The sequence below is a fragment of the Drosophila novamexicana genome, unplaced genomic scaffold (genome assembly GCF_003285875.2).
Source record: "Drosophila novamexicana strain 15010-1031.04,08,12 unplaced genomic scaffold, DnovRS2.1 tig00001753-arrow-arrow-pilon, whole genome shotgun sequence".
Lineage (NCBI taxonomy): Eukaryota > Metazoa > Arthropoda > Insecta > Diptera > Drosophilidae > Drosophila > Drosophila novamexicana.
The window spans coordinates 126,823-198,911 of record NW_020824887.1 but is presented as its reverse complement, the minus strand read 5'-3'; the positions used below and the strand labels follow the sequence as shown (position 1 = coordinate 198,911).

General features: G+C 37.5%; 1 protein-coding gene and 1 long non-coding RNA gene across 4 annotated transcripts; one reads left to right on the top strand and one right to left on the bottom strand.

The window, feature by feature from the left end:
- Nucleotides 1-23,359: 23,359 nt before the first annotated feature.
- Nucleotides 23,360-24,729, bottom strand: LOC115768343. 3 transcript variants are annotated; one of them, XR_004018514.1, is made up of 5 exons: nt 24,089-24,729; nt 23,915-23,977; nt 23,755-23,854; nt 23,600-23,697; nt 23,360-23,507 (listed from the first exon to the last, which is right to left on the bottom strand). It is a non-coding gene; the product is annotated as an uncharacterized LOC115768343 (long non-coding RNA). The 3 variants fall into 3 exon arrangements; XR_004018512.1 differs by having other exon boundaries at nt 23,915-24,729; XR_004018513.1 differs by having other exon boundaries at nt 23,600-23,640; nt 23,915-24,729.
- Nucleotides 24,730-35,296: 10,567 nt separating this feature from the next.
- On the top strand, nt 35,297-71,815 carry LOC115768346 (allatostatin-A receptor). Its single transcript, XM_030712910.1, has 9 exons — nt 35,297-35,666; nt 54,012-54,201; nt 54,255-54,350; nt 55,692-55,842; nt 65,223-65,341; nt 68,650-68,725; nt 70,370-70,525; nt 71,256-71,364; nt 71,461-71,815. The coding sequence occupies exons 1-8, from the start codon at nt 35,297-35,299 to the stop codon at nt 71,358-71,360; spliced, it is 1,263 nt and encodes a 420-aa protein (XP_030568770.1). The 3' UTR covers nt 71,361-71,364; nt 71,461-71,815.
- The last annotated feature ends 274 nt before the right edge of the window (nt 71,816-72,089 follow it).

The window sequence follows — 72,089 nt, the reverse complement described above, 5'->3', positions numbered from 1 at the left end:
TAGGTACTTTTTAGTTTTGACGAAATTCCAAACTCTACTCTAAAGGATGCAATGGACACGCGATTCTGAAAACGATTTTCCGTTTTCAACGCAAAAGAGATAATTTTGATTGGACTAGCGGCTAGGCACGTGCGGCGACTTGGTCACAAATGTTCTGGCCGTGTTCAAGATGGGGAGGCGGGGGAGATGACCTCTTAATAGGGGCCTAAGCACACAGCGGGCACTACTCAGCAACTGGAAAGTTAGTTTCTATTTACCAGAGCACAAATGTCTGACCAATAAGCCGCCTAGGCGCACACCAGGGACCCAGACAAACAGCGAAAAGGAGACAGGCACCGGCAATGCCACCGACAATGGCAACGGCAACGGCAATGGCAATGGCAGCAGGCGAGAGACGGGGTCACGACCCGGCTCAAATCATGTCAACCGAGGCAGGACCTATGCGGCTTTGGCATTTCGAGAGCGTTGCAACTCTTTGGTCCCTTTTATGGCGCATATTTGCACAGGAAACGGAAAACGGAAGCTGTCTGTAAATGTGACCAGACTTTCGTGGCGCGCGGTGGGCAGTGTCTGGATACAAGGGAATTCGACTCTATGTATTTTGCGCTGTGTCGCTTTCAAATCGGAAATTATTTGCTCTCTTATTGCGTTATTTGCTGGCCAAAGGTCGCGCATTTGGCATTCAATTTTACTAGCTGAAGGTTTCTTTTCAATCCCCCTCAGTTTTATTTTTATCGTCTGCTTCTCCTTCGCTTTATGTGTATTTTATATATTTTCTTATCTGACATTTTTCTCATTTATAATTTACAATACTCGCTTTTTTAGCATCTGTTTGGGTAATTGGAAAAAATGTGTGCACACTGATTTATTTGAATATATTTTCAAGCTGCCTGAGAGATATTCAAAGGACATCTCAGACAGTTCTGCCCTGTTGCAGTTACAATAAAAACTTTGATTTGATTTGATTGATGACTAATCTGCCAAAAGGATACTTAAAGGCACTCCCTTGAAGCTTACTGAGCGATATTCCTGGTTACCTTTGAACTAAAGCACAAATACAAACGCAATTGAGAAGCGTAGCTTGATCTTTGCATTTACAAAGCAAAAATTGTCTGTCTACACATGCAAATAAAGGGGCATAAGTAATCCCAAGCTTTTGCCTTAATTTTTCGTCGACTACTTAAGAATACCCTATCTGTATCCCATTACAAAGTGTAAAAAATACATGCGCTATGTATGCAAGCTTGTGATATGGGCCTTCAAATATTTGTTTTATAATTCCAAGGTCCTGTCCTCCAGTTGAACCTAGCTATGATTATAGAACATTTAAAAAACAATAGCTGGCCTCTCTCGACTAAGATTGGATTTTGTGAGACTGGACTACAGTACAAGGTATACAAAACAATCGCCATAAAATTGGAGAAAAAAGAACACACCAAATAATTTCCATGAATAAAAAATGTAAGTGCGCTCGGCACTTGCCGCCACGTTGCAAAGCAAATATGTCGTGTTTTAATAATATATGTGAATATCCATGTTTCTTAACCATTCTTGATTAAATTACACGCCAAACATTACGGATTGGGCTGCTATAACTAAACAGATAAACTTAAATATAGAAGTTGATATTTAACGAATCGAAATGGAGAAGCTATCGAAATAAACTCGATCTGCGAGAAAAAACGAATTGAAAAAATGATACAGACGTTGAAGATGCATACGAATGCATACGGACTTTTGTACAGCTGCAGTATGCCCGTTTTGCACATTCTATGAAAACAGGGTATAAACAAATTTTAATGACAGTTAGGTAATAACCTACTTAATATAAGTATATTGTTATTGATCTCTGTGAAACATAATTGTTTATTATTCATGACTATTTTGGTTAATATCTTTTTAAAATGCTTACATTTCAAAAAGCAAAATTAAATATTGTGGTAAAATACTTTAGACCTATTTGCATATGGACAAAGGCTCAAAAAAAAAAATTGTATATGAACCTACCATGACTCAGGTCATTAATCAAATGTTCCAAGCATAAATCAAACTAATAACATCGCTCGCCCATTATATTTTTAAATAAGAGCTCCGGGTATATAAGTCATAGTTTCTAGGAATCGCGTCTGCATTTTTGTTGTGTACAGGGAATCTTCCAGTCGGGCAACTGTACTTGACACAGTATTCCATTTTCTTTGATTTTTATTATGCCTGTACAAAATGACTCTGGCAAGAAGGAAACGACACAGAAAATACACATACAGCGCCTATGATTGCTTCTGTGTGAGTTCACGTCCTGGTTATGACCCCGCAGCCCCCTTAGCAAATGCTCAGTTTGTTATTTTTATTGATGGCACAAATGGGTCGTTCTCTTCATGCGTCCCGCGTGCCGTATTATCAATGTGGGGCCGTGACACGCCCTATGAAATGGGCACCACGATAACACGAGCCCACACATGTCCATCCTGGCAGGCAGGCAGGCAGTCGACACGATAAGTTCAAGTATAAAAAATGTTATACATGTTGGTAAAAACCCAGAAAAAATAGTAGACACAAATCCAATTGATTTATAAACGGCAGCCATGTTGAGATTCTCGTCCACCACCAAAGCACACACTTTGTCGGCCACAATTTCGGTCGCTTATTAAAGCGCTTTCAACATGGTCGAAAACAAAGGACCACCAGGCACAGGGCGCAAGGACGACAAAAGCGCGCTCCTCCGCAGTTTCCCAATGAAAGTAAGTGAGAAATTGTGCCATTTTTCATTACTATACATTACTATATATATACATATATTCTATGGGTACGTGTAGTTGGTTGGCCGCGGTCATTGGCTTTGGCTGTTGCTACTTGAAGCTGAGAGTCGTCGCCAGGACGTAATTGTAAAATTGAGATTGTACAAAAAATAACACACACAGACACATACAATGGCACACAGGGAATGTCACGCGGCCACGAACAGTGGGAACAATCGAAGAAACTGCTATCTAAAAATGCATTTTCGCAAGCAACAACAAACTCGTTGATTAGAGGGTTAATAAAAATATAGTTTAATCTGTTTCATCTAAGACATTAAGTTTATTTATTATCTAGGCCAAATTATGAAAAATTGTGCATTCATATTGATTGACTGACTGACTGACTGATTGGACCAACTGTATGTAACTTCAAACGTATTTTCAAAACTACATGTGAAAATATATTTTCAACACAATCTTCGAAAAGCTCAGGCCTTATGGTGTAAATGGTTGAATAGACGAAAGTTTTGGTCCGATCGACTTCAATACTATTTTATAATATTCATTAGTTTAAACTATTTGCTAAATTCATGATTTTATTTGATTATATTTGAGCAACCTGATACTTAGCCCTAGATTTAATATCACATTCCATTAATGTGTGGTAAGCTACCCTAACATCTACTTTGTCCATGCTACACACTTAAAAAATTCAGGAAACGCTGCTAAGGCAGCCCTAAAAGATTATTAAACGCTTGCAATCTCTTCAAATAGCATACAATTCTTAAATAGTACTCATCTTTCGCTATAAGTGATCTGCTGCGACCTAATAATTTTTTTTTACATGGAACTAATATGGGTTAATAATGAAATGAGCCAACTGTGCGGCAGCTACACGAACATTGATTAGCCAAAAGACAAATGACAAGGGCCCAAAGAGGCGCAGGCAAGTAGAGCAAGGAAAACACTTTGTTGCCAGTTGCTAAGAAAATGACGCCCTTGGCAATCTTGTGACCTTTCCTTTTACAGCTGATCCTTGTGCGTGTGTGTGTGCGTGAGTGAATGCGTGTGTTCTACCGAGTTAGTACCTCTCTAGCCCCAACCTGTGTGTGCACGCGCTGGAAAATTTATGTGCATTGACAAGTTGTTAACAGCACACATACATACACACATACACACACACATAGCGAGTCAAAAGCTGGCATTGCATTGGCGAAGACCTCCGAGGTGAGCTTTTTTAGCGGAAGCTAGTTGCCTTTCTGTCTGCCTGCCGTCTGATTTTTCGACGTGCCGCGCCTAATCATGACAACAAAAATGACACACCCCGGCAACGGTGACAACAACTGCAACATAGAATGGCAACCGCAAGGACAACAACAAATTGAAACGGAAGTTTCCTGACAAATAGTTTCCCCATACACATATCAAGTAAAACATGCATCAGCGCTCTAGTAAAGTGTGACCGACTAGAAGGTATCCTTTTCCCAGCCACTTCCTGTCATTAAAGCTACTGTCTCCCAAGCTATATAAGATTCATTATATCGCGAATAGATGATTGATTTGAATATTTGAAGGATAGGAGGAGATATTCAAATACTCTCCAGTTTACCTGATCTAAGAATACTATACGACAAGCTTTATCCCTAATTAAATGTTTCTATCTCTGAGATGTGCTTTAAGAAGCTTGCTTCAATTAATATTTTGATCGATTTTATAATAATGAAGAACAAATAGAGAATAGGTTTCTAGATTTTATAGTTTTGATTCTACATGTTACATATTTTTTTCCAAAAAAAAAAACTACTATTCATTATTATTAGACACAGCTATTAGCTTAATATTTTCTAATTGGAATACAGTTTACCAGTTGCATATCTTTATACATACATGCATGAGAGATATTCCCTAAGCAAATAACACTTCAAATATTGTAGCCTTAAAGCTACATGATGTTTGTATGAAATTTAATAGAGGTATTTCATAGGTCTAATACTTTTAAATGTTCGACAAGTTTAAGGTATTCGCTTTGTGCAACAAAAAGACGTTTTTTTTTTTTGTGTGTCAGGCATTTATCAATCGTTGTACTTTTAAAGTATTCTTAAAATGCCGCACATTTGAAGTATTCGTCGCGTCTATAAAAGCCAACTATACGACAATTGGAGTAGGTCTAGTCCCATTTCTATCTCTATAGATCCACCTAGCTGCACATTGAGTTAATTAATGTCGCAATAATACAGCATACAAATTGAGCAAATTATGCGCGAATTAACAACAGGTATGCAACTAGGAAAAATCAGTATAATTTGCAAAAGGAGGTTTCAGCCAACTATTTTGCGCGGATTAAAGCAGGCACGAGTTTGGTGCTATGAGCGTATTTATAAACCTTCAACAGGTCAACAGCCAAGCCGCTTGGAGTCGGTGTCGTATACGTAATGCTAATGCGACAACTTTCTAGCATTTCAATTGAGCTTTATCCTGCTTGCTCAACCTCATCGTTGTCCCCATCCATGACGCACAAGTGACTGCAGAGCAAACAATGTTCATCAGCTCAGTCGGGATTGCAGCTCGAGGCAAAAGTTTTGTCAGTTATGTGACATCATTGCGGCCACATTGCGTGGCGCCACAGGCCAACAGCTGCAACTGCAATCGTTGGCAGGGTGTGATAGGGGTGATAGGGAGAGTTGCACGCTTGTTATTTCCGTTAGCCACTTACACGGATATTACAGTTACAGTACTTGCAACACTGGGCCACAGTCTGGAGGGTTAACTGCCTGCAACTGATGGCTGCGCCCAAGTATTCAAGCCGGTTCCTATTGGTGTCCTGTTTGTCATGTTGCCGCTCTGCTGGTCCTTGTGGGCAGTTGCACATGGTGCTGCTCGTTTAGTTGCCATTTGACTTGCAACAAAACGCACAAGTGGCCCACCAACTTTTCCAATATAAACGCACATTGCTTTGCCCACAGTGAATACCCCACCTGCGACCCCCACGCCCAACTTGAACTGGCCCAACAGCGCTTGTTGGGCAAGCCGCTGAACCAGGTAAACGTGGTTATTGTTAAATGGTCTTACACACACACCTACACACACAAATTGTTGCAATGCTGTTGTCTTTTTTTCTTTTCCCATAAACTTACGTTCAACAATTTAAGCCACAAATTGTCATTGACCGCAGTTACATTGGATTGGGTAAAGTCAAATGGCTCGAGCTCAAACAGGATTGCCTTCTTTGCCCTTTTGTATTTACATAGAAATTTGTTGCCCGTTTATTGTAAAAAGAAACGTCGTCAAAAATCAATTTGCTGACAATTGTGGCGTGAGTCTCAATTGGCTTATTTAAAACATTATAGCTTGAACTCTTAAACGGCCAATTTTTATTTAATCATGTGTATATACGATTCTTGGGGTAAGATTTGGACATGAATTTCGACCAAAAAATCGGTGTTCAGATTTGAATGCCAGATTAATCTAGAGGGAAAACCATGAAGAAAAATCCAAACTTCGTGAAAATCGGATGAGATTTGACCAAGTTATGGGGGTGGTAATTTTTGACCCATGTCTATATGCGAATCTTGGGGTAAGATTTGGACATGAATTTCGACCAAAAAATCGGTGTCGAGATTTGAATGCCACATTAATCTAGAGGGAAAACCATGAAGAAAACGCCAAACTTCGTAAAAATCGGATGAGATTTGACCGAGTTATGGGGGTGGTAATTTTTGACCCATGTCTATATGCGAATCTTGGGGTAAGATTTGGACATGAATTTCGACCAAGAAATCGGTGTCGAGATTTGAATGTTACATTAATCTAGCGGGAAAACCATGAAGAAAACGCCAAACTTCGTGAAAATCGGATGAGCTTTGACCGAGTTATGGGGGTGGTAATTTTTGACCCATGTCTATATGCGAATCTTGGGGTAAGATTTGGACAGGATTTTGGACCAAAAAATCGGTGTTCAGATTTGAATACCAGATTAATCTAGAGGGAAACCCATGAAGAAAAATCCAAACCTTGTGAAAATCGGATGAGGTTTGACCGAGATATGGGGGTGGTAAATTTTGACCCATGTCTATATGCGAATCTTGGGGTAAGATTTGGACATGAATTTCGACCAAAAAATCGGTGTTCAGATTTGAATGCCAGATTAATCTAGAGGGAAAACCATGAAGAAAAATCCAAACTTCGTGAAAATCGGATGAGATTCGACCGAGCTATAGGGGTGGTAAATTTTGACCCATGTCTATATACGAACCTTGGGGTAAGATTTGGACATGCATTTCGACCAAAAAATCGGTGTTCAGATTTGAATGCCAGATTAATCTAGAGGAAAAACCATGAAGAAAAATCCAAACTTCGTGAAAATCAGATGAGATTTGACCGAGTTATGGGGGTGATAATTTTTGACCCATGCCTATATACGAATCTTGGGGTAAGATTTGGACATGAATTTCCACCAAAAAATCGGTGTCGAGATTTGAATGCCACATTAATCTAGAGGGAAAACCATGAAGAAAACGCCAAACTTCGTAAAAATCGGATGAGATTTGACCGAGTTATGGGGGTGGTAATTTTTGACCGATGTCTATATGCGAATCTTGGGGTAAGATTTGGACATGAATTTCGACCAAAAAATCGGTGTTCAGATTTGAATGCCAGATTAATCTAGAGGGAAAACCATGAAGAAAAATCCAAACCTTGTGAAAATCGGATGAGATTTGACCGAGATATGGGGGTGGTAAATTTTGACCAATGTCCATATGCGAATCTTGGGGCAAGATTTGGACATGAATTTCGACCAAAAAATCGGTGTTCAGATTTGAATGCCAGATTAATCTAGAGGGAAAACCATGAAGAAAAATCCAAACCTTGTGAAAATCGGATGAGATTTGACCGAGATGTGGGGGTGGTAAATTTTGACCCATGTCTATATGCGAATCTGGGGGTAAGATTTGGACATGAATTTCGACCAAAAAAACGGTGTTCAGATTTGAATGCCAGATTAATCTAGAGGGAAAACCATGAAGAAAACGCCAAACTTCGTAAAAATCGGATGAGATTTGACCGAGTTATGGGGGTGGTAATTTTTGACCCATGTCTATATGCGAATCTTGGGGTAAGATTTGGACATAAATTTCGACCAAAAAATCGGTGTTCAGATTTGAATGCCAGATTAATCTAGAGGAAAAACCATGAAGAAAAATCCAAACTTCGTGAAAATCTGATGAGATTTGACCGAGATATGGGGGTGGTAAATTTTGACCCATGTCTATATGCGAATCTTGGGGTAAGATTTGGACATGCATTTCGACCAAAAAATCGGTGTTCAGATTTGAATGCCAGATTAATCTAGAGGAAAAACCATGAAGAAAAATCCAAACTTCGTGAAAATCGGATGAGATTTGACCGAGATATGGGGGTGGTGAATTTTGACCCATGTCTATATGCGAATCTTGGGGTAAGATTTGGACATGAATTTCGACCAAAAAATCGGTGTTCAGATTTGAATGCCAGATTAATCTAGAGGGAAAACCATGAAGAAAAATCCAAACCTTGTGAAAATCGGATGAGGTTTGACCGAGATATGGGGGTGGTAAATTTTGACCCATGTCTATATGCGAATCTTGGTGTAAGATTTGGACATGAATTTCGACCAAAAAATCGGTGTTCAGATTTGAATGCCAGATTAATCTAGAGGGAAAACCATGAAGAAAAATCCAAACTTCGTGAAAATCGGATGAGATTCGACCGAGCTATAGGGGTGGTAAATTTTGACCCCTGTCTATATACGAACCTTGGGGTAAGATTTGGACATGCATTTCGACCAAAAAATCGGTGTTCAAATTTGAATGCCAGATTAATCTAGAGGAAAAACCATGAAGAAAAATCCGAACTTCGTGAAAATCGGATGAGATTTGACCGAGATATGGGGGTGGTAAATTTTGACCCATGTCTATATACGAATCTTGGAGTAAGATTTGGACATGAATTTCAACCAAAAAATCGGTGTCGAGATTTGAATGCCACATTAATCTAGAGGGAAAGCCATGAAGAAAAATCCAAACTTCGTGAAAATCGGATGAGATTCGACCGAGCTATAGGGGTGGTAAATTTTGACCCATGTCTATATACGAACCTTGGGGTAAGATTTGGACATGAATTTCGACCAAAAAATCGGTGTTCAGATTTGAATGCCAGACTAATCTAGAGGAAAAACCATGAAGAAAAATCCAAACTTCGTGAAAATCGGATGAGATTTGACCGAGATATGGGGGTGGTAAATTTTGACCCATGTCTATATACGAATCTTGGAGTAAGATTTGGACATGAATTTCGACCAAAAAAACGGTGTTCAGATTTGAATGCCAGATTAATCTAGAGGAAAAACCATGAAGAAAAATCCAAACTTCGTGAAAATCGGATGAGATTCGACCGAGCTATAGGGGTGGTAAATTTTGACCCATGTCTATATACGAACCTTGGGGTAAGATTTGGACATGCATTTCGACCAAAAAATCGGTGTTCAGATTTGAATGCCAGATTAATCTAGAGGAAAAACCATGAAGAAAAATCCAAACTTCGTGAAAATCAGATGAGATTTGACCGAGTTATGGGGGTGATAATTTTTGACCCATGCCTATATACGAATCTTGGGGTAAGATTTGGACATGAATTTCCACCAAAAAATCGGTGTCGAGATTTGAATGCCACATTAATCTAGAGGGAAAACCATGAAGAAAACGCCAAACTTCGTAAAAATCGGATGAGATTTGACCGAGTTATGGGGGTGGTAATTTTTGACCGATGTCTATATGCGAATCTTGGGGTAAGATTTGGACATGAATTTCGACCAAAAAATCGGTGTTCAGATTTGAATGCCAGATTAATCTAGAGGGAAAACCATGAAGAAAAATCCAAACCTTGTGAAAATCGGATGAGATTTGACCGAGATATGGGGGTGGTAAATTTTGACCAATGTCCATATGCGAATCTTGGGGCAAGATTTGGACATGAATTTCGACCAAAAAATCGGTGTTCAGATTTGAATGCCAGATTAATCTAGAGGGAAAACCATGAAGAAAAATCCAAACCTTGTGAAAATCGGATGAGATTTGACCGAGATGTGGGGGTGGTAAATTTTGACCCATGTCTATATGCGAATCTGGGGGTAAGATTTGGACATGAATTTCGACCAAAAAAACGGTGTTCAGATTTGAATGCCAGATTAATCTAGAGGGAAAACCATGAAGAAAACGCCAAACTTCGTAAAAATCGGATGAGATTTGACCGAGTTATGGGGGTGGTAATTTTTGACCCATGTCTATATGCGAATCTTGGGGTAAGATTTGGACATAAATTTCGACCAAAAAATCGGTGTTCAGATTTGAATGCCAGATTAATCTAGAGGAAAAACCATGAAGAAAAATCCAAACTTCGTGAAAATCTGATGAGATTTGACCGAGATATGGGGGTGGTAAATTTTGACCCATGTCTATATGCGAATCTTGGGGTAAGATTTGGACATGCATTTCGACCAAAAAATCGGTGTTCAGATTTGAATGCCAGATTAATCTAGAGGAAAAACCATGAAGAAAAATCCAAACTTCGTGAAAATCGGATGAGATTTGACCGAGATATGGGGGTGGTGAATTTTGACCCATGTCTATATGCGAATCTTGGGGTAAGATTTGGACATGAATTTCGACCAAAAAATCGGTGTTCAGATTTGAATGCCAGATTAATCTAGAGGGAAAACCATGAAGAAAAATCCAAACCTTGTGAAAATCGGATGAGGTTTGACCGAGATATGGGGGTGGTAAATTTTGACCCATGTCTATATGCGAATCTTGGTGTAAGATTTGGACATGAATTTCGACCAAAAAATCGGTGTTCAGATTTGAATGCCAGATTAATCTAGAGGGAAAACCATGAAGAAAAATCCAAACTTCGTGAAAATCGGATGAGATTCGACCGAGCTATAGGGGTGGTAAATTTTGACCCCTGTCTATATACGAACCTTGGGGTAAGATTTGGACATGCATTTCGACCAAAAAATCGGTGTTCAAATTTGAATGCCAGATTAATCTAGAGGAAAAACCATGAAGAAAAATCCGAACTTCGTGAAAATCGGATGAGATTTGACCGAGATATGGGGGTGGTAAATTTTGACCCATGTCTATATACGAATCTTGGAGTAAGATTTGGACATGAATTTCAACCAAAAAATCGGTGTCGAGATTTGAATGCCACATTAATCTAGAGGGAAAGCCATGAAGAAAAATCCAAACTTCGTGAAAATCGGATGAGATTCGACCGAGCTATAGGGGTGGTAAATTTTGACCCATGTCTATATACGAACCTTGGGGTAAGATTTGGACATGAATTTCGACCAAAAAATCGGTGTTCAGATTTGAATGCCAGACTAATCTAGAGGAAAAACCATGAAGAAAAATCCAAACTTCGTGAAAATCGGATGAGATTTGACCGAGATATGGGGGTGGTAAATTTTGACCCATGTCTATATACGAATCTTGGAGTAAGATTTGGACATGAATTTCGACCAAAAAAACGGTGTTCAGATTTGAATGCCAGATTAATCTAGAGGAAAAACCATGAAGAAAAATCCAAACTTCGTGAAAAACGGATGAGATTTGACCGAGATATGGGGGTGGTAAATTTTGACCCATGTCTATATGCGAATCTTTGGGGTAAGATTTGGACATGAATTTCGACCAAAAAATCGGTGTTCAGATTTGAATGTCAGATTAATCTAGAGGGAAAACCATAAAGAAAAATCCAAACTTCGTGAAAATCGGATGAGATTTGACCGAGATATGGGGGTGGTAAATTTTGACCCATGTCTATATGCGAATCTTGGGGCAAGATTTGGACATGAATTTCGACCAAAAAATCGGTGTTCAGATTTGAATGCCAGATTAATCTAGAGGGAAAACCATGAAGAAAAATCCAAACTTCGTGAAAATCGGATGAGATTCGACCGAGCTATAGGGGTGGTAAATTTTGACCCATGTCTATATACGAACCTTGGGGTAAGATTTGGACATGCATTTCGACCAAAAAATCGGTGTTCAGATTTGAATGCCAGATTAATCTAGAGGAAAAACCATGAAGAAAAATCCAAACTTCGTGAAAATCGGATGAGATTTGACCGAGATATGGGGGTGGTAAATTTTGACCCATGTCTATATACGAATCTTGGGGTAAGATTTGGACATGAATTTCAACCAAAAAATCGGTGTCGAGATTTGAATGCCACATTAATCTAGAGGGAAAGCCATGAAGAAAACTCCAAACTTCATGAAAATCTGATGAGATTTGACCGAGTTATGGGGGTGATAATTTTTGACCCATGTCTATATTCGAATCTTGGGGTAAGATTTGGACATGAATTTCGACTAAAAAATCGGTGTCGAGATTTGAATGCCACATTAATCTAGAGGGAAAACCATGAAGAAAAATCCAAACTTCGTGAAAATCGGATGAGATTTGACCGAGATATGGGGGTGGTAAATTTTGACCCATGTCTATATGCGAATCTTAGGGTAAGATTTGGACATGAATTTCGACCAAAAAATCGGTGTTCAGATTTGAATGCCAGATTAATCTAGAGGGAAAACCATGAAGAAAAATCCAAACTTCGTGAAAATCGGATGAGATTCGACCGAGCTATAGGAGTGGTAAATTTTGACCCATGTCTATATACGAACCTTGGGGTAAGATTTGGACATGCATTTCGACCAAAAAATCGGTGTTCAGATTTGAATGCCAGATTAATCTAGAGGAAAAACCATGAAGAAAAATCCAAACTTCGTGAAAATCGGATGAGATTTGACCGAGATATGGGGGTGGTAAATTTTGACCCATGTCTATATACGAATCTTGGGGTAAGATTTGGACATGAATTTCAACCAAAAAATCGGTGTCGAGATTTGAATGCCACATTAATCTAGAGGGAAAGCCATGAAGAAAACTCCAAACTTCATGAAAATCGGATGAGATTTGACCGAGTTATGGGGGTGATAATTTTTGACCCATGTCTATATTCGAATCTTGGGGTAAGATTTGGACATGAATTTCGACTAAAAAATCGGTGTCGAGATTTGAATGCAACATTAATCTAGAGGGAAAACCATGAAGAAAAATCCAAACTTCGTGAAAATCGGATGAGATTCGACCGAGATATGGGGGTGGTAAATTTTGACCCATGTCTATATGCGAATCTTGGGGTAAGATTTTGATATGAATTTCGACCAAAAAAACGGTGTTCAGATTTGAATGCCAGATTAATCTAGAGGAAAAACCATGAAGAAAAATCCAAACTTCGTGAAAATCGGATTAGATTTGACCGAGATATGGGGGTGGTAAATTTTGACCCATGTCTATATACGAATCTTGGGGTAAGATTTGAACATGAATTTCAACCAAAAAATCGGTGTCGAGATTTGAATGCCAGATTAATCTAGAGGAAAAACCATGAAGAAAAATCCAAACTTCGTGAAAACGGATGAGATTTGACCGAGATATGGGGGTGGTAAATTTTGACCCATGTCTATATGCGAATCTTGGGGTAAGATTTGGACATGAATTTCGACCAAAAAATCGGTGTTCAGGTTTTAATGCCAGATTAATCTAGAGGAAAAATCATGAAGAAAAATCCAAACTTCGTGAAAATCGGATGAGATTTGACCGAGATATGGGGGTGGTAAATTTTGACCCATGTATATATGCGAATCTTGGGGTAAGATTTTGATATGAATTTTGACCAAAAAATCGGTGTCGAGATTTGAATGCCAGATTAATCTAGAGGAAAAACCATGAAGAAAAATTCAAACTTCGTGAAAAACGGATGAGATTTGACCGAGATATGGGGGTGGTAAATTTTGACCCATGTCTATATGCGAATCTTGGGGTAAGATTTGGACATGAATTTCGACCAAAAAATCGGTGTTCAGATTTGAATGCCAGAATAATCTAGAGGGAAAACCATGAAGAAAAATCCAAACTTCGTGAAAATCGGATGAGATTCGACCGAGCTATAGGGGTGGTAAATTTTGACCCATGTCTATATACGAACCTTGGGGTAAGATTTGGACATGCATTTCGACCAAAAAATCGGTGTTCAGATTTGAATGCCAGATTAATCTAGAGGAAAAACCATGAAGAAAAATCCAAACTTCGTGAAAATCGGATGAGATTTGACCGAGATATGGGGGTGGTAAATTTTGACCCATGTCTATATACGAATCTTGGGGTAAGATTTGGACATGAATTTCAACCAAAAAATCGGTGTCGAGATTTGAATGCCACATTAATCTAGAGGGAAAGCCATGAAGAAAACTCCAAACTTCATGAAAATCGGATGAGATTTGACCGAGTTATGGGGGTGATAATTTTTGACCCATGTCTATATTCGAATCTTGGGGTAAGATTTGGACATGAATTTCGACTAAAAAATCGGTGTCGAGATTTGAATGCCACATTAATCTAGAGGAAAAACCATGAAGAAAAATCCAAACTTCGTGAAAATCGGATTAGATTTGACCGAGATATGGGGGTGGTAAATTTTGACCCATGTCTATATACGAATCTTGGGGTAAGATTTGAACCTGAATTTCAACCAAAAAATCGGTGTCGAGATTTGAATGCCACATTAATCTAGAGGGAAAGCCATGAAGAAAACTCCAAACTTCATGAAAATCGGATGAGATTTGACCGAGTTATGGGGGTGATAATTTTTGACCCATGTCTATATTCGAATCTTGGGGTAAGATTTGGACATGAATTTCGACTAAAAAATCGGTGTCGAGATTTGAATGCCACATTAATCTAGAGGGAAAACCATGAAGAAAAATCCAAACTTCGTGAAAATCGGATGAGATTTGACCGAGATATGGGGGTGGTAAATTTTGACCCATGTCTATATGCGAATCTTAGGGTAAGATTTGGACATGAATTTCGACCAAAAAATCGGTGTTCAGATTTGAATGCCAGATTAATCTAGAGGGAAAACCATGAAGAAAAATCCAAACTTCGTGAAAATCGGATGAGATTCGACCGAGCTATAGGGGTGGTAAATTTTGACCCATGTCTATATACGAACCTTGGGGTAAGATTTGGACATGCATTTCGACCAAAAAATCGGTGTTCAGATTTGAATGCCAGATTAATCTAGAGGAAAAACCATGAAGAAAAATCCAAACTTCGTGAAAATCGGATGAGATTTGACCGAGATATGGGGGTGGTAAATTTTGACCCATGTCTATATACGAATCTTGGGGTAAGATTTGGACATGAATTTCAACCAAAAAATCGGTGTCGAGATTTGAATGCCACATTAATCTAGAGGGAAAGCCATGAAGAAAACTCCAAACTTCATGAAAATCGGATGAGATTTGACCGAGTTATGGGGGTGATAATTTTTGACCCATGTCTATATTCGAATCTTGGGGTAAGATTTGGACATGAATTTCGACTAAAAAATCGGTGTCGAGATTTGAATGCCACATTAATCTAGAGGGAAAACCATGAAGAAAAATCCAAACTTCGTGAAAATCGGATGAGATTCGACCGAGATATGGGGGTGGTAAATTTTGACCCATGTCTATATGCGAATCTTGGGGTAAGATTTTGATATGAATTTCGACCAAAAAAACGGTTTGAATGCCAGATTAATCTAGAGGAAAAACCATGAAGAAAAATCCAAACTTCGTGAAAATCGGATTAGATTTGACCGAGATATGGGGGTGGTAAATTTTGACCCATGTCTATATACGAATCTTGGGGTAAGATTTGAACATGAATTTCAACCAAAAAATCGGTGTCGAGATTTGAATGCCAGATTAATCTAGAGGAAAAACCATGAAGAAAAATCCAAACTTCGTGAAAATCGGATGAGATTTGACCGAGATATGGGGGTGGTAAATTTTGACCCATGTCTATATGCGAATCTTGGGGTAAGATTTGGACATGAATTTCGACCAAAAAATCGGTGTTCAGATTTTAATGCCAGATTAATCTAGAGGAAAAATCATGAAGAAAAATCCAAACTTCGTGAAAATCGGATGAGATTTGACCGAGATATGGGGGTGGTAAATTTTGACCCATGTATATATGCGAATCTTGGGGTAAGATTTTGATATGAATTTTGACCAAAAAATCGGTGTCGAGATTTGAATGCCAGATTAATCTAGAGGAAAAACCATGAAGAAAAATTCAAACTTCGTGAAAAACGGATGAGATTTGACCGAGATATGGGGGTGGTAAATTTTGACCCATGTCTATATGCGAATCTTGGGGTAAGATTTGGACATGAATTTCGACCAAAAAATCGGTGTTCAGATTTGAATGCCAGATTAATCTAGAGGGAAAACCATGAAGAAAAATCCAAACTTCGTGAAAATCGGATGAGATTCGACCGAGCTATAGGGGTGGTAAATTTTGACCCATGTCTATATACGAACCTTGGGGTAAGATTTGGACATGCATTTCGACCAAAAAATCGGTGTTCAGATTTGAATGCCAGATTAATCTAGAGGAAAAACCATGAAGAAAAATCCAAACTTCGTGAAAATCGGATGAGATTTGACCGAGATATGGGGGTGGTAAATTTTGACCCATGTCTATATACGAATCTTGGGGTAAGATTTGGACATGAATTTCAACCAAAAAATCGGTGTCGAGATTTGAATGCCACATTAATCTAGAGGGAAAGCCATGAAGAAAACTCCAAACTTCATGAAAATCGGATGAGATTTGACCGAGTTATGGGGGTGATAATTTTTGACCCATGTCTATATTCGAATCTTGGGGTAAGATTTGGACATGAATTTCGACTAAAAAATCGGTGTCGAGATTTGAATGCCACATTAATCTAGAGGGAAAACCATGAAGAAAAATCCAAACTTCGTGAAAATCGGATGAGATTCGACCGAGATATGGGGGTGGTAAATTTTGACCCATGTCTATATGCGAATCTTGGGGTAAGATTTTGATATGAATTTCGACCAAAAAAACGGTGTTCAGATTTGAATGCCAGATTAATCTAGAGGAAAAACCATGAAGAAAAATCCAAACTTCGTGAAAATCGGATTAGATTTGACCGAGATATGGGGGTGGTAAATTTTGACCCATGTCTATATACGAATCTTGGGGTAAGATTTGAACATGAATTTCAACCAAAAAATCGGTGTCGAGATTTGAATGCCAGATTAATCTAGAGGAAAAACCATGAAGAAAAATCCAAACTTCGTGAAAACGGATGAGATTTGACCGAGATATGGGGGTGGTAAATTTTGACCCATGTCTATATGCGAATCTTGGGGTAAGATTTGGACATGAATTTCGACCAAAAAATCGGTGTTCAGATTTTAATGCCAGATTAATCTAGAGGAAAAATCATGAAGAAAAATCCAAACTTCGTGAAAATCGGATGAGATTTGACCGAGATATGGGGGTGGTAAATTTTGACCCATGTATATATGCGAATCTTGGGGTAAGATTTTGATATGAATTTTGACCAAAAAATCGGTGTCGAGATTTGAATGCCAGATTAATCTAGAGGAAAAACCATGAAGAAAAATTCAAACTTCGTGAAAAACGGATGAGATTTGACCGAGATATGGGGGTGGTAAATTTTGACCCATGTCTATATGCGAATCTTGGGGTAAGATTTGGACATGAATTTCGACCAAAAAATCGGTGTTCAGATTTGAATGCCAGATTAATCTAGAGGGAAAACCATGAAGAAAAATCCAAACTTCGTAAAAATCGGATGAGATTCGACCGAGCTATAGGGGTGGTAAATTTTGACCCATGTCTATATACGAACCTTGGGGTAAGATTTGGACATGCATTTCGACCAAAAAATCGGTGTTCAGATTTGAATGCCAGATTAATCTAGAGGAAAAACCATGAAGAAAAATCCAAACTTCGTGAAAATCGGATGAGATTTGACCGAGATATGGGGGTGGTAAATTTTGACCCATGTCTATATACGAATCTTGGGGTAAGATTTGGACATGAATTTCAACCAAAAAATCGGTGTCGAGATTTGAATGCCACATTAATCTAGAGGGAAAGCCATGAAGAAAACTCCAAACTTCATGAAAATCGGATGAGATTTGACCGAGTTATGGGGGTGATAATTTTTGACCCATGTCTATATTCGAATCTTGGGGTAAGATTTGGACATGAATTTCGACTAAAAAATCGGTGTCGAGATTTGAATGCCACATTAATCTAGAGGGAAAACCATGAAGAAAAATCCAAACTTCGTGAAAATCGGATTAGATTTGACCGAGATATGGGGGTGGTAAATTTTGACCCATGTCTATATACGAATCTTGGGGTAAGATTTGAACATGAATTTCAACCAAAAAATCGGTGTCGAGATTTGAATGCCACATTAATCTAGAGGGAAAGCCATGAAGAAAACTCCAAACTTCGTGAAAATCGGATGAGATTTAGCCGAGTTATGGGGGTGATAATTTTTGACCCATGTCTATATACGAATCTTGGGGTAAGATTTGGACATGAATTTCGACCAAAAAATCGGTGTCGAGATTTGAATGCCAGATTAATCTAGAGGAAAAACCATGAAGAAAAATCCAAACTTCGTGAAAACGGATGAGATTTGACCGAGATATGGGGGTGGTAAATTTTGACCCATGTCTATATGCGAATCTTGGGGTAAGATTTGGACATGAATTTCGACCAAAAAATCGGTGTTCAGATTTTAATGCCAGATTAATCTAGAGGAAAAATCATGAAGAAAAATCCAAACTTCGTGAAAATCGGATGAGATTTGACCGAGATATGGGGGTGGTAAATTTTGACCCATGTCTATATACGAATCTTGGGGTAAGATTTGGACATGAATTTCAACCAAAAAATCGGTGTCGAGATTTGAATGCCACATTAATCTAGAGGGAAAGCCATGAAGAAAACTCCAAACTTCATGAAAATCGGATGAGATTTGACCGAGTTATGGGGGTGATAATTTTTGACCCATGTCTATATTCGAATCTTGGGGTAAGATTTGGACATGAATTTCGACTAAAAAATCGGTGTCGAGATTTGAATGCCACATTAATCTAGAGGAAAAACCATGAAGAAAAATCCAAACTTCGTGAAAATCGGATTAGATTTGACCGAGATATGGGGGTGGTAAATTTTGACCCATGTCTATATACGAATCTTGGGGTAAGATTTGAACATGAATTTCAACCAAAAAATCGGTGTCGAGATTTGAATGCCACATTAATCTAGAGGGAAAGCCATGAAGAAAACTCCAAACTTCGTGAAAATCGGATGAGATTTAGCCGAGTTATGGGGGTGATAATTTTTGACCCATGTCTATATACGAATCTTGGGGTAAGATTTGGACTTGAATTTCGACCAAAAAATCGGTGTCGAGATTTGAATGCCAGATTAATCTAGAGGAAAAACCATGAAGAAAAATCCAAACTTCGTGAAAATCGGATGAGATTTGACCGAGATATGGGGGTGGTAAATTTTGACCCATGTCTATATACGAATCTTGGGGTAAGATTTGGACATGAATTTCAACCAAAAAATCGGTGTCGAGATTTGAATGCCACATTAATCTAGAGGGAAAGCCATGAAGAAAACTCCAAACTTCATGAAAATCGGATGAGATTTGACCGAGTTATGGGGGTGATAATTTTTGACCCATGTCTATATTCGAATCTTGGGGTAAGATTTGGACATGAATTTCGACTAAAAAATCGGTGTCGAGATTTGAATGCCACATTAATCTAGAGGAAAAACCATGAAGAAAAATCCAAACTTCGTGAAAATCGGATTAGATTTGACCGAGATATGGGGGTGGTAAATTTTGACCCATGTCTATATACGAATCTTGGGGTAAGATTTGAACATGAATTTCAACCAAAAAATCGGTGTTGAGATTTGAATGCCACATTAATCTAGAGGGAAAGCCATGAAGAAAAATCCAAACTTCGTGAAAATCGGATGAGATTTGACCGAGATATGGATTTGGTAAATTTTGACCCATGTCTATATGCGAATCTTAGGGTAAGATTTGGACATGAATTTCGACCAAAAAATCGGTGTTCAGATTTGAATGCCAGATTAATCTAGAGGGAAAACCATGAAGAAAAATCCAAACTTCGTGAAAATCGGATGAGATTCGACCGAGCTATAGGGGTGGTAAATTTTGACCCATGCCTATATACGAACCTTGGGGTAAGATTTGGACATGCATTTCGACCAAAAAATCGGTGTTCAGATTTGAATGCCAGATTAATCTAGAGGGAAAACCATGAAGAAAAATCCTATATCATATATATATTCTATTATAGAAGCTATATGTCAAGTTTGGTGACTCTAGTTCTTATTATTTACCAAAATTGCCCAAAAAACAGGATAATGATATTGATTTTTATCGATTGCTTGGAAACGGAGTAAGTTATAGATTATCGGAAATAAACTCGATCTGCGCGGGAGCTAGGAGCATCTACATCTAAAATTTCTCTGTCTCTAGCTCTTATAGGTTCTGAGATCCTTGCGCTCATACATACGGACTGGGTGACGGACGGACGGACGGACAGACAGACGGAAATGGCTAGATCGACTTAGCTATTTATGCTGATCAAGAATATATATACTTTATGGGGTCGGAGTTGCTTCCTTCTGCCTGTTACATACATTTGGCTTTCGCACAAATACAATATACCCTTATACCCATTTTTGATGGGTTCAGGGTATAAAAATATGACCAGCGCTTAAACCTAACACATGGACATGGATGGATTCAAAAACAGAACCTCAACGCTATAGACTTGAACCATGCGCTGAATCAGTGACAATCTGTGATGGACTTTGCGGAACTATTTTCAAAGTTACTTAATATTTGCATAGTACAATTAATTTCCATTAATATATAAGTAGTTTTAGTTGTACATAAACTTTAAATTAAGTGGCTCACAAAATTCGTTATGCCATGTTAAAAATACGTTTTATGCCGAAGCTAAAATTGTTTTAGTTTAATCAGAGGGTGTCCTATGGAGTCAAGAAGCAATTTACTGATTACGACAACTGATCAGAGACAAGTGATACGTTATAGAATAATAAGCAGATTCTATTAGCGTCAACACTCGAAATATTCTCGAATTAAGCTTGCTTAATTTGCAATTAGCCATAATAAAAGTTGATGAATTATGAAATGCCAGCGCTTTTAGCTGTCAGTGGTCGAATGACTAATTGACGTTCCATCCATTAGATATGAAACACACCAGAAGTGGACATTGCAACATTGTTAAGCAATTAAATATGCCAATTGGTTTCCAGTTGCAGTTGCAGTTGCAGTTGCAATTCCATTCCTGAATGCCTGTCAGAAACAGAAAACTGAAAGAAATGTCTGTGGCAGCTGATGTATGATGGAATTACAATGAAACGTAACTTTAAATGCATTGCCATGAAAGGACACACATGCACAGACACACACCCTCACACACATACACACATACACATCCAGAAAAACAGACAGACAAAGAAACAGGCACCCCAGCCTGTCAGACGCCATAAAAATAGTTCTCGGTTATCGGTTTTGTTGCCATAGCAAAAAGATACGAAAGACGAGTTTTCATACCAAAACTTTTCTTAAGGGACGTTGCGACGGGGGTTGCCTGTGTGGCAACCACTATTTAACAGCTCTGCACGATGATTTTTAATAGCTTGTCATTTAAGTTTGGAAACACACCCAAAATCCCAGCAAGAGTTTTCCCCTAAATTGTAAATTGACAGCAGCAACCGGGAAATAGAACTACATATTTGCATACTCTTGTCGAGGATACTATAAGTTTGTCATGAAGTGTGTACCGCATAAAAAGAGAGCATCTCCGAGCTCAGTATCTAGTGAAGAATCTCTGCAAACACTCATTCTCCTTAGAGCTAGCATTAAACTTTGTATAGATGCGTCTTTCTGTTGCACGTAGGTGCCATAGCAAGTATTGGACCCAATAAGGTCTGTTTTTTTTTCTTAAATATCGCTTCTTACTTGCTTCTTACATATCGGAATAATCTGTCGAAGAATGACAAATTTTGTTTTTCAAACTCAGCAGTTATAAGCTTCACACTTATTTCAACAACTCAGCAAAAGCGTAAGCCATATGCTTACAAGGTTATTCAACATCTACATTCGGAAAGGTTGTTAGTTCCTCGATCCAATTTGACAACTATATTTCCAATTTTAATTCCAATTCTGTGTTCACTTTAACCGCCAATAAAAACCAATTGGAACTATTGTCCATGTACATGGATAATTTGTGGACAAGAAACTTTTGCAGCTGCGTCTTTGCCAATAGATGATAATTGGTTGAAAATTGATTTGCTTTGCATTCTAGATGCTCAAAGTTAATTTCCCATTTCGAGTCCCTTTTGTCCAGGCGTTAGGTAACAGATTCTATTAAAATCGTATTTTATAATCAAAACCCTATGCACGTCCGCTTATTGTCACATGATTCATGGCGCATTGTGAAACGAAATCACAGATCGAATTCTCATTGTTTGGCTAACAAAAAAATAGTCGAAAGCTAAATTAAAATGCATGCCAAATATGAGCTCATGTGCGGACATGCCAGGGAACACGCTGACCAAGGCGGGCAACTGATTCACAGGTCTCTCAGTGTCGAGCACGAGCGCTTGGCTTGAGGGCACAAGGTTGAGGAAATGAGCACGTAAATGTCGCAGAGCCCGAAATTGTTCGCCTGCATACAGAAAATGCGACATTAAAAAGCCAAACATAGTCTATTAGATGTGGGTCAAGTATTCCAGCCTGATCCAAACGATTGTAACATTTCAGTTTTAAGTCGCATTTTGCCGAATTTGGTATTTACTCAATCTCATTACTTTTTTGGTCTTGAACTAAGTAGATAACAGATTGTACAATATTTTATTTTAATTTACTTCGAACTTATACTTCAATTTACCTGGATACCAGTGGAAACTAGTACCCAAATATATTGAAATCGTCGAGCATGGACCAAGCACTCCGGCTTTATTGGTTCCTTCGTCTGTTAGAGGTTTTCGTTTTCAGAATACTTAGAATTGGCGCCACCCTTATATATTGACTGATAACAGATTTGATCGTATTATAAAATTTACTTCGAATTACCTATATATTGGGGATACCATGAGTTAGTAACATGCAATCATAAAAATGTAATTGTTCCACTGAGTATAAGCAATAAAAGGAAGAAAATCTACATGGATCAACGTTTCGTATAATCCAATAATATAGTGTGATTTTGTTGTTCCAAAAATCGCCTAAGTAAAAACAATATAGGGAAACGCACATACTTCAATTTCCTTTGCACTTACCAATTGGAGATACAATAGGTTAAATAGTACCCAATTATATTAAAGCCTTGTGACTGCTGACAACGTAATTAACGAGCTTGCATTAAAAAGAAATCGGATTTAATCAATATGCAATTACATACATATGTATGTCATTTGATTTGATAATCAAGTCTGACGGTTTGAAAAACAATATTGTAAAAGGTGCATACTTCGAACTTAAATAACGTAGAAAGTAGAAAGTAGAAGATTGTTATGAAATTGTGGGACAATTTGTATTGTAATGAAATTAAGATAATCAAAGTCTAAATAAATGGTTCAAATAAAGTACAAGACATATGTTGATGTTTCTTTCATCAATCATCCAAATGAGTATACTTTAATGGCAGCATATGAAACGAAAGCCGAGACCTGTAATTATAAATCGTGTAAATATGTTCGCACAAATAATTTATAGTAATACAATATATGTAGAAACATTATTGAGTTTAGTTTCAACTTACCTATGTATTGGAGTTACAATGATGGCAATATAAGGAACGAGCTTGTGTTACAATCGAAATCCAGTATAATCAATAAATAATAAAAAGAAATAAATCGTCTAAGTATATAAAAATATGGTAAAAATGTGCAAGCTGTAATTAACTTTGGAACTCACCTGTACAGTGGAATTCAAATTACTTAAATAGTACCAAATTATATGAAAAGCATGCGACACGGACCATTAGCCATAAACGAGCTTGCATAAAAACCGAAACCTGTAAAACTAATTCATTTAGAAGATCCATGCTTACACCTAATTTACCCATGGAACTTACTTATATACAATAAATCGTACACAAATATGTGATTTGATCTGTTTGTTTCATCAACCGAAGTATCTTAATAATAATATGGTAAAAACGAGCATTAAATGAATTTCCAACTAACAATTGCAAGTGTGCAACTGCCGAATGTAAGTATAATGAACGAGCTTGTACTGCAATCCAAACCTGAACTAATATTGGCATTACGTCTCTACTGCTTCTTCTTTCGCCTGTTTGACACACGAGGAGTTCGATTTCCAGACTTAGACAGCAAACCCCTTAACGCTTCTTTATGAATTCCACGTCTATATCTTTTTCTTTCTTCGGGGACTCGATAACTCTTCAGGGTCTTGTAGAAAACTAAAAGCATCATGACTAGTTTGAAAAAAGCCAGCGATTGCCGCCTCATAAAGACAACAATCGTTGGAAACTTGTAATAGATGGTGTATACAAGTCGCGTTGAAAAGACCCAGTGCATTATATTTTCGATTCTAAACCATATCGGATCCCACATGAAGAACACTACGACTTGGCTGAATAGATAATAGACCGCCACAGCGATCGGAAAGATCCAGCGTCGATTGAAAACACGCAAATAGATGCGGAACTTATCCAGCATCAATACTATCCATGCCAAGAACAAGACGCCAGCTAAATCCGACTGGGAATCACCCTCGAATATATTTAAGCCGACGATGAACAAACTCAAGCAGATCAAAACAGATATTATAGAAGTCTTGGGTACAGCCATTGTTAATTCACAATTTTTGAAAAAACTAATTTTTTAATTTTTTTGGTTAAATGACTTGACTCGACTTGTGAATGTGCGTATACTGAGTTACTGAATTCGTATAAGTCCTAGGAAAACTAGGTTTTTTTTGTTCTTAAATGCAAGTGGCTACTAAGTTATATATAAAATCATACTTCCGTGTTGAAGCTGCGTTGATGAAACTGTATTGAGATGCTTCTTTCAGATGCTTCTTTCAGATGCTTCTTTCAGATGCTTCTTTCAGATGCTTCTTTCAGCTGCTATATACCCAGCCAGCAGGATCGGGTTTCTTTAGCCTAGGCCCCAAAAAAATAAGCATAAATATAAAGATATTGTACGTATCTTAACAAAAGCTGCAAGCATACCAGAAGCATCGCATGGTTCGAATTAATTCCTCGCCTTGAGCTTGGTTCGGAACCCAATTTCGGACATTGAGACGTCATATTTATAAACAATATTATTTATTATCAACTAGCGGGTATTTCGGCATTGCCCGTGGCAGGTTGTAGATTTATCCTTTTCACCCATTTCCCGCGGTAGATAAATTAAAGCTACCCGTACCATATAGAGCTTGGCCAGGTACTCCCCGGCCTTACCCCTTACTTTTTCCAGTACCCGCCCGTGGCAAAGTTAAATCTGCGAAATTCCCAGCTCTTACGGCTTGGGCTGTGCGTTGATCACCAACCTGCCAGTCAGTCGGGAGAGTTTTATATATAGATATTCACTTATATTTATTAATGTAATAACATATGGCTTACGCTCTTGTAGATAATGAGCAGAATACTCATACTACTACTACTAATTGCTGAGCTACAAAATAATAATACACTCTACAAGGGTGTAAAAACTGTATTGAACAAAACCATTAAAATGAAAAGGTTCGGCTCAATGGTTAATAATAAAAGTTCAGTACAAAACCGGTCGGTATCAACAAGATTTAAGGACAGGCTAGCTGGTGCAGCTCGGCGTGAATGTAATAAAAGTCACTCTTAGCAAATGCATAAAAGTCAAATGCACTTTGTATGTGCTTAGGAGAAGTATGAAAGAAATCTCATGGCTGGTCAATCAATATGAGAACGGAAGTCATGACCCCGGGCACCGAGCAGCGGGCTGAATTACAGCTGGTTGGGCAGCATCTGCGATAAGGCGCTGTCACGGTCAGCTGCACATCATCATCGACTTGCACTTTACACACGCACACACACTTTCAGCCACACACAAAGGCATTCATTCGACGCACGACTTGGCACACACGCAAACTAGTCTAGCCACACACAAACGCCCACCCCAGCCTCTCTTCTTAGCCCCGCCCTTCTTAGCCACTTATTCAGCAAAAAGCCAACTTGCCGCGCACGTAGCCGACCAACTTTGATTTCTGGGCACCATGTCAAACCCCCGGGTGACCTAGCCGCTGCCTCTGCTGGCCCCAAAATTGGCGATAAAGTTATAGCCGCCGTTATTGGGGCTAAAACTTTTGACTGTTTGCTGGCAAAAAATGAGTGGCAACGTTGCGACGTTTTTGGGAGCGTTTTTGTGGGTGCGAATCCCGCAAATGCCGCAAATAGTTGCCAACGTCAAATTCTTGAAGATCATTTCACCAGAACACAATGGGCCCAAGAACTACTCATTAAATATTCTTAATTAATGCATTGGAAATTTTCTTTAAAAATAAGAAATAAATTTGTTTTACAATTTTATTCACATTATTAAAAATTCTTGTCATAATATTAAGCCACAACTTAAATAATTCATTTTTTGTGGACAACTCAGGAATTTTATTTGTTTTTGCTCCGCACATATTTTTTTCAAAACATTTATTTGCAATATACATTACTAATTATATTGAAAAATCATATAATCGAGAGAACAATTATATTGGCTTTCCAAACGGGAAGAGCTACAGTTCTTAAATTGAAGAAGTTAACTCCGATCGTCTTAAAACTTATAACTCGTTATTCACAACAAATACATAGATAAAAATAAAATATTTTTTATATATTTTGCATCTAAGTCAAATTTAAGTATATGTATATATGCGAAATACTTCCGAATAAACAGAAAATATGTCAGCCCAAGCAAATGTATATTTGATTAAAAACGGACAAAGATTTATATATAAAAATAAATATTTAAAATAAGTGTATCTGTGGAACGGAGACTTGTAAGCATACATAATCAATTTAATTTCAAATTAAACGAATAAACAACAATTTGAGCCTTAAAGTGCTTACGTCAAATATCTCTCAAGACACTTGCCCCTCTCGAAGCTTGCTAATTAAAAACAACTTGTGCATTCGCACTTCAGCATCAATGCCAAACAATAAAATAGATCAAAAAATTAGTTAAGTTCATCATGTTGAGCGCATAACAAGTCGGACAACGCTCAAGTATAACGAGATACACTTAATAATCTCACAAAGCAGAAGTAGCCATCGAGCCGCTCATCTCCAAGCTCCAAGTTGGAGTCAGCTCCAACTGCCAACTCCAGCTCCAACATACGCTCCAGCGCACAAGCTTTGACATCGCATGCGGGGCAACTTAAGAGCTTTAACTTTAACGCCTTACTCGTAACGCCACAATTAGCAGAAGTGTTTCGCAAATTTCGTGCACTTTTATTAGATTATCGCCCACAGTGCTCATAAGACCTTCATTATTGAGCACTCAAACCATTTCGCAGTGTGTGTGTGTGTGTGTGTGTGTGTGTGTGTATTCGTGTGTGTGCGTGTCTTCGAGCATTGCTTGAACCAATTAGGAAATTAATTGAGTAAAGTGCTTCATGTATACAACACAAATATAAATAAAAACTTTTTGCCTTTTTCCTAAAGACTCAGCTAACAACACACACAAAAGCAAATCCAGCTTAAAGTTTAAACAACTGGGCAGCGATCAGTTGCGATGCTGACCTCTTGCTACGATAGCCCCCACGCCTGACCCGCAAATTGCATGAAAACTACTTTTAACTTTTTCTGCATATACCTCTTAAAACAAAATGAAAAACAAAAACGGATCCAAGTTAAAACCTTAAGCTTTATTGTACCCTGCACCCATTGAAAATGATTAAAAAAAAAAAAAAACATTCTGCTAAAAGTATGTAACAAGCAGCACAAAGAATCTACAGCCCCTTTATTTATATATATTGTTGGTCTTTTCGGTATTGTTCACGCACCGAGGACTAGAAAACTTAATTTGGACTTAATTTGAAACCGAGCCGGTTCGAGTCCGGAATCATCAATAAATCCAGCTGTCCAATTAACCAAAACCCGAATCTATCCAAACTGTCCAAATTCGAATCGTTTAAGGCTGGGCCAGCACCAATGCACAAATTATAATTTAAAATTAAATTCTTAAAAAAAAATGACAAAGCAGGAGGCCAAGCGATGGCAGGCAATTGGTTCGACCTGTAAGCCGAACCGTCATTTATGTTGCGCCCGGATCTAAACTAAACCCTATAGAAAATAGTGTAAGTTTAATAGTTAATATTTAATAGCAAAAGAGCTAACCATCTATTCATTATTTGCCGTACATAATAGAATCTAGAAGAGTCATCTTCCATGGAACAGGTTACACATGAACCGACCACTTAATGCAAAAGCTTGCAAAACATTGTTAAGATCTTTTGCCAAACTGTAATCAAAAGTAAATTTGTGTTAGTTTCTGCCTGGCGACATTGAAGCGATTTCACGCCAAGCACATTGGCCCGGTTTTCGGGCTTTGTCAAGATTTTAATCAAATATAGAGTGTGTGTCAACGCGGATTTATGAAACTAATTGACTTTAACGCTAACGCCTCCCCATTGCCCCTTCCCACCCAAGCCTAATTCTTAACTCTATACCTCCTCTAGGGCTCCGTAAAAGTAGCCCACTCTCAGTTCGGTTTCAGCACCGCTTCAGAAGGAATTAATTAAAAAACGTAATCTGCTTTGGCAGCCCAGCTCTGTCGGGAATGTCATCGGTTTGCGGGGGCTGACGGCGGGTTTAGTGGCTTGGTGGTTTGATGGCTTGGTGGTTTGATGCCTTTTCTAGGTGCCAGGCACAGCTTTCAATCCGCTTGCTGACAGCGATTTACCTAAGTTGTACTTAGTATACTGGAATCCTATTAAATGTTTGACTGAACGGTGAAAAACATCAACAGGCAAAACAGCCAAGCAATGCTTGTTGATCCCATACTTTAATAGAGGTAAAATAATTAACTTATAATATAACAATTTTATCGCACGCCTTAGTTAGGCCTAAGCTGCACTCATGCATGCGTTGATAAATATACATGCACATGGCTTAAGAGTAATTACTGAATTTTGATACCATTTACCTAATTAAAACATAAATTAGTTATTTTCCGGACTTAAACCGATTTGGGATAAAGCCAGAATTTCGAAAAAAAAAAACCATGCTAACTTATCCCACTCGTTACACTGAAATGCAAAGTCAATATCAGTTAAAGCCATATATATTGAATAAGTAGAGTGGAACCCTGAATACAAATGTATCTGGGGCAGTCTTTCCATTAATTAAATGTAATCAAGTAAATCACAAATTTAATTGTCTTATTAAGTAATCAGCTTAGCTATTTATGCTGGCGCTCAAACCAGTTATTTTTCTGTTTGGTACTTATTTAAACTGTGAATAATATAATATGATTCGTTAAACTGATTTGCAATTTACACTTCATTTTTGCTTGAAGTGTTTCCACAAATAAATCGCTACCTTTTAGGACGTTTTGATTGAAATGCGATTTATTTGCCTTGTGTTTGTTCAGCTCCTTCTGTGTTGTCCTTTCAAATCGTTCCTTTTCCATTTGTATCCCTTTTCATAATTCGCTCCTTGTCTCTGGTGATTCGCTTGCTCAGTGAATACTATTTGACCATTTCGGACACAGTCTGATGTTCGTTTGACAGGTGAAAAATTGTCGAAATAAAATGAAGCTTACGACAGGTTGGCCACAATAGACTAGCTAACATATTAATTTATTCACAGTCACGCACAAACAAAATGTGTTCAGCAAAGTTTCCTTCTTTGGCATATCAAAAAATTATTAATAATAATAGTTATAGCAATAACATTAATATCAATAAGAACTATAATTTATTATTATTTTAACTTGTTTATTGCCATTATTTTATGTACCTTTGCTTTGCTTCACATGCCGATCCTGCTCTTGAAAGTAGAAACTATTACACATAAGTGACCTGCCTATTTATTGGCATTTAAGCAATATCAATTTAGAGGAAAAATCTGATTCAAATGAACTCCTTGGGCAGATTGAGGACTGAGACGCTTTTAACTCAGTTATTGCATGTATTTGCAAGCCAATTAATTATTTATAATTAATGAACAACAGTTGTTATTGTTTTTTGGCATTGCTGCTGCTGTTTATAGCCAGCTGCTCGGATGGCTAGCCTCGCAGCCACTTGCCTGATTTTATAGCGTGGCCATAAAAACGCCAATTAGATTGAACGCGAAGCGAATAAAAGCCGCATGAGCGGCTACACCCATCAACTTAGTCAATTACCTCTCTCTCTCTCTCTCCCTCTCCGCGCTCTCTCTCAATTATAACGCCCGCTTCCTAGCACCAACTGCAGGCCGCACTAATTGAAATAATTTGCACAGCTTGATTGTGGGCGTGGCACACGTGATTGACTCCCGTCCATGGGCAGCCGGACCCCCATATACACAGGCCTTTTTTGAGGCTTATGCGTCCACACCCAATGCTGCAGCTGCACCAATTGTGTTATTACAGTTGATGCTGTTGTTGTTTTGTTGTTGTTTCTGCAGCCCGTCAGTCGAAGTAATTAAAGAGCCGCTTAACATGGCTTAGAATAGAAAAGCCCAGTTGCCCACAGTATACGCTGCATATGCGTAATTTACCCGTCTGTTTGCATGAGTGGGCGCTTGGGCAGCCGAACTGCTAATGTCCAATGCTGGTTGAGTGGTTAGGCTTTGGCCCCCGTCAATGCCCAGCAGTGATTGACCTGCTCTAGCCAACTCAATTCCAGGAACTTCATTTCTCGAAATTACTCATACAGTTTGGGAATGCTTATTGATGTTACAGCCAATGCAAAAAGTGTAAGAACGGTACGGCTGGGTGCAATCAACTGCACAATGCCCTGTAAAAAGTACTAACACAGATAAAGTCTGTCCAAAATGAAGGACATCGCTTTCGCACATTTTGAGCAGAGCATCAAAAGTTCGATACCAAATCAGCAGGAACAAATACTATGTAGTTTTTATACCTACACCACATACCTTACTTGCTATATTTGTTATGTTGTGTTGTGTTGTTTTGTGTTGTGTTGTGGACAAGGCCAGTTTCATAATGTTTCAAGCTCAAAATTTCGATTTCAATTAAGAAAAAGAAAATTTGATACATTTCAAATCGTTTCCATTGTGATAGTTGTGATTCCGATTGAGTCAAAATGGATTTCGAATAGCTTTCCTTCCATAGAATTTGGTAGCTGTCCTGTTTCTCACAAATTGTGATTTGGGACATAAAACATATTGTTTAAAATGCCAAAGCCAGTGATTTTTGATTGAGCTAAGGCAAAACAATATCTTATTGCAGCCTCAATTAAAAACAAGGTTACGCTTTGCTTTTTCAAGCCATTCTTTAAATAAAAATGTTGCAAAGAAAATACTCAGTTAAATAAACAAAAGTGAAAAAAACAAGCAGTGAAAACTGCAATTGCTTTTCACTAGAATGAATGAAGGAAATAACCATTAATTTGCAGACAAGAAACATATTTTAGTTTATTTTGCTATTTACTTTTCATTGCGACAACTTAAAGGCAAAGCTTGTAAGAACGACTCGATTTGATTGCATTCAAAGTAAACATAAATTAACTTGGAAGATTTTGATCAGAATACTGGCCCAGATATACTGGCCCGAATGATATAAAAGTAGTAGACGCTGACGATAGTCCTTTAGCTTTGTGAAACAAAAGCCAGTACAAATAAATGGAAACACAATTGCTGGTCTTTTTCACAGAGAACACCATTAATACTACTTAAAAATACATATATATATATATATTAATAAAGCCAATAGCACCTTATATCAATACTTTTGTGAGCGTTACTTGGAAAACCGGCCCTGGATACAATAATCATATAAGCAAAGATGTTCAATGCATTTGAAATAAATTCTGAAATGTATGCCATGAATAAATTATAAACAAGCAGTTTACAGCTTCATCCTCATAATTGTTGTCTAGCAACGCAGTCTTAGGGCTGCTATCGAAACCGATTGAGACCTACTGAATGAATAAATGTTGAATACTGAATAGTCGATTTGCGTTGAGCTTTTTAAGCTATGTATTTTGATTTATAGCTTCTTGGCCAATTGCTTTATCGGAAAACTGTTTATGGATTGGCCGGCAAATAAAGGATCTATTGCTATGCGACAGGGAGCCCAAGATTTAAGCGCAGTGATTGTGGGGCAAGCGTCCATGAAATTGAATTTTCTTTAAATCGTTTGCCATGGGCCAGAGCCAACGCGACGACTTTGCCATCAATCAATTCTAAGGCAAACATATTATACAATCTTTTTACATGAAGCTCTTCGAGCAACAGTTGCCTAGCATACATATCAGTCGGTGAAATGCAATCAGCACAGACTGATGTGCTGCAATTTAGCCACTCTCTTTTTGACCAATTACCAGTTATACTATCGATAACCTTGATCATGTCTGTATATATAGCACCGATGTTAGGAGCCGCCCTGACGTCTGTCACAACATCAAGCGCCGGCCGTACTACAGATCGTTTCCCTGTGGCTCTCTCATAGATATTTGCGTTGTCTTGCTTTGCCATTAGTTCCATCCTCACAAATTAGATATGTATCTTAGGAATTGAATATTTGGGTACCTTTGCCGACTTTACCTGCTTTAAGCTTGGATTTGAAAGGCAGTCGCGGTGAAAAAATAAAATAGTACATTTTTAAATTTGTCGCGTAAAAATGAAAAAAAAAATAAACGAGCCTTACATACAAAATACGTACTTAGAAGAAGCTGATTCTGATGCTTTCTGATTTGGAGCTCAATTCAGAAAAGTCGAAAAGTCAAAAGAAGCTATAATATATTGTCATGCTACAAGATAAAGAATCCAACTGCGGTTCTTCCCAAGATTCGGAATAAATTTCCATTACTGAGACTCAATGAAAACAGTCGTACATGGTCGTACATAATCAAAACAGTTTCTGCACTTTGTGAATGAGTATAAAAATGTTTGTACCTCCAGGAAACTCTTACAATATCCACATTTTATTTAAATGTCTTGATAATACATTTATATAAGAGCTATTGACACATGTACAGGAAATTATGTATTATTATTGAGAAATCGATTTTCAGAATATTGCGAAACTGGCAGCCAATGAATGTTTCCGCAGAATTCTGTCGTTCTCAATTACGCATGGACGTTGTCGTCGTTTCTCATCGGCGCCTGTCGCAGTCCCACTGACTCATGCTCTTCTCCTTAAAGCGGCTAGGTCATAAATTATTTAACAGTTCAAGCCAACTGTCAACAAATTATGCTTGTCATATGGCATGGCACATACATTCTACTTCATATATATACGTATATATAAGCTAACTACTACCCGGTTTTGGCAGGCGAAAATCGTATGCCTTAATTCTCCAACAATTTTCTGAGTCGATTAAACATGCATTCGATATTTTGCATGAAGGAACATAAATTAAGCCGATTGGACCAAAATTAAACTTTCCCAAATCTCCTTTATGTACTAAGCTTGTTCCAAATTTACTTTCCAGATAACAGAAATATCTTTAGGGGAATAACAGATGTAGCTAAAAGCGAGGCATCGCAGCTGTTTTGACAAACTTGGTTCGTTTGCTTAAATTGAGCATGAGCCCAAATTTATTCGGAGCTTAAAAAATCCATCTCGTCCGCTTACAGTAAAACAGATGGCAACAAAACTCTAGCAAGATTCTCATTTACTTTTAAATTTATTATGTAATTTAATTAAAAGTTTTAAATTAATTTTTGCGGCTGGAATTATTATTTAATTATTTTCAAGATGGAAAGCCAAAGCCCCATACGCAGCAAATGGAACTGGATTCCTATACAAATGATAGAGACTTGAAATTGTAAATAAATATTTGTATATACCACACTTAGAATAAGTTCATGATTTCAAAAAATATCGTTTTATTGCTAAAAAGATAGATATACAAAGTTTGCTATGTACACTCTCGATTAATATACACAGATTATGAGTATTTCATATTTTGAGTTCCTCCCTTAATCACCCACATGTGCGTTACGCATAAATTTATCTATAAGTACCTGGAAAATATCCTGGAACTCATATTGGGCTATGTTTCATGACAAATCCAAAACGTGTTGCTCCAAAATATTTGATTGACTGAGGCATGCAGAGAATCTTGTAGTCGATCAAACTCGTTCTCACTTGTTGGGGAATATCACTTATTAAAAAAAAAACCGAGTCACAGTTTAGCCACGCATGATTTTGGGCTCTTTGTGATTTACGTACAAATAAAAAAACTTTATTTGCTTATTCAATTAATCCGAAATTTCATTGACTGCAATCTGTCAATGATGTTTTTTATTTATTTGTGTCTTTGAGTCGTTACTCATGAAACTCGAAAAATCGCGATTTGTAATTAATTACAAATAACTCATTAAAATGTATTTCATCTACTTTTTGGTGATTTTCGCAAAAAGGTAAAACCATTCACAAGGATCTGTGCAAATTAGTTTGCAGGTGGGAGAAAGCGTATAACGGGCACGTCAATCTGTCAGTCAGTCAATAAGTCAATCAGACAACTGACCAGTTTAATTTAGTTATTAATAGTTAAATGTATTATTATTATGATACCAGAGAATACACACATTTAGATTGGAAGTATATGCATACATAATGAGAGCCATTAAAATGAAAATGTTGAAAAATGCATTTGATTGCATTTCATTCCGCAAAAACGCGGTCAAGCAATTTAGCGACGGGCGTGGTTTACGGCAATATGGACTTGACAAGTTGTATTACATATACATACCTAAATAAAAAACACATCAACCAATGCATTAGCATTATGCGTACGGCACGGGTCACATATTAATTAGCAGCGGAAGGATACACAAATTATAAAATTATAGCCCCGTCCGTTAAACAAGAAAAGTGTATCCTGAATGGGACCAGTTTTTTGAGGAAATATATAAATTCGATTCACAGTTTGGGCCGAATTTGATATACATTTATAATATTGTATATGGTATATACGTACAAATTTGAATAGTTAAATATATCTGTATCTGTGTGCCACATATTAAAAATTGGTAAACAAATGCTTTTTAATAACTCTTGCAGGCATATTATTCACGGTCAGTAGGCAGACACCTGCCCAACTCGCCTCCTTGACGGGCGCCATTTGCATTCCGGAACCACTTAAATGCAAATTACACTGCTCACATAAAGGGCGGGGCAGTGCGGGCGTGCTGAAAATGTAAAAACAACACGGACACATAGAAAGTCCGATCAGAATTGTATGGAAAACAAAGCCAAGCTGCAACAACAATAACAGAGAGAGCAACGATAAGGGCTTGGAGGTAATTAAGAAGTACTTGTGAGCGGTTATAAAAGTGGGCGTGGCAATGGGCCTGAGCAGCCATCGGCTAGCCATGGCGCTGGCCCTGACAGTGCTAATTAGCTTCTGGCCGACTGGCAGTCATGGGGCAGCAGCCGTTGACTGTGCCGATTGGCTCAGTCCCAGTGAATGCAGCAATAGCACCGGTAACAACAATAACAACAACAAAATTGGCAACAATAGCAGCAACTATGCGGCTGGCAGCACCGCGTTGGACCATTTAAATAGTTCGATGCGGCCAGACAATCTGCTGGAAATGGATTTGGAACAGGACGGAGACAATTGGCCATTGGAGCGTATTGTGTCCATCATTGTGCCGGTATTTTTTGGCATTATTGGCTTCGCCGGACTCCTGGGTAATGCGCTCGTCATATTGGGTAAGTCTTTTAACCACTTAACTGCCTACGTTCCGTAATTGCAGCTGCTTAAGTCTGAACCATCCATCGGCCTCATCTTTTTATAGCCCAGAGCCAATAAAACCCTCTGAGGTCGTTACATTAGCCAGCCCCGGTTGATAGCCGAATGGCCATTGACTTTTGCCAAATTATGCGTAATAATTGCAAATATGTATTGTTGGCAAGCCGTTCATTTTCCGGCCATAATATGCCATCCATAAACGTGCCACGCACAGCTCCAGAAAGGCAGCCACTGAGCTAATTGAATTTTTATGTGCCCCAAATGTGTGTGCAACAGACAAAGTCGGGGCCGAGGCTGTGGCTGTGGCTGCGGCTGTAGCCGAGGCCAGCGCATTGCAACTTTACGTTCACCACATTCAGTTTGTTGCATTAACAACGTTTATGCAACAGATTTTGTTGCACTCTCCGATTTACGGCCGCACTTTGAGTGCCATTTGATGAGCGAATATGCAAAAGCTTCAGAGACAATGAATTATGCCTTTTGGGAGGCCGATTCCATGGGCCAACGTCTGTAACAGCCAGTACGAGCCATCGACAAGCTATACATTTATGTATGTATAAAATTGATACGGAGTATGTCCTGGTCAAACACTCGCTATGAAGAGTCCATCTGTCTTTTGAGGAAATTACAAAAAATTAATTCTTGGACCATGTAAACGGGTGTCGATTGTGTTGTGCAATATCATATTGCCTGGGAGATACATGGACTATATTGTAAAGAATTTGTTAGGGAATAACCACGACACGAAGGAAGTCAAACTAATACTTATTGTTTACGTAGTTCACAACGTGAAAGGGTCAAAAATTGATAAGCAAGATTTTTTTTATGTATTTTACATTATGTGTGTAATATTATCATTGTTGAAACTTAAATGGTTGACAATTTCCGGTGGAGATATAATAATTTCTTATGTATGAAAATATGCAAGACTAAACATATAATTGTTACATTAACATTTTGAAAATATTTGAAAAGTCAAGGCTTCAAATAAAACCTGGATTTGGATAATGAATATGGAAAACCAGGTTCACAAGCAGAACTCGAATTGCCAATCATAGCAACACTTTTTTCTTTCATAAGCAGCCTTGTTTTGATTTATTCAAATATTTTCTCAGCAATATTTTACTTTTAGATTTAAGCAGCTGCACATATGTTTACTGTTAAAGTGGCCCTCAATTATTGTACATCAAGCAGCTCCAACATACCCTTGCTATATACTTTAATGGGTGTTAAGAAATATAAATTGAAAAAAACATGGGCAGAGCAAATCGGATTTAGTGTCCTGGCTGTTGTGCAGTTGGCTATGCCTCAAGCTATGGAATGGATTATGCCTGTATTGGCCAGGCAGCAGATCAACTGGCAACTGGGAACATGAAATCTGAAAACTCTGACCACGTCTGTGAGCACGCTTGAGTAGCCAATTACAAAATGTGTAACACGATTTTCCATGCGCCAGTTACAAATTTGTTGCTGCCCCACAGCTGTTTCTGGCCAACATCATTTCTGACATGTCTCCATGCCTGTGATGCTGTGTGTCACAAAGGATGCCAGCTTTATCCGACAAACCCCAATGCAAATTGAAGTGGCAATGAGTCAATGCAGATGTCTCTTTGTTTGTTTTTTTTTTTTTTTTTGTCTGTTTTTCCTTTTTCATCCCAAAAATAAAACATAAATTACAAATAAGCCACAAATATTTCTGGTTTCTATCCATCATTTTGTTAGCCGCCTTTCGCTTTTCGTGGCTACATTTCATTTTTTTTTTTCCTGGCCCAATATTGGTGTTGACAGATGTCAGAATTTAGTGGTTTGCTGTTGGTGTTGTCAGCCAAGATGTCCCTTTTGGCACATAGATGCTGACGTAAACTGTACGCTCAGCCAAGAAACTGTTCATTTAAATGGATTATATTGATATTTTATGTATTATTATTTGTGTCATTCTATTGCTTTTCTTTAATATTACAATTATTAAAATGACATAGACTTAGCTTGTACTTGTTAGCTTTTATAAATTGCCTGTCACGTTGCCCATTTCCAAAAATATTTATTAAAATGTTGCATTTTCGGACTGACAGTACGAGGGGTTTGGTAAATGTCACAATATCACATAAATTCGATGATTATTTTTAATTGATTATTATTAATTTGGTTAAAATGCAGGCATATTTGATATGGAATAAATGCATTTAATAGGCGATTGTAGAACTTGGCGCGTTTCATTATAATCACGTCAAGTATAATGTTATTTAACTTAGGCTAACTGCAATAAAAAGTAAAGCCAATTGATTTTAAAGTTTTGCAGCTGCCACGAAGAAGATTAAAACCCATAACTTCTGAGCTTAAATTATTATGAAAGATTTAACTTTCACGCAGACTGGCCTTTTACATAACTTCAGCTCACCAATACTCTAACACCTATAGACGCACATTATAGTCTGTTAATTTGCCATAAAATGCAGAACATAGACATCCATTTAAGGCTTGAAGATACGAGTCAAAAGCAGACACTGAGGTTGATACTGATGCAGCTGCTTGCTTGGCTGGCACTTTGACAAATTATCCTCCCATAAGCCATAAATACACTTGCACCCACATCCGTACCAGCCAAATCTCTTTTGTTTAAACACCCACCCAATGGCGATTACGTTGCCCAGGGATGAAGGCGGAGTCGGTTCTGGCAGGCGAGTCTAATTTTGCTCATAATTTGCAATAAAACTCACACGTTCATTTACAAATCATTTATCAAAATAACGCCCAGTCCTGACAAAGTGGCATTTACCCAGCAAGGCCAAGAGAATGGAGCAAGAGCGACAGAGCAAGCAGAAAGAAGTTCGTAAAGGGGACGGGAACGGCTGGGTAACAGGTGCCTGGCAACAGAAAAGCTCGCAAGCCTTTGAATATAACTTTTAACTTTGACGCCTACAGAAGGAAAAGCAAAAATTAAAAAAGAAACTCTGCTTTAGACATGAATCCTCGATAAGACGATACTCTGTAGCCAGGTCTAAGGTAACCTAATAGATCTTCAGACGCACATACATTGGAAATCTCCTCTTAGAATACACGGTTGCTAATGATGTCTTTGATTGCCATGCCATGAGCATATCTGTCGCGCTTAGTTACATGACATCTGATAGACCACGTTTGGAATATGTCATGCACAGCTTCTTATGCTCTATATTCTAATGTTTGTAAGGACAGTGTGGCGCTGGGTACACACTGTCTCCTAGTCGGGCATGCCGGAATGGGGAATGTTTCTTATTGCAACTTGCTAAGTGCTAATGAAAGCATTTTGACGACTCAATAAGCCCACATAAGGCCTATTCTTTTTACGGTTCTTATAATATTTAAAATTCAGAGTCAACTTATTCGTATAATAATGAATCTTTTCAACGGGGCTTAACCAGACTCTAATGGGGGTCTAAATTGATATTTAACTACCAAATCTATCTCTTACTGAAATTGAAATGGAGTTAAGTATATAGGTATTATTTATAGAAGACTATCAGTAACCTAACAAACTTGAAGAGAATATGGGTGCGATCAAATTGGCTTTTCATTTCTCATACTGTCTTTAATGCTATGGAAAATCAGCGTACGCTCAGAAAACGTATTTTATTAAAAAAACGTATTACGTATTTTTTGTTGGGATTCGTTTTAATTGTTGTTGACCCGGCAGCAGCCCCTTTCTTTTTAATCTTTTCCATCAGTATAAGGAAGATTATAGCTTATTTATGCCACAGAAAGTATGCATTTTCCCCATAGTGCTGTGGCATGAATGTTTTTTTATTATCAGCTGCTGCCTTTCACTGGATGGCATTTATTTTTAGCTTCTGTTACTTTTGCTGTTATTTCACTGAAACGACAATGCAACAGCAGCGCAGCATGTGACACCTTGACGCAATCAACCACACCCACAGACACACGAACACTTATGCAGGCGGCGACTTGAGCCAAGGTTGCAAAAACTGCATGGAAAACGACTTTGCTGTTGAGATTTTCTCTGCTTGTCCACGATAGAGCAGCTAGGGCCCACGCACACAGCCAGGCACAAGTGTGCACATACACACACACACACACCCCTGCTGTGGAATGCCATGGCGTTCAAGTGTCACCTTGCATCAGTTTGCTTTCAGGCCGAGTTGCACGGCACCCGTGGTATTGGGGCGAGCTAAAAACAGTATTTATAAAAGTTGTTCTTATTGTTCTTGTTTTTGTGTGCACGTGTGTGTGTATGTACAGCAGACACCGCACATTTAAATAAGCATCTTTGAGTACCATCGATAGTTGTTGGCTTATTTGTCGCCACATGCAACTTGAACAGCAACAACATTTCCTATTTTTGGGGCAATGTTCAGCTTTTAATGCTACATTTTTAATTTTAAATATAGTTAAATTGCACTCATGTTGTACCCAATAAAACAAAAATAAAGATATTTACTCTACTCGATCTGTCTTGGCAAAAATTAAAAATGATTTTGCTTGCGCAAATATCACATGCTTGCAAATGTGCCTATAAAAAAAATAAAATATTGGGGAATCATCGACTAGTAGCTTGTAACAAGTCTAGTCTTTTATCTCTATGCCGAAAAAATAAATAAATATGTTGGCTCGCGTCACAAAGTAACCCAAATTTTGAACTCGCTTAAAATCAAAACTAAAAATTAATTTTTACTCAGGTTACAATCGAAAAGTGATTGCCTTATGCAGTCGATAATCAAGATGGTTCTTGTTAACTGACTTATAATTATACCCTAAGCAGTGTATGGCGCAGTCGGGTGTAGTCCACTGCAGGGCTCTCATCTCTTTTAATTTGATGACATGGGAGCTTTTAACTTTGAATATGCCATTTCGTTGCTAAAATTATTTACCGCGGATGATAAAAATGTCCTGTTCCCCCTTTAAATTACGATTTACATTAGCGTAATAGCTTTCTTATCTGTTATCAAAGGGAAATGAGGAAAGGAGCCGCTTAGATTTTGTAATTTAATGCAAGTCCTTTGAAGGAAAGGTATATATGGTTCCCCAAAACAACTTGGCACTCTCCTAGTATTATTATTTGATATAAAGAGAAGAAGTGGAAACAATCGTTTTCTAAGCTGAGAATAAATACATTGACAGACATTTACCAATCATTCTGTATTTTTAATACTTATCATTTTCATATAAAATTATATCTATAGTGAATGTTGTAATATGGTGTTTGCTCCTGTGTTTAGTTCGGATACAAAAATGATGGGGTCGACCGATATTTCTATATGATATAGTTATCCAACTCGATATGCCCGGGCTTGAGAGAGGTTACAGACAATTTTATAATTTTAATATAAAACAGAAATAATTCATTCACGCCCAAATAAATACAAAACAAAAACAATGTGAACTGATTTGTATTTCAAAAAAAATAAAATCGCTTTCTTTTTCCCAACAAGTATTTCTGAGATTTCCATTCCATATAGAAAATATAATATATAATCACGGCGGTCAAACATAGAAAAATGAGTATAGTTCTTGTAATATGTTTATCCAGATTGTTAAGTTGAGTGAGCAATTTATCTCTGGGTTTCATAGTGTTCAGATGCCTCACCATCAGAACGTGTATTATGGTATCCGGGTGGAACTCGCCTCTGGCGCTCAGAAATGTATACAAATGTAGCATGTCCACAATGGATGGTTGAGCAGTCAGATCAATTTCCATACGTCGACCGAGCATAGGCTCAAAGAAATGGGCACTTGAAACCGTTGGAATATATATAGGAATCTCAACTGCCCGTCTCCAATTACTTTGCATTTTCATACTGCTTCCATTTTGCCCCTTGGTAGACTTGAGTAACTCTCTTAAATCAAACATTTTCTCAAAGTCGAATATTCTGCCAGAATCACATATTGCATAAAGATTAAACATATATGACATCTTAGATACATCTTCTGCCTGATATATTTTATCTGAGTAAAAAACTTGTTTTGTTTCGCATATTTTCTCTGGGGCTAATTTTTCTTTAGAGTCAATAACTTCTCCTGAGCCATATGCTTCATCTGATTCATGTTCCTCTGAGCCATATACTCCTTCACATTTATACTCATAAGAATATGTTTCTTCTGAGTCACAACTTTCATCAGAATCAAATATTTCTTTTATAGTTAGTGGTAATGTGAACTCAGACGTATCGCTCAGCACAGCTTGATTGAACATTATGCCCTCATTGCTCGCACTTCCTTTCCCGCGAGGCACTCTCCAATATATTAGTAGATCACTTTCTAGTTTATACTCAATCTTCTCTCTGTTCTTAATATACACAAAATTATTGCCTTCATCATCAAATCCATCAGTAAGCTCATTACTGTCTTCTTCTTTACCACACTTATCAGACCTATCATAGTCATCAGACCTTTCATTGTCATCATTATTATAGTCATGAGACCTATTATTGTCATCGGACTTGTCATACTCATCAAACCTATTATACTCATCAGACTTATGCTCAGACATATCATACTCATCGTACTCAGAAGTGTTCTCATTTGCATCACTTCTACGTTGTTTCATATTGTTAGCAAGCGTTTCATACGTTGCATAGTCCATATGCTCATTTTTGTTACAGAACTCTTTGTATTCACGATAATCAGCTTTCATACTATTGATAGTAAGCCCCCTCTTGTAATACTTTCTGTAATGATTATAGTCACCAAAATGATATCCCTCCTCGTTTTGAGTTCTATGCACATCACCACCATGCTCATTATACTCTTTTCTGTCACTACACTGACCGTAGCTATTCTCAATATTGCCTATATTCTCAATTGTTACAGTAGACGAGATCCTTTTTGTTTCCACAGTACGCAGGGCATTAAAAGGATTATCTGGATCGTAAAGCACAACTTGATAGTCCTTTGACTCGCCACTGTACTCTGTATTCTCTATTTCTTGAATAGATAATGGCTCTACTGGATTGTAGAGGTCAGCTTGACTGTGTATACTATTCTCACTGCACTCTCTCACCCAATATATTATGTGTCCATTTCTATAGAGATACTCAACTTTCTGGCCTATTCTAGTGTACACAATGTGTTCGCCATTCTCATTGTATTGAGTTCTGTTGACATAATCACTTAACGTAACATAACCTGTTCTTGTATAAAACTTACTGTTTTTACTATTCTCGCTATTTCCCACATTGCTCTTACTGCTCCGACTGCAATCACTTCTGGCACTAATTTTACTTACCTCACTGAACACAATGCACTCGTTATTTTCACTTTCTACGCTATATTCACATCGCTCACTATAATCAGTAGACCCACTTCTCGCACTGCTGTCACTCATCTCGCTGCTCTTACTCTTAGCGCTTCCTTCACTATTCTCACTTTGTTTTACACAGTCAGTTCCCATTTCGCTATTCGTATAATCCTCACTATTTTCAGTATGCTGATATATCTCGTTGTTCTCTTTCATTTCACTATACTGACTTATTTTACTATTGAAGCTGATCTCACAAATTTTACTTCTCAAATATCTCTTACGTCTCTCACTTTCCTCACTGCTCTCACTGCTGTCGGTAATTCCCCTACTATTTTTCTCACTGCTCTCACTACCTTCGCTACCATCGTTCTCCATTATCGTGCTCAGCCGGTAAACGTAAACTTCCCGCAATTGACGTTGGAATATGATCTGATTTTGGCATTCTGTATACTCGACCGTTCCATCCTTGCCATTTAGTTCCATCTGTTTCATCTCCTTTACGGCCATAAAATATTCATGAGGATTAATATATTTCCGCACTTTCCCGACCAAATTGGATGTTATGCTTATGACACTGTTCAGCGCCACGATATTCCTTTGCTGGTTATAAACAGCGACATCTTTAGATAGTGTTGCAGACATTTTTAATCGAATTTACAAAATTATATTTGAGTCAATGAAAAATATATAAGTTTTGGAAAAGATTTGTGTGCAAGCTAAGCTCAGACATGAAATACACAGAAATCAGGGCATAGTTCGTTTCTCAGATATTTTTTATGTTGCCTTTTCAGCTTTTCATTAGGTGGAAACAATTTGAAATTTATTTTAAGATATGTGTTTTACATTTTTTTCTCAATTGGTTTAATTTTTGAGCCCATATATAAAATCAAAAATAAATTATGTCAATTAATTAACAAAAACAGCAGAAAACAGTGCTGTACTAATTTAACACATATACTTATTTATATATTACTCTATATAAGTATATTTAACAGAAGATAGAAGTTTAAATGTGTTGATTAGAAGCACCGAGTTTTTTTAATTGTCAGAGCAAATTATTAATATAGAACTTTTATTTAAAGCAAGAAGATCTGTAAATTTAATTTAGATCAGTGCAGCCTCCATCTGATTTGTGGGACTCCCTTTTCATTGTTACTTGAATTCATGAGAGTCGCATAGTAAGGCAATATTTAAAAAAATAAATAAATACATATCTACATACACTCATACATACAGATATAGCTGCATACATACAATGGATAATGTGAAGCACGTCGTAAATGAATTTAAGATCTTTGAAGCTAGTTTCTTAGTTTCATACAACAGTTTTTCCGATCTTTAACGACCTGCGAATGAATTTCCAATATTGTTACAGAACGTATTTATTAATTTTAATAGAAAAACTCTGCATTTCAGATGTTAACTTGCATCAAATAAGAAGCCTAAAATGCGCCATTAAGCTAGACCATTCAACATTCAATCGACATTTGAGAACCTGCCGCCTCACTTGTCAACAGATTTAAGCTGCAATTGCTCACGTCTCACGTGTACACACATGTAGTCCTGCTGAAAAGAATAAATAAGCAGAGGCGCAAAAAAGTGTGCTATGAAAAATATTTAAGCAGCATATGGCATTTGTTTATGTGTGTACATGTGTTGTGGGCATGTGTGCATATATGTATCGGCTGGCGTTGTGCAAATTTACACAAATCCACAGGGCGGTACACAATTTTATTTCAATGCGTTGCTAGTGATAAAATTTATAACCAGCAATGAGCACAGCGCCGAAAAGCAGGCGCACACGTGTGCCAAACAATGCCCATGTGGACAGCACACTCGCTGCCAGACGCACACATACACACACACATGCAGGCACATGATATGCACACAATGCTCTGGCAATCGTGCGTAAGCGTGTCCTCCAGCTGCCCCCTAGCGTCCACCTTACGTCTTTCTCTTGACATTCGTCATATTTATGCTTTTTTATGGGCTATGTACAATTTTATTGTTGTACTTTCCAATGCAATGTCTGATGGCTGGCGACACACCACACCACAACACACACAACACACACACCCAAACACGCCTTGATAACCAAAGTGACAGTGAATATCAGTGCTTTAGCCAGTTGCATAACAGAGCTATAAAAGAGCTAAACAATGCGAATAACTGATAAGGGAATTGTCCTGTGTTTGTCTATGTTCTCAAAAAGGTTTTACACCTTTCCCATAAACTCGTTCAGTATTCAGCCTCAAACTAAATACAATGTTGAATTAATTTCATAAGGGTTCATGAAAGTTTAGGACAGTAAAACTGTAAATATAACTATAGAGACTGAAAACGATCGATCGCTTTGGTAGTTGTAAACGCTATCTTAAAAAATCTTGCATAAGGCTCATATACTTGTTAGGCTTCACAAACCTTTAATCTGGCAAATTAGAAGCGAATGTGTCTTTCAGACTGACTTGTTTTACTTGCTGTCTCCTTATGCGCACACATTCTACTCACACAGATACATATCTTCCAGCCATGCATGTGCCACGACCTTACACCCCTCGGCTCAGCCTTTCTGAAGATATGAGCTCTGATGGTCATATGGCTGCCAATGTGCCATTGTGTCAGATGTAGCTAGGTGTTGGATAGTTCTAAAAAGGGCAATGGATGCAATATGAACGCATGCCTTGCCCGAGGCTACGTCCACAGCTGTGTCATCAACAATCTGAAAATGTTCTGGGCAGCAGCAATGGCTTATGCTCGGCAAAATTCACCTAAATGTTCTTTACGATAGTGTCCAAGGCAATGGGCATAAAAGTAATTAAGTGGGACCAACATAATATTAGAAATTAAATTATGCTAAGTATAATAGAAAGCAGGTGGTAAGTTGTAACACGTATGCAATAAATATTCCCTAAGATCCATGAATTAGAAACCGATCGAATGGTAAATAAAAAAAAAAAGCATACAATCGTTTTCCACGATTCTTTTATCTTGGACTTGCAGACCCAGTTTAGAAATTCTTTGCTTTTTTTGATTTCCTTTTATTGATTTTATGTATTATATTCCTTCATATGGCGATAATGTGAATGTAAATATGTGTATAATAGAAATGATGATGATAACGACTTGGATACGGATGTGAGAAACAATGATAAGAGTACCATTATTTGGGCGTTTGTTGCGGGTGAAGCAAAGAAAGGTCTCCCAAGCAGACAAAGAGAGAGAAAGAGAGAGAGAGAGAGAGAAAGAGATATAAAAAATGTTTATTTTATTTGTTCCAATTCAAGTGTCAGCACAATAGTTTATAAAATACGTTTACCTGTTATTTTTTTCATTTTTCTTGTTATTTTTCCGCACTTGTAGGCTTGTGTAGCAAAACAAATACCTGTGCAGAAATGACAAAAAACCGTCAAGTGTAACTCACATAAAGTACAATCAAGCAATCCAAACAAAGTTTTTAGGAAACAAAAACCTTTCTTTATGCAGATTTGAGTTTATTAGAACTTGATTGATACGTGGGCGAGTATCCAGCAACTTATTTAAAGCTTTTGCTGCCCTCTCAATCGGACCTACCCATCTGATGTTTATTTATTTAGGTTGTGTTGTGTGATAGCCGGCGGCAGATATTGACCAAATATTCAACGGAACAGTTTGACAACAACTCAGGCAGATATCTATTAAGTCGAGCAGTCGGCCGAGTGGGACGCAAAGCTTGTGTTTCATCTTTGCTTGGGCTGTTTGCATATCCGTCGTATTATGTGCAACCGGAAGTCCATGTAGCATACACACACACACAGGCATAGGGCAGGATGTGGTCGCTCATAAGAAACATGGACAAAATTTACGAAAATGTAAATTAATCGTCCTGACTTTGCTGAGCAGTGGGTCCAGTACATATGTGTCCGGCATTGTTTGGCCGTCAAACAAAAGGTCCTTGCTATTATCTACCAGCGTTTAAGCATGCTGTATGGACATGTATCTGTTACTATAGCTATGTACGTGTGTGCGTCTGACTGCGCCTTGAGCTTCGAGCGTAATTATTTATGCATTTGGCAGACATGGCTTAGCCTTGTTCTGGCTAACACACTTCAATTGCCTCATAAAGCAATGACAGAGACAGCTGCCAACAACAATTAGACAGCTCTGTCTCAATGCCATAGTTAAATTTTAATTGAATTTAATTTATGTCTCATTTAGATGTGCCATTCCGAATGAATGCAGAGCTGGTCTTTATGTGCTGATTTTCTCTCTGATTTTAGAACATGACTTAATTGCCCGAGTCTTCATAATAGTAGCAACTCAATAAAATAGGTTGAAAATAAACAGCAGGAATTATATCAAAATTATTTAAAGCAAGTTGTCCGATGCGACCAATTATGTTAAAGATTAATGTGCCACTGATTTTAATAACTAATTATGGCCCAAAATGTTACAAGTCGACTGCTGATGTCCTTCTCAAAGGATCCCGCAGTTCAAAATTAACTAAATTTGACTGTTAGATATAATAGACCAAGAAAGAAACCTCTTGTTATTTATCAACAGCTGTTGTTCAATATGAAGAGTATTTCGCAGTCGATCGCAACCAAATGTAACTTTCAGACTTGTTCTTACCCAATTTATTAAGGCAGTTAAGGACCCAAAGCTTTACAGATTTCAATTGTGGAACAGTATTTTGGGCAAGAGGAAATTGCGAACTGCAGTCAATTGCGTAAGCTTTCAGCTCTTTAAAATGTCTGTAATATTTATGAACGCCTTAAATCCCGCTGGAAGCTGACTTTTATGAGCCTTGATAGCTTTACAGATTCCACAGCTAGAATGACATATTAAACCCTAAACACATTGAAACTGGGTAAAGAAGAGCTTCATGTTTTTGGGCAAATGTATGCAACTGTCAGAATTAAGCATCTCCAACCATTTAAATTATATATATATATTTGATCAGACGATGAGCTGAGTCTATTCTAGCTATGTCAGGCTGTCTGTCTGCATATGGTATGCATCTGGCAGAATTTTCGAGGTACGAATTTGCGCCATGGTATATAGATAATCGTCTATATCATAAGTTTTAAGTTAGTCAAGAATGCATTTATCATAACATCGAGGTAAGCAAAGAAGAAGCATAGCAGCAATCAATTCCTGTGTGGGTGTATATGTGTGCCTATGCATAGAGAAGGCAGCTGAAATGTTTGTGGTGACGGCTTGGAGCTGGGTGGAGAACATCTCCTAGTCGGTCACTCCCGACTTGAGCATTCCAAGTTGTTTTTAAAGTTGTTCATAGATAACTTCAAGGATTAAAGGATTGGTGTGAATATGTGGATATAGCTTTATATAGCCCGCTCGTTTCAGTTTTACAATTGTTGATGTAGATCGAAACGAAAGCAACAAAACAACAACGACAACAATGAAGCGTCACACGCAGTTGAAATGCATCAATATTTTGCCTAATGTATGATATTAAAGTAACATAAAAGAAAATTTATATGGCAAGCTGTAAATATGGCCCTGCCGACACAGACACAGACACACTCACACACACACACGCTTGAGCGACGCCTGATTATTTGTTTATTGTGTGAGTGTGTGTGTGTGTGTGTGTGGGTGTGTGTGTGTGTGTGTGTGTGTGTGTGTGTGTGTGTGTGTGTGTGTGTGTGTGTGTGTGTGTGTGTGTGTGTGCGTGTGTGTGCGTGTGTGTGTGTGTGTGTAACGTGGCATTAAATAACAGCGTTTTTTGCGCTTGAAGAACTTTTGCAGCTTTGCTTTTTTCCCCTATTCTATTTCTATTATATAAATATATTTTTTTTCTCAGCCGCCTGCGCCATAAATTATGCTACACTTTATTATTTTGTAAAGCAAGCAACATAAAACTTTACCTTCAGCTCAGCGTCAGTTAATGGTCCAGCATACTCATAGATACTTTTAACCTGACCCTTTTTTGCGCCGTAAAATATCAGTCATAATGGCTTACTTGTTATCGGCAACAGTAGCAGCTTGTGCGAGTGTGTGTATGTGTGTGTACACGTATTAATTGGTACTGCCTGGAAATGACTGACAGCTAGCCAGAACAGAAAAAAATTAAAACTTTTTGTGGCCAGCGGGAACTATCATGAATTTATCACTGTATTTATTACGAAATTTGCAACCCAGCTCGAATTCGGAAAATTATATGGTATACATAACCATGGCAATGTCTCTCTGTTTCTATTCAATATTTGTATCCCCTTTTAAAATCTATATAAAATATGGCGTGTACAATTTTCCTTGCTGCAGGCGACATGCTTAATTTCCATGGGAACAATCGGCGTTTTTTCTTTTTTTTTTTAGTTTTCTATGTTTTATATAATTATACAAGTGATATGCTACATGACAGCTTAAACTAGTTATACTTAGAATATATACTTATGTATTAAAGGGGGTACTATACTATATTGCTGTGGCACAGCAGTCTAAAACACGTAAGTGTTTTATATCATAAAGGAACCCTCATGCGGATATACCAAGCAGCATAAGAGATTTAACTGATTCACTCATGAGTTTAGGAAATATGTATATGCATATGCATAAGTGAAAGGTTTGGTTAACAGTTTAAATTGATTTCCATTAGGTTTTGGACGAAGTTTTCCAGCTTCTTGAATACCGATTTTGCCTCAAACTTGGGCTGGCCATTTATTTTCCAGATTTTAATGAAACGGTTCAATATATAATTTACAATTGTCTGTTCTTCTAAATGTATTGCGCGCATTACATATTATACACATATGGCATTAGCTTGTAGCCTTAGTTTGCAAATTCATCAGAGCACAGTTTCCGAAACAGCATTTAAATACATATTTAATACGAACTCGATGGAGAATTAGAGCATGTGCCGGTCGTTACTTTGAATTTGTATTCATAAAGAGACAAAAGTCCCTGATCAATTCAATTTAACAAATACCAGGAAAAATTTGAAATTCTTTTTATGGCCAATTGGCATCATTACGGTTAGATTACCAATAGTTGACTGGAATTGTTGCAAAATAAAATATTATTAAGCAAACTAATATGAAAAGCTTTAAACGGAATTTGCGGAATACTCACAAAAGGCACGTAGTTTACATTTCGTTCATTGGTTTTATTTAATCCATTTTTTTCGAGGGTGTTTTTGACCTAATCTCTCGAAAAAATACATGAGGTCTGAAACCAACCAAAAAAATGCGAGAATTGCACTTGGGTTAGCAGAGATTTCTATGTCTGCCCTGAATATGACGATAATAATAAAGGCTACTCCTCTCAGACGGTGGATATCAGAGCATGCTATTCAATAGGCATGACGATTACACATGTTTTGGTATAAGAAGCTATCTTCACAAAATCCTGACTATATAATATCTTGTTATGTTAGACAATGACATTACAATGATATTATTAAATAATGTCCTATATAGGTTGATTTATCTTTTGAAATGTTCTTTTTACTCTGAGAAACAGATTCCGAACTGCACAATCATTTTTCAACTATCTTCAATGATATTACGCTACCAAATTTGAGAAGCCACTTGCTGTAATAAGCATATAAGAAAATTTGAAAAAAGCCACACCTGCAAAGTGGCAAGCATTCAAAATGAGTACTACGTATGCTTACCCACACAATAATAACGAATATTAATAACAAAAAAAAAAAATAGCTCATGTGGCACACGCGGCCATTTGGCCCCAAGACAAACCAAGGCAACTTATATTTATTGTTCGAATTTTGTGACTTCTCTGTTGCTGTTATTGCCACTTTTTGCTGTTTGCTGTTGCTGTTGCTGTCATTTTTTATTTATTTTTCCCTACTCCCACCTCCTGCCGCTCGACATCCTGTGCTAAATATGTTTCAAAGGAAATTGATTTGCGGCAGCAGCAACACGAACAGCGGCAGCAAACAACAAACAACAAGTCAAACATCAGCAACAAATACGTATAACAAGTAAATGTTCTCGCTTCGAGAGTGCACGATTTTGAGTTACCTTGTAGTTAATGCTGGATGGATAATGCTGTGGCTATATTATTTTTGTTATTAATTATTTATGTTATGTAGTTTTATCTCCTGAATTCAATAATATGACAGATATTATTTGTTTTTAATAAAATTGTTATTTAAATTTAAGCTTACCGGATGCAATTTTGAAACTATAATATGAAAATGGTGTCCGATAGTTGAATAGTAAGTGAATTAAGGATCATACAATTCTTATTCTCAACTGCAAAGCGCTTCAATAATGTCGCCGCCGTCACATCCGTAACCCTGATAATGAAAGAATTTCAAACAAGCGGCGGATGAATCATGAATTTCATGATAGAACTTAATCAGATAGGAATTTCATGTGAGCAGATCGAAACAATCAATTGATTGAAATAGGCAATGTTAAGAAGATGAGCTCAATAACTAGAGTCGTGTCTTATTCTCTGCCTTAAGGAAACGCTGTACAACCTTCAGATCCATCTTCAACAATAGGGTTCAGTCTGATGTTAGTGACGCATTTCAAAGATTTCACATATATCTGAAACCAGCGCCCCTTGAAACTATCTATAGAACAGCTGTGCCACAATATCGACTTTTCACTGCGATTCTTAGTATACAACAAGTCTTCTTGTGACACGAAAGTACAGGGTATAAGCCGCTTCATTTTCTATATGTAGCTTCGCATGGCGAAAATTTCCTTTTACCAAAAATTGCTCGCCACGCTGCACTTTTAGTGACCTACAGTCCCTTCAGACACACACACACACACGCAAACATAGACACACACCATCGTTTGCTATTTTGTTGGCAGCGTGCCCCATCAATCCATTGAAGCGTTCAAATCATGCATGTGCCCCACCACACTTGCACGCGACTAGAGGCCACTTTTGTTGTGACAGTGACAATACAACTCAACCGCCCCCAACCCAACCCCCTGAAGGCTCTATAGAATTCACCCGCTGCGCTACTTTTCAACAGAGAAACATAAATTGTTTGGCTAATTGCAAGTGGCTTTCGTCTGTCGCCGCTGCCGCTCAAGCAAATTGTGTAGCAACAACAGCAACAAGGGAGCATCGAAGAGCAAAGGAAGAGCAACAACAAAGAAGTTAACAAGGACCTGCTTGGAAACAATGCGGGAGCCTGCTCCAGCTCCAGGTCCAGCTACAGTCGCTTTGAGTTTCATCTTTCTGCGCGTAATTGGCAGGAAAACTTGGGCGTTGGGCGGCGAAGATACAGTTCTTTCAGCCAAGAAAGTTGTCTGGGGTCACAGATCAGCTCAGAATTGGCTTGTGTCGCTGCAGAGAGTGTTGCCTTGTGTACTGCTATTAAAAAGCAAGTTAAAATAGTTGTAAGATATTTAATATTATGTTGTTTAAAGTTGGAGCTGAGATAAGAAAGTTCAAGAGGAACAGCTGCTGAATGGCCCATAAAATAGGAGACATATTATCCCATTCAAATTATCCACAAGCTAGAACCCAAACTCAGATCTGTTTGTGTTATCTAACTGATTAAGATTATCTAGCATTAAGTGCAGCAAAACTATCGAATATTTTGAGGAATGACATCGATAACAATAACAAGAAAGAACCGCATTTCCAAACAATTATTTCTGTTAGAGCTATAAAGTGATAATATATGAATACGGTTTTCCAAATATATTAGCTTGGTTAAGATATCTTGAAAAACAGAAAATCTTTCCATACAATACGAGTTAGTAATCCGATGTTGATCGGATTTTACAAATAGTATAACTGGTTAATCGCAAATTTGGTAAAGTTTTTAAGGACGCAACAATGGATAGTTTTCAAAGAGGGAAAAGTTTGCAAAGCAACAAACAGAGGAACCTGTCTATATCAAGAATACTAATACTCTCTGCCATAGTTTAAAAATACTTTAAAAATATATCAACGAGCATTTGCTTCGTCATTTTTATCTGTTAAGTTTTTCATGAAACCTTGGGTATTACCCAAATTAATTTTATAATGGACACATTAAATAGTCCAATCAATAATTATGTTAAATTCTGTGTGTTTTGCCTTTGGATATTTGGATATGATTTTAGCGATTCACTATTTTCCACACAATTTCCTAATTTGAACAGCATATTTTGACATATTCCACTACATTTTCATATTAATATTTTATTGCAAATGCGAAATATTGAAACACATATTTAATGACAGAGCATAATGTTGATTTGCCTAACTAAGCGAGTATATAGTATAGTTGATTTGCCTTACTAAGCACCTGCTCTTCGTAGCTGACATTTATCGAAAGACGCAAAGCTCGCCATTTTGAATGGCAGCAAAACATATATTTATAACAAAACTTTCTTAGCCAGCTTGGCATTTAAATTGATTTGATTTTTATCCACAGACAAAGAGTGAACTTTTATTAAACCTATAACCACACAGCACAATGGAGAGCTTAGGAATTTCTCAACTTGTGAGCAAGGCAATTTTCTGACTTGGTCTATTGGGAATTTCAAGTTTAATGCAAATATAATTAAAGGCTCAGCATTCATGCGAATGCAAACAAAGGAGGTGCTAATTGCTAAACACATATTAATATATAACAACCCAAAGTATTATAATAATAGCAAATAAAGGAAGCCAATCAGAACTGAAACAAAATAACCTAATAACATAATGAAAGGCTTACGGGCTATGCAAACAAAGAACCTGATGCTGATATTCTGCAAAAAGGGCCGTTAACTCTAATGTGCAGAACATGAAATACCCTTTAGAACATCCGCGCATAGTTGCTTGATGATATAGATTTCCTTCTAAAAATTGATTTTTGCTCGCAGGCAAATAGATATCAGATGTGCTAGTTATTTCTATATTATTTGTATATATATATATATATATATATCTTCTGGTCAGAATGAATCAAAGTCCAAAATACCTCGCTTAATATACGTAAATCCTCAGCTAGGGTATCATAATATTATCGAAGTAATAATTAATCCTATACATATTGGAACATGGAAATACCAAATATCAAACTAATGAACTTTTCACCTACCCCCCACACCCACCCAACATTGTTTCATTGTTTCTCTCTGCATACATTTCCCTACATGTCGTTTAGTGGTGGTCGTTAACCAACAAATGCGCTCAACCACAAACCTATTGATTATAAACCTGGCCGTCTCGGACATACTCTTCGTCATCTTCTGCGTGCCGTTCACGGCCACCGACTATGTGCTGCCGGAGTGGCCATTTGGCAATTTGTGGTGCAAATTCGTGCAGTATATGATTGTGGTAACATGCCACTGCAGGTGAGTTTGCTGAAAGCTTAATATGGCCAGTGTAACATCGTGCTGCGTTACAGTGTCTACACCCTCGTCCTGATGTCCTTCGATCGCTTCCTGGCCGTCGTGCATCCCGTCACAAGCATGTCCCTCCGCACCGAACGTAACGCCACTCTGTAAGTAACAATACTCTACACTTGTTCTGATAGTGACTGTAATTACGTCAATTAGTTCGTGTTTGGCCAATGGCTTAGTTTGGGCCACAAGTTGGCTCGAGTTGCTTTGGGTGCTCTTTGGCTTAGCACACGGCTGTAGTTTAGTAGTGTGTACACTTATCACTTTGAGTACATGGCACAATGTTGAGCGTATGTGCTTTTCAAATAATAAATCTTCATATCGAAACTGGGATTCGACTCAACTTAATCCACAAAAGAACACACATTTGAATGTATTTGATAGATGTATGAGGGTGAGTTTAAGAACACTTAAACTACGAAGCATATTCAACGATTGGATTGATTTTTTTTTTATAAATTGATTTTAGCTTGAAATTTGTATTTGTTTTCTTCGGTAAAATTTAAAGTCTTTTCAATATCTTTAACAAATAGACTTTAAATTTTTAAATTCTTGAAATAATTATTTATTTAATTACTAAAATTTGTTTTATACTTACTCTTAATTTTGTAGAATAAATATATTTTTTTACCCATTTTTAATGGGTATAAGGGTATATTGTATTTGTGCAAAATCCAAATGGATGTAACAGACAGAAGGAAGCATCTCCGACCCCATAAAGTATATATATTCTTTATCAGCACCAATAGCCGAGTCGATCTAGCCATGTCCGTCTGTCTGTCTGTCCGTCTTTCCGTCCGTCCGTCTGTCTTGAAATTTTAGATGTAGGTGCTCCTAGTGCCTGCGCAGATCGAGTTTGTTTCCGATAACCGATAACTTACTCCTTTTCCGAGCAATCGATAAAAATCGATATCAATATCCTGTTTTTTGGGCACTTTTGGTAAATAATAAGAGCTATAGCTTCTAAAAAAGAATATATATATGCATTTGATGTTGGAAGAAGAGGGTTCAGGGTATCCCCTAGTCGGGAGCTCCCGACTAGAACCTCTTACTTGTTATTTTTATATTTTATATTTTTAATATTTTGTACTATTACGTTTATTTTTGTATATTTTTATTCAACGAGCCAAGGCTTCCAATTGTATGTTTAACTATTAATTAGTGCTGTGTGCCATAAGTATACTATTTTCATGTGTAATATTTTCCAGTTAGATTAACCGCCAGGTTAATAAACAGCTTCGATAAACATGTCAGAAAAAAATCGAATTTCTTGACATTTAATTGAATTAAAAAATTAAATTAAATTGCATGCTAAGCTTGACAGGAACATGCAAATAAAAAACAGACGTTCAAATGGCTGCCAATTATCTAACCCATTTGAATTCATTTTTTCTGCTGTTTATTTTGTTTATTTTTTTTTTATTTTCATTTTTTGCACGCAGCGCTATTATGTGCGCCTGGATAACAATTGTGACGACTGCTATACCCGTAGCCCTGGCCCACTCGGTACGGATCTATCAGTATCATGGACGTGCGGGCACCGCCTGCGTTTTCTCCACCGAGGAGGAGGTCTGGAGCCTGGTTGGCTTTCAGGTAAGTCAAGCAATTGATTGCACGCTTTGTGGCCTCTAATCTGGGTGCGGCTCCCACTACGTCGCGCTAACACCCCTCCTCCACTCCGTCGCTCGAGCCTGTCCCGCTCTCTGATTAATATGTGAGCATTATTCATGCCTCGCCGCCAAATTTGTCACTAGCTCGCGGCTCTACACACGGAAATTGCGTGAAATTGCAGAATGGCGACATAAGTGACGTCTACTCCAAAAGCAGACACAATTTCCATACAATACATCGTGTATACATGCATATATATTGCTTATTGTTGGCGTAAACTCATATTTTCCAGTGCTTGAAAGTAGCTTGCAATATATTTGCTACTTACCACACTCACTGCACCCACAAACACACACGCACACACACAGTGCTCAGCGCGGAGTGACAAACACGACAGGGACAACGACGTCGCGCTGACAGCGTTCCGCCAGGATTGGAGCCCTGTCAGAGTCACAGAAGCATGTAACCAGCTGCACTGTGCAACTGGCATTCTTAATCAGCCGCATTTCATCTGATGACATTAGCCCATATGCTAAATTATTTTATAACAAATTATAGAGTAAAGTTTTAAGAGTTCAAAATAACTAACTTTAATAGCAGTAGCTACTATACCATACTACATACAGACTCTAGCCTGGACTTGGAATCCTCATTGTGCGAAGAATTGATAGTCCAACTTGTGCCTTACGTGTACTGTGTTAATCGCTTGAGATACAAATATGAAAATATTTGAGTGAAGTTCCTTAGAAGTTTGGTAGTTACCTTTATAAATTTACTCGGTTAGTCGGCTTAAGGTTCAAACCAGCTCCTTTCGGTGCGGTTCGTGACGGTTTCGACATTCTTGAACTTGGGGCGTGGTCTGCCATCTTAGGCTAATCTTAAGTTCTGCTTAATCGCATTAACCAAATATGGTTAGATTAAAAAAATAATTATAAAAAACTTAGAATTTCGATCTTAAGCCGGCTTGCGGTTTAAATAAGTATAAGACATTAATATTTTAAAGCATTTCTATCTACAAAACAAAAATAAACTAAGTGCAATTCCTAAGCAAGTATCAAATTTCAGCATTTGTGACAATTTTGTAAAATGCTTTGATTGAAACTTGAGCCACTGTGCTAACACAGTCACACACAGCCAAGAACACATTGTTGTTGTTTAGCAACAGACACTCAGACATGCAGACCAGACAGCAGTCCCAGTCCTTATATGTATGTACATACATTCAGCATGAGCTAGCAGCTGGCATCCAAAGCCGGCGTTAGAGACAGACAATGGCGTCGAAGCCAATGTACAACTTAATAATGCTGGCATTCCCTCCAAGGGAGAGCCAAATTGTAGTGTATATTTTGCAATTAAGTTGCATTTCACCAGTGCCAAGGGAAAACAAACTGTATACAAAGCAATCTTCGTGCAGCAAGAGAAGCGGTCTTTCACATCGCGGAAAAGTTTCCCCAAATGATGATTTTGTTAAGCAACATTTTTCCTGCGCACCTTTTAAATTTGAATGAATTTAATACGAATGAAATTCAAGAGATCTGCGGCCGGCTTTTCGCCACAATTGTCTATTAATTTGTATGTAAGCCAAATTTATAAGTAGTATCTATTATCCATAATCTAACATTTATAGTCAATAGCAATGCAATTCACATGGACTTCGTATTTTAATGTGTCCCATAATTAAGCTCGATTCGATAAGTTTATTACTTAACTCCATTCTGCTGTAGGTCTAAAGAAAACCCCGAAATTGCAAATATACTTATGTAGATATATGTTTTCTATTATTTTTAACAGAACACATAATTTTGTTTTCAAAATATGTTTTTAAGACTAAAATATAAAAAGGTTGCCGGTTTGTGGTTATGTTTTTTTTTTTTTTTTTTGATATTTAACATTATTTAATACGTTTTAGGTAAGCCCCAATTTAAATATTTTTACAAAAAAAAATATTTTAAATCTCCTCGAGTATCGTTCCGAAAATATGATGCGATCTATATTGCTTCTATACGCTTTCAGTTGCATATAAATCTTGGTGCTCTTCTGCGTGCTTCCAAATTGATTTCTAGCCCTATTTACGTTTATTATATATTTTTATAATTTTATTTCTCAAATATTTCTCATACTGCTCTAAAAGAATTCAATGCCCAATTTAGCTTTAAGAGCTACTTCTCCAGTTAAAATGTTTGCTTTGACAAACTACGTCCATGCTTGGAGGGCGCATTCAGGCATTCACGGAGAGCTCTTAGCACCTTGGCCCAGCAAGCAACAAGGTGTGCAAATCGTGGAGTGCGACATCTAACGTGGACGAGAACAACAGCATGGCGTGTCACAGCAATTTCAAGCCGGAAGGATGTGGCGAAGCAACCCGCACTTGTGGCCAATGTTGTCGTTCAACACAAACATCATCACAACAACAATGATAACCCACTAACTGCAGTTGTTCGCCTATTTGTCTGAGTGTGCGTGCGTGCGTGTGTGTGTGTGAGCGCGCGTGTGTGACCATGTGCCTATATTCGAACACCCCGTGCTAATATATGCACTTGTGGAGCTCGCGTCTAATGCTACTCATAGAGCAATTTACACAGCTCCATTCGCTGACATTGGCAAGGACAGGCACGGGCCTAGAAAGGAAATGTGAAGCCGGGTCGATATGTTGTGCCGTCTAGCATAGCATATAAATCACAATTACTTTGGCGACAAGTAGGAAATTTCGACTATGGAACACCCTGTAAGTAGATATAGGCAAAACAGAAATCGTATCGCTTCTTGTTGCTAAACAGGAATTTATAATGTCAAAGCTATTTCGGCTTACAAATTATTTGATAGGAAAATGTGAATGAGATACCCTCCAAGTCAACTGGGACATGAAAGCGCAATATAAAGGGTATTACAAGTGCGACTTCACATATCCGCTGTCCGCTTGATATGGCCGCCAAACTTGTGCCATGGTTGGGTCTTTTATTTGGTTTTGCTGTTTATTTGGCCTGGACCCCCAAATGTCATTGCCATGTTTCAATACTTTGTTGTTGTTTTCTGTTGACAAACAGTTGAGCATTTCGCTGGCAAATTTGGCGTTTCAATTTATGGCTCGCCCGCACATAAAAATGGATCAAACTTTTGACGCCTAAACGCATCACAAAAAAAAATAAACAAAAACAAAAAAGAATAGAAAAACACAACAAAAATATGCGAGCAACATTCAACTAGCACTTCACATGTACAGAAAAACAAAAGCAAGAATGTTCTTGTCGAGAGTGCCCGACTGGGAAATACCCTAATGAAAGTTCCCTATAGTTCCGCCAAGCTCCTGCGGAGTGAAATATACCTAATCTGAGTAGCCCTTTTAGTAACCTACATGTGTATATTTATAAAATTCTTCTATAGTCAGAAGCTGGCAATAGATATTTTTTAGAGCTCAGGGGAGCAAGGAAAGTTTTGTGAATGTAGATCCATATTGAAAAGTACCTAAACCTTCTGAAATCAACGCATACCCTTTTAAGCTATTTTATGAGTACAGGGGAAACTGTTGTCATCGTAAATAAATAATAAAATAAAACAACAAGGCTAAAACAAAAGCAAAAACACGCCTCGAATCTGCCCCGTGTGGCATGCAGGACCACAGAGCTCGGTGGCTCTACTTTATTCCAAGTTTAGTTTACTCCAGCTCTTAAAGTTATTCGTTCTTGAAGTTGCGGTAGTGTGTTGGTCAAGGCTTAAGTGCTTTTCATTTCATTTATTGCAAACACTATTTGTTACCCATTTTCCAGCACACTCAATTGAATTAAAAAGTTTGCATTTAAAAGAATTAACGTAAAATAAATCCTTGGACTCGGAATCTTGGTTTTAGGTGCAAAACACTCGTTAACGATCTTAAATTCATATTAAATAAGCATTTTTTTCATTCAGCTCTTTGATGAGTATTATAAACTAAATATTTTTCGAAAGTTTCCAGTAAAGACAAAGCTTTTTTTAAAACCAAAATTTGTGTGCTAGTTACGCTGCCAGCATAAATTTAAAGCAACATTTCTGCATTTGATGAGTTGAAAAATAAATAGAAAACTTTGCATAAAAAGTTCTCAGCTGCCCTAGTCGGTTCGTCGATGAAACAAAATGAAACTAATTGCCTAGCCAAATGATAAGCGCAAATTTAAGGATGTTGCCCTACATTCCTTTTAGGAATTTATGATGCTAAACACTTCAGATGATAGACCATATAACATGCATATAGTACAATGAATTCATGTGAGGCCATAACTATCTATAAAGTTTGAAACGGCATAAAACTTCGTCTCCTCAATGGGCTACTTCCGAATTTTTAGCCATAGCTACAACAGCTACAGATACAATTGCCTCAGATAGAGATACATGCAATGAAATTTAACTACATTGTGAAATAGAATGGCCTAAGGTTTGCCTCTGTGATGGGAGGGGTTGATTGGAGGGCACATATTCCGGATGTTTCTGTCATAGACACAAGTTGAAAGTAGACGAGAAAACTTGTAGGCTAAACTTTTTCTACGCGCCTTTAAACTTTATGAGCCGCCTAATAAAAAGCCATAAACTGAAGTGTATGCCATATGATATACGAGGACCAACCAGACGATGGCGGGGTAGTGTGCAGGGTGTGCAGAGTGTGTGGCATTGGGGACCGGACCGACTCGTTAATATTTGGCGTGCTCAAATTGCGCCTGGGATTTAGCCATATAGCAACACCATAGAAACTGTCGCGCCTGCTGTCACTCAGCCAAATTAATCAACTTGAGTTCGCGATCCCCTCACGCGCATTATTGGCCCAGTTTTTCCGGGACACACATTCAACATTGACATTAAAGCTCCAATAGTTTTCTCATATTTGGCACAAGTTGTAAGAGAGTAAAGGAAACGTCTTTATAGCTAAAACTACGGGTGTTAAGCCTTAACAGAGCTGAGTAAAATCTCGTAAAAATTTTACTATATTTTCAATATTTATCGGTTGCGAAGCGTGGGTAGTGGAACAGTTTTTCGCCTATTGCCGATTGAGTCACTATTTGAAGTAATATCAACGTAATACTTTTTAATTACTCTTAAAATATAAAGTTACCTTAAATAAAAGAAAAACATTTCTCAATACACAATGCAATAATGCTCCCCTAAAAAATAAGATACTTTGCTAAATATACAACTGCAATTTAATATTGTGTAAGAGAAGGAAGATCAAATAACGAGTTATACAACGGGTCACGAGGATATGTGTGATACGTGTTATTCGTTGCGTCAATATTTTATAAACAACAAATTAAAAACTGCAATTTGTTCAATCTTTTTTCGCTCTTCACTAACGTGCGAGATTTTCACCCAGTTTTCGCCTCGAAGCAGCTTTTGTTGTTTCTTCTTCTCAATACTCAATACAATAATGCTCCCCTACAAAATAAGATACTTTGCTAAATATACAACTGCAGTTTAATATTGTGTAAGAGAAGGAAGATCAAATAACGAGTTATACAATGGGTCAATGGGATATGTGTGATACGTGTTATTCATTGTGTGCGCAGTGGGTCGTAAATAACATCATTTACCTACTAGCATTAACTTGATCATCATTGTCATCGTTATCGTAATCGTCATCAGACGGCCCTGACATTGCCCTTGCAAATAATGTCCTTTGCAATTTATTCTTTAATTAATACGTCAGGAATGCAAAACAATCGCAATATTGCCAACATTTTGCTTATTTTTTTCCTCACAATAACTCTGTTAGACTGACGGCGTGGCCCTTAGGGTCGCGGATGGGTTGGCACCCGCATCATATCAACATCCTGGCTGCTCCTTACAGGCGCAAATGTCAGTGCAGATTACGTTGACGACGACGACTGTCGCCGATATCACGGGACATGTTCATTGGCCATGGCGCGTAATACAACCAAAGTGATTTCAATTCCGGCGCTGTCGGCCATTTTGCCATATGAATGAATGGGATGGTCCCCCGCCGCCATTCCGATCCACAGAAGCAGGCTGTCTTGTGGGTTGTTGGTTGGGTCGTGTCTGTGATTATTAACAATTGTGCCATGCGCGATTTCCTTTAGCCTCGTTTCATCTGGTTTTTCCGTTTTCCGATTCATTACATTTGCCCACCTTTGTGCATTTTTGTATTGGTTAAGCATTTCATTGAGATTCACAATCAAGCTCCAGTCCCGGATCCACACCCACACCCACCCCCGGACCCTTAACCAAAACCAAAACCAAAAAAAAGTTTCCCCAACCTTCTCTTGAGTGTGTTTTATTGCTTTCCACATAACCGACCCGGCCCCTCCACCCTTTTATGTATTTACACTTGGCTAGCTGGTTTATGGAAGCCTCGAAGCCACTTGAAACTTATCGCGCCTCAAATGAGTTATATTATGCCCGATTCAACGATTGCAGGTCACCAGCCAAGACCTGCCACAGTTCCGACAACACACGTACGCTGAATGCAGCAATAGTTATACTTTTGGTATGCTGCAAATGGCACATAAACAGCTTAATACCGTATAATCGTCAAAAATACTTATCAATACCGAATCCATGCAATATCGGTTATCTATATTTATTATTTTATGTTTGGATATTTTGTGTTATTTTATCACCTGACTGCACTGCAACGCTATACCTCTAATGAAAAAAATAGTTTATTTTAATTTTCGGGGGAAAGAGCGAACAAATTGAAATATTCAAGATCTGTTTATAAGTTCCTACTTGTCGGTGCGTGAAATTGCGAAGAGTTGAAGTTGAATTTCATATTTAATATTTACATATTTTACCTCTACCGTAAGCATGCATCTCTCATAATCGGATTTATCCCATAGCCGGATAGAAATACAACCACAATGAGCATTCGGCTATGAAAACTTTCACTCCAAATATGTAATTTAAGTATTTGCTTTTACTAAATAATTTGTTGTAAAATACTCTTGAATTAACTGGATTTGCTAAATAGCATAATTTAATGCCATTTCCACAGATTGAGCCGTCATCTTGTCAAACTTATGTCTAGAACTCAATTGTAGTACAAAACACAGCCCATTTTTCGGCTTATCTTCTATATAATTCTACTTTTTGCAATTGATTAGAGGCCCATATAAAGCGCCCCTGCAGCCGAAAGATTACGCAAGAATTCGTTTGACAACAGCTGAAGTAGGAACAGAATATTTTGAGCGATATTAGTGTCTACTAGGATTAGAATGAAATGGCAGCAGCTAGAGGAGACCAGGTTGGGCCCAGTCCCAAGCATTCACAGCGTGGTGTCTGGCATCCGGTGTATAGTATCTGGCCAGCATTACGGGTCAGTGCTTTTGGCAATTTCCAATGCAAAAACAAAAGCCGCTGACATGGCAGCAGATGGCAACAGCAAGCAGGGATAGGGAGGAGCATTTGAGGTTGAGCGTGGCCGCTGCTTGTGTCCAACTGTCGCCAGCTGCTTTTTCTTGGAATTGTCCTTTTAAATTTATTATATTAAGTTATTTGCGAGTGATTCCCCGTGGAAAATTAACATTCGAAGGAGTGTTTATTTTGTTTTCGGCAAGACACACACAAAGAGGAAAGGAAACAGCAAATGAAAACAACAAAGTCCTCGACTCGGACGATACTCTGTACCCTGCAAGCTGATGCCTTTCATTGTGGAAAGTTTATTTTTAAAGAGCATTTTTGGGGCAAAAAAATGACATTTAAATGCTTTTGTGTTTTAACTCTGAATTGCAACTTTTGTGGGAAACAGTTAAAAATAACGTGTCACTGGCTTTAATTCCTTTTGCCTAGCTGGTGGAATCGAAATCTACCTCTTCTGGGAAAAAGGGGAGTGTTGATGTGAAAATATGAAAGCTCTAAATTGAATGTATATATCCTTTATGATCCATTTGGACAGAGAAAATAATTTTACAATAATTAGTAAAATAAATATTAAGTGCCCTACAAGCTCCTTACGTCGAGCAACCATAGCACTCATATGCATGCCGTATGTAGGATTCGGAAATAAAACCAAAAGTTGTCGTGCTTGTACTCAGTTAAAATAAACATGCGAGTATAATATTTCCGCTCGTTTGGTAATATTATACTCATTTATCACATGTAACCCTGCATTGGATAATTAACTCACGACATATTGATAGAGAAGAAGATTCGAGTATGAACTGGAAGGTCAGTGTGGAGCTTGGCCGTCCCTACATGTTCATATGCCAGCGTCATGCACCTATTTTTTTGCCCGTTTTGAGGATTTTTTAGCCTCATCTAATTGCACCCTTACGTCGCAGACATAACTGTATATATACATACAAGCATGCATTCCCACATAAATACATGCACGTACAAAATACATACAAGTATGCATAGCTGCCTACATACATGCATACATACATGCATACATACATGCATACATACATGCATACATACATGCATACATACATGCATACATACATGCATACATACATGCATACATACATGCATACATACATGCATACATACATGCATTCATACATTCATACATACATTCATACATACATGCATATATACATGCATACATACATGCATACATACACGTATACATACATATATGCCTAACACATGCATACTTGCACATGTAAAACCTTAAATTCATAAAAAAAATTAATGATTTAATTTGAAAGCAATATGCTTAATATAAGGTAATGCTATGAGTTATGTAACATTTTTTTTATAATGTTTATAGATTACGATGTCATGCATATAAAATTCATATATGTATTTCCCTACATTTTCCGGTCATGCCATATGTTAATCTGCATGCACTCACGTCGTAATTATAGACTCATTTGAAAGACAGATGAAGAGCTTTGCAACTTTTTTATGCTAGTGCATGTAAAATGTGCAAAAAACCATTGTTTTGGGCCAGTTTTGAACCAAATGATTTTTTTTAATTTTTTGAATATTTGAAAAAATATATTTCGATTGCGGTGTAGGCTAGATTAGCTAGCCGAATCTATGAACCGACAATTTGAACAATCTCTATATACATCTGAGTAACTTAACTCAAAGCGAAGTAATTAATTTGCACCTCAGGCATTGAAATAAGCTGCACATAAGCCTATGCATATCCAAACATTTCAATTCTGAAAAACAATTACGCAAATATTTCCACCTCAACTTGTTTCCAACTTCCAGGTACTTTTATTAACTATTTAACAGCCACATCAACTGCTCGCATTTGCCGTAAACGAGTAAAATACTTTGCAAATTTGTAACAGACCCCCCGTCCCCAGCCCTTGCTTTAAAGCAGACATGAAAGAGCGTACGCTGTGTTAAACATAGTTTTAAAATTTTTATTGAAGCATTGTTTGATTATTGTCCACTGACGCATTTCCTTTTGCTTTTCTTTGCAGGTTTCATTCTTCCTGTCATCGTATGTGGCCCCATTGACACTGATTTGCTTTCTATATATGGGCATGCTGGCACGATTGTGGAAAAGTGCGCCCGGCTGCAAGCCATCGGCCGAGTCTCGGTGAGTTAAGATAGGCATACAAATATTACGCATACGCCACGTGTCGCTGTGCAGAAAACGCTAAAAGAGAGGCTTCATGCTTGGGTTTGGCATTGGAATTGAAATAACGAGCCAAAAGGCACGTTGTTTTCTTTGTTCTTTACTTCACACACACGAAAGGAAACACATGGCGGCAGCTGCACCTGCTCCATTCGACATGATGAATGCTCTTTTCTTACGCTTAGGCATTCCATCGAGTAAACACCGAATAGAATTTCGTGGGCGTTGCTCATAAATTTTTAAGTACACACTCTCCCTCTCTCTTGCTCTCTCTCTCTCTTGATTATTATATACCTTGCCAACTCTAACGCCCAACTGTTGCCATTCACTCATAAAATTTTTCCTATACACATCCAATTATAAATACACTTTAGTTAGACACTGTAAAAACTGTTAAACTTGTAAATAATTAATTGAAGCTTGAGCACCCGAAATTTTAGCCTTTATTGTCTTTATTACCCTTATAACTTTGTGAATAGCATTTCTCACTAATTTATGAGTTCTGATCTCGCAGCGAAAAACTCTCATAAAAACCGTTTTTCAATCTCAACGAGAAAAAAGGTTTATATCAGCGCAACTTTTTTGCTCGAATGTTGTCACAAAAATGTCATAAAAACGACTCTTTGAAATGTTGTAGGTAAAAAGTCATATCTGAACAAGAAGCATACCCTGTACCCACAATAAAAGCTAAACGGGGTATGAGTACAACTGAACGGAGAATAGAAATTCTTCCCGAGGGTTTCTTTCGATCTGTATATAATCAGAACTCTATATAATTCAGTAAGCTCGATCTATATCGCTCATTTCGAATCATTCGCTTTAACTTTAAAGTATACGACCACGTTGTATATATTTAGGTATACTTATTGTGCTAGAGAGAGTATGGAGAGTATTTACATCTAAAATGCGACAGATTCAGCTAAATCTAGATAAAAATCTGCGCAGAAGCATCTACTTTCTTAGCTTAGCTTTCTTAGATATTGCTACATAAATTTGTTTCACATTTTTATTATATCTAGCTAGCAATTGTTTTGGACACCCTGACTAGGGTATTGAACCTGCCGTAACATAATGTTTAGACGATAACATACATGCATGCATACATACATACACGCAATACAAATACACAGAGAAACACAGAAACTGCAAGTTGTTCACTTAGGCAACTTCAGTGCTTCTTCTTAGTCTCTGCACTGTGAAAAATTCGGCCTTGAATAACTTCTGCATTTATTGTCCAATCACTTTGGACATTTTAAGGGCATAAAGATGGAATATAAATAAACCTTAAATTCCTCGTATGCTTGAAGAGATTTATAGGGTAAAGAGAAATGTGCGCACATATCGAACAAAATCTTATAACAGCCAACAATTCCCTAACTAAACGCTTTTAAACATTTACAAAAAATCAGTTAGGTAACACAACTTTGATATGCCTTATTTACTCATTTTTAATGGGCAGATGACGTAATAAAAACGAACCAGTGCCAATATAAGGCTAATTGATCTAACCAAATATGCATTTGCTGCTAATGTACACAAACACGGCTCAATTTTAGAGTTACCCTCAATCAAAGAGTTATTTAACCTGAAATATTAATTGACAGCCAGGAAGTTTAAAAAGTAGCTGGCTGAAAATCAAGTGAACGATACCATAAAAGAAGAATACACAAAATAATGGGTGTTGTGTAAACAAATATTTTGACTTTGCGAGTCGCGTTCGGCAATCCAAATTGCGTTTTGATATGCTTCGCCCATTAGAATTGGACAAAAGGGTATAATGGTTGATTGCAAACATAGGTAGTAGTCAGAAGGGGGCATTTCCGAACCCATAAAGTGTACAAGCCCTAGCCACAATTAAGTTGTTTTTTTAGTAAAACCATTTACTGGGCTTGCCCATGGCATATTTAATGCTCCAAATCTTAGATATTACTTTTCACCCAATTCCCGCTGTAGCAAAATAAATACCGTCTTATCCTGAACTAAATATACAAAAATGGCTGGCAGTATGTCGTTTTAAGAAACAAATGTAGGAATCAACTGTGGGGAGAATCTCATAATGGAAAAATAAACTTTCATTCATTTAACCGCACTGCCCACCCAAGAGCGTTGGAATTTGCGAAAAACATATTAAATACATTTTGACAAAGATCTCTGAAAATGTGTTTAAAGCCTGTTGCAATTTTCCCCCAAATTTCCAAAGCCGCTGATACATGTATTCATTTAGTTTTAAGTTAGTACTTAATATAAAGCTTCCCCTTATAACCGTGCCCCCATTTATAATCCAAGAGGCGCGAATTTAAAAAAAAAAAGTGTGAAGCACGTTTCAAATTAATTTTCACAAGGATCTTTGGAAATGTTGTTAAAGCCGATTGGATGATAAGCAGATTACTTCAGTTTTCCGCCAATTTACCGCAGATGTGAATGGATTTCATAAATTTCGTTGTTAGATCTTTGAAAATTAGTTTACATTTTCTGGAAATGTGTGAATACGTTTTAAATGAATTTCAAGATATATAATTTTGATCATGGTGACAAACAGAGTTAATCTAGTCTTGTCTGTCTCTCCACAAAATCAACACACCGTAAACTTGCCATTCTGAGCAGGAATATTTGATTTTAGCAGAACCCCTTCCTGCTCTACCCAAAATCTTAAAAATATAGCCTTCACTGTATATATGCATAGCTAGTGGTTCCTTTTACTGATTAAGTTCCTCAAAATAACACTTGTATTAACCAGATTTACTTGGCAGAATAATTTAATGCCACTTGGGGCCTAGTCGTACCTCTTCCAACTAGAGAACTCTCACGACTTTCAACTTTAAAACGCGCCACATGCTGCGTATGCGTGATGTGACACTTTGTTGCAGCAAATCAAAAATCCAATTCCGCATTATGCCTGCATTGCTTCCACACACCCAGCATTTGATTGTACATTTGTGCGTGGGTGTGGGTGGTGGGTGTTTCTAAATGAGTATTTGTATATACCTACTCGCACGCACACGCACACACACGCACATACAGAAGCACGCGCGCAATACATCGAATGCATATGCAAATTGCGCATACGCCGCGTGACGCGTTTGTGCATTTGGCGTTGGCACTTGGCGCAAAAGGCTGGAGCTGGCAATGCCTGAGTTCATAAATTAGATTGTGTATACCAACTCAACTGCAGTAATATTTATTTTATTTAACTTGTTTATATTTTCAAAATAGACCAATGCCGGCTTATATTATATATGCTTTTCTCATTTATATCCTTACACTTGCAGCAAAGGCAAGCGACGCGTTACACGTATGGTTGTTGTTGTGGTTTTGGCCTTTGCCATCTGTTGGCTGCCCATACACGTAAGTAATCCTATTAAACCTTTTATACCACCAACTGCTTCATATATGCAATCACTTTGAGTTTATCCCTTAAAACGGAAACCAGTTAGCAGATTGAGTTAAAATTATTGCAGTGAAAACACCAATGACACTGGCTGCAAGTAGCACTAAAGATCAGCTGAAAGCCTTACAACCATTTTCATAAAAATATTTGCCAATTTTAAATGCACTTTACTTTAATTAATGCTTACAGCTTCAATTTACTGCTTATGTTATTAAAGTACAGTTACAAGCAAGCGGATTAAATAATTATCAATACTTTTGTTAAAAGCTTTAATGTGCTTAATGGCAAAACAGGTGAAAAACTTGAAGCTTTGGGTGAGCTTTTAATAATCTACTAAACATATTCATCTAATGTTGCTGAAATCTAACTGTGACCTAGAAAGCTTTCACACTTTTGTTTAATATATATTAAGTTTAAATAGCTTTTTTTATAAATAAATATTAATCAAATATAATTTATTAACACTTTTGTTTTAAGTTAGGTGCTTTTGAGATTCATAGATGCTTGATCATATAGTTTCTTGATTTTGGCTTAATAAAGCTTAATTTAATTTTTATAATATCACATGTATTTGTTAAAAGCTTTTATATTTAGAACAGGCGACGCCTAGCAAGAAATTTAGTTTAAAAGTATTTGATTTCCAAATAAAAGCTTTAAGCTGCATCTGCATTTTGGTGCTTTAAAAGCTCGAATACTATTTCATCTAAAGCTTTAATGGGCGTAAATCGCCACAAATGTGCTTGGCTAAAAATGTTACAGTCAAACGAGTACATTTAGTCCAGCTTTCCACTTAAAGCTTTCGTCTGGCAAGTTCATTTTCTCAACACATATCCGCATTCAGAGGTTACCGTAAAGCTTTAATCCGCTTCTGAAGCTACATATGTATATTCCATAAATGGAGCGATGTAGAAAAAATATAAGAACAAATGAATGCAGTGTGACAACACGCAAAAGTATTTATAAAGTGGATCAATAAACTCTTTAATGCTGTACGCAAATAAATTAATTTTTAATTAAGAGCCAGCACAATTTACAATGCAAAATATGACAAAACAGCATAATTTTAATTTCATATTAAAAAAAAAAAAAAACAAAAAACAAAAATGACAGCAAGTGTCATTGACATTTAAGGTCGCACACTTAAAAATAAAAGCTCCAGCTGCTGCGGCTGTGGGACAAACAGAAATAGAAAACCGGAACGAAAGACAAGACCTGGGTAAATAGTCGATACAAAATGCGAAAACTCGAACATACTCGGCTTAGTTATAGACGTCATTAGGCAGTAAATTGACATTTCCGCTTAGCAAATGGTTGCAATTATTTGCTCGAATGTTGAATATGCCAAGACGCAGCTGATATTTTTGTTTGCATAAAATCAATGCGCTTACAAATTGCAAATGCAATATACAAATTACAAATCACACTGAGACCAAATAAAACACACACGCACAAACGCACACACTCGCATGCACACGGGCAGAGATGGAGTCGGAAACGGAAATAGCAGCGACTGTGATTGATATGGAGAACAGAAACTAATGGCATGCACAAATTGACATATGTATAATACATTGATTGCCACAAATTGGGGCATGTTGCAGGTTATACTGGTGCTGAAGGCGCTCAACATGTACGGAGGCACACATCTAACTGTCATCATACAAATAATATCCCATGTGCTGGCCTATACGAACTCTTGCATCAATCCCATACTCTACGCCTTTTTGTCCGACAACTTTCGCAAGGCGTTCCGCAAGGTAAGGCAACATTTTATTATATTATTGTTGCAACAATCTTGACATTAGTATCATTTATAGCATATAGATAAAGAGTTATAAGGTCATTTCTTTTTGTATGTGCGCAATACTTCATTACAGTCCAATAATCGCGTAAACAGGCTTCCCATTATATTTTTTTTGACTAATAGGGATGCTCATGTCGGCAGTGCCCAACTAGGAGATACCCAGGACCATATTATATACAAAATTCGATGATTTAATATGTGTAAATATGTACATATGTGTATATCATATGACAATATACTTACCAAAATTCGAGAATTTAGCTTTTATAAGTTTCGAGTTATGCTTAACGAAACATGTCTGAAAAACAATATATATATTGATGTTATGAAATTAGGAGAAGATAACAAAGTAAAATGATTTTGGTATTGTAGAATATATTTAAAATTTCGAGACTCTAGTTCCGAGTTTGACGCTTTCACAAAAAAAAACGGACATGGTTCCGGTGGACTCAGTTCGTCGTCCTGTTCTAAAACTCAGCCACACTACACTCTCTGCAATATTCAACAGAAAAGATATCCCCATTCATTTCGGAAATCTTTAAACAAAGATCTTGGCTCGAATCGCAGCGTCTATTATTATCTTAGCTGTAGGCAATTGTTGTGAATGCTGTTCAAATAGTTGGCTTACAACTATATTCTATACTTGGAATAATTGTTACTGTGCACATCTTGCTCCCTCACAGGTTGTCTGGTGCGGCAGCCCACCGCCAATTGTGACCAACCAGCAGATGACAAAGACCACAAGAACTGCGACCGGCAACGGCACGTCCAACATAGAAATGCTGTAAGCTGGTAAGTTAAATTACCTTAACCTATTAACAAAATTTCACTAATACTCCCTCTCTCTCTCTCTCTCTCTCTCTCTCTCTCTCTATCTTTCTTTCTTAGTGTCTGCATTTGGTATTTCTGGAAAATATATAGTGTATTTGTGCGCATTGCGGCCACAGAATTCCATTAGACACTTTTTAACTAAAATTATTGCAGTTATTACAAACATTGTAACTTCATATGAATGCATACCCATTATATTATTTCACACACTATTTTTTTTCGGCGTTGCCTAACTAGATAGTTAAGCGTGTTTTTTTTTTCTCGAATAAATAGTTGTTTAATCCGCGACCCGAAAAATCTGTTGGGCGAATACGGGCATGGCGTCAGTTTGTTAAATATTTGTTCACACGTATTTTTCTTAACAAATATTTACATGAAAATAATAGGTATAATACAGCTTCTGAATGAACAGCAAGGGATTTTGAAGAGAAAAGCAAATATTGTTTTGGTGCAACAAAATATTGTTCTATATAATTGGAATTATATTTTCACAGAAAATATGTATGCTTGATCTATGGAAGTTTTCAACAAATGAAATCAAATGTGATTGCATTCAGATTTTAAATCCACTAAATCTGTTTAGAGAAAGGAACTAGGTTCAGGATATTCTTAGGTGGCCCGAGCTTAATGAATCCGTGTACATGGAAGAGGTGCATACATTCGCAAATGGTTTATGTTTTGTTATA

What these genes read in the sequence shown, in the direction of transcription:
- LOC115768346 (XM_030712910.1), top strand. Translation starts at nt 35,297, where the DNA reads ATGGGCCTGAGCAGCCATCGGCTAGCCATGGCGCTGGCCCTGACAGTG. An exon ending in ACCGAACGTAACGCCACTCT is followed by an intron (nt 54,351 to 55,691) that starts GTAAGTAACAAT and finishes TTTTGCACGCAG; the next exon opens with CGCTATTATGTGCGCCTGGA. An exon ending in TCTGTTGGCTGCCCATACAC is followed by an intron (nt 68,726 to 70,369) that starts GTAAGTAATCCT and finishes GGCATGTTGCAG; the next exon opens with GTTATACTGGTGCTGAAGGC.